This window comes from Stegostoma tigrinum, chromosome 34 (assembly GCF_030684315.1).
Source record: "Stegostoma tigrinum isolate sSteTig4 chromosome 34, sSteTig4.hap1, whole genome shotgun sequence".
NCBI classification, from domain to species: domain Eukaryota; kingdom Metazoa; phylum Chordata; class Chondrichthyes; order Orectolobiformes; family Stegostomatidae; genus Stegostoma; species Stegostoma tigrinum.
In genome coordinates, this window is record NC_081387.1 from 12384827 (window position 1) to 12456915 (window position 72089).

General features: G+C 48.1%; 3 non-coding genes across 3 annotated transcripts; all 3 read left to right on the top strand.

Annotated features, from left to right (window-relative positions):
• The first annotated feature begins 22394 nt into the window (after positions 1-22394).
• Positions 22395-22558, top strand: LOC132206283 (U1 spliceosomal RNA). Its single transcript, XR_009442958.1, has one exon. It is a non-coding gene; the product is annotated as a U1 spliceosomal RNA (small nuclear RNA).
• An 18613-nt stretch (positions 22559-41171) lies between these two features.
• LOC132206289 (U1 spliceosomal RNA) lies at positions 41172-41335 on the top strand. The gene has a single exon (XR_009442964.1). It is a non-coding gene; the product is annotated as a U1 spliceosomal RNA (small nuclear RNA).
• A 17632-nt stretch (positions 41336-58967) lies between these two features.
• Positions 58968-59131, top strand: LOC132206285 (U1 spliceosomal RNA). Its single transcript, XR_009442960.1, has one exon. It is a non-coding gene; the product is annotated as a U1 spliceosomal RNA (small nuclear RNA).
• Positions 59132-72089: the final 12958 nt, after the last annotated feature.

Below are 72089 nucleotides of genomic sequence, written 5' to 3' on the forward strand. Positions count from 1 at the left end.
TCCATCACATACATCTCAGACAAATTTTCTACAAGACAAGAACCTCCTCTCGCTGGATTACAAAATGGTTCAAACTCACTGGACGAGATCAAGCAGGTTCATGCCAGGTGAGGGATGATGGCAGTAAATGACTCGAAAAAATGAGTGAAGAGGCTTAACTTCATTTTAAAAAAAAGTGTGGATACAGTAAAGCCTCTGAATTCTTGAAAAGTTCATCGCTTATTTCCTAAAGCAGTTCATGAAACCATGGGGAGTCACCATGCGAAAATGCTACAGGCAGAACAGTGTAGCACAGCACCCTCTAGAGGGCATAGATAGGTATAGGTGTAAGAACGAGTAAAATTTAAGTTGTTGGAATCTCCCTGCTGGTTCTGGGTCATTCCCAGCACAAAGGCTGTGGTTGGTGCAGCCTAATTATCTCAGTCTTGAGTATCTTTCTCGAGGTCCTCCGGGTAACATCCTAGCCCAAGTCACCTTTGCCCTCTTCATCGACGACCTTCCCCTCTATCTTAAGATCAGAAAGGGGGAGCAGTTTGCTCTTGGTTAACAATTATTCAGTACTGTTCACAGCAAGCCCTGGCTACATGCAGCAAAACAGAAAATCAGGCTTGGACTAAGAAGTGGTAAGAAATATCAGTGCCACACAAGTGCCAAGTGATAATTATCTCCGACAGGTCAAAGAATTCCTGCAGTTTCTTTGATCTTCACTGGCACGGCCAGCATCGAATGAATCCACCAGTAACATGCATTCACCAGGAATGTTGGAGCAAAAGCATGTCAGTGACGGGATATTCTATAGTGAATTCCAAAGCCTTTCCATTTTGGTTTAATTTATTATTGTCACATGTACCGAGATACAGGGTGGAGCTGGATGAACACAGCAGGCCAAGCAGCATCGAAGGAGCAGGTCATTTCAGCTCCGGAAATTTCTGAAGCAGGGTCCCGAGCCGAAGTGTCAACTTTCCTGCTCCTCTGATGCTGCTCGGCCTGCTGTATCCCTCCAGCTCCACACTGTGTTATCTCTACAGTGAAAAGTATAGTTTTGTGCGCTAACCAGACAAATCATACCTTACATAAGCACATCAGGGTAATAGAACAGAATGCAGAATATAGTGTTACAGCTACAGAGAAGACACAGAGAGAGTTCAGCTTTAATATATGAGAGGTACATTCAAAAGTCTGACAAAAGAAAATTAAAAATATGAGAGGATGACCTGCTTAAGAGAGCTCTATCAGAATCGCCATGCTCTGGTGCCATCTTAGAAATCAAATTGTAAAGCACAAGTCAAGTTGAACTGTGTTACCTCAGTCAGGAGGTGGGAGTGAGCTGCCAAACCAGATTCAGAGAGCACTTTGAGATATTTCCCAAGGAGCAATGGAAATGTAAATTGTCAACACAAAATATTCAATGGTTAACAATTTGTTCTTGTGCTGTTATTTAAAAGAAGGAGAAAGGTGGAAATCTGACGTTGACCTCGCTGTGTATTTTGAACATAGTTTTCAAAGTTTGGATCGCACACATTGACCTATGTGAGAATATCCATTTTTCCACAAGGGGCGGAAAGAAGAGCAGAGAGACAAAAGTGGGGGATGGGGCTGGGGGGCGTTTTGCTAGTGAACGAAACAGGGAGAGGCGGAGAGGAGACAGTGAGAAGGAGACACAGGATCTGCACTGGTGAAGTCAATGTAGAATCATATAGGATGGAAACAGGCCCTTCAGACCAATCAGTCCATGCTGTACATAATCCCAAATTGAACTAGTCCCACCTGCCTTCACTTGGCCCACATCCCTCCAAACCTTTCCTAGCCATATACTTATTCAAATCTCTTTTAAATATTGTAACTGTACCCACCCTCTGGAAGCTCATTCCACTTTTTCATTGGACTTTTCACTGTAGAGATAACACAGTGTAAAAACATTACCCTCATGCCTTATTTAAATTTCTCTCTCCTCACCTTAAAAAGATGCCCACTAGTTCAAAGTTTTGGCAAAGATATGTAGCTCGGGTTCTGGATGAGATTGTTCACTTGCTCGCTGAGCTGGCTTGTTCTCATTGAGATGTTTCATCACCATGCTAGATATCATTATCAGTGGAGCCCCTGATGAAGTGAACCTCAACATGATGCCCCAACTCCTATGCTCAAAGGATTTAGCAATGAAGGCAAGCGTGCTAAATGCCTTTTCTTAACCACCCTGTCTGTATGTTGCTGCTTTTGGGATCTTGCTGTCTGTGAACTGTCCCCACAGTCCTTCCTAAAGGGAGCACAGAAAAATAATTCAGTGACTGTAAAACGCTAAGGAAGGTCTTGCATTAAGCATTCTCAAACTCAACACGTTAGTACAGCATTTCGCCCTTCCAGGGACTGAATGGAGGTAGAGGAGGGTGTATGGAGAAAGATGGTGAGAGCAACCTCAACACACCCTAACTCTAGAATAAAGTGGGAGCTCCCAGCAGACAGATGAGGATTAAATAAACCGTATGTGGCCATTCGGTGTCAGTCTGCTGTAGCAATGATTCTCTTCTCTCCCTCTGCCTGGCTTCGTGGATGAGGATCTTCCCGCACGGGGATAGACTGAAGGGGCGCCTCTCTTTGGAGAGAAGGAAGGCCAAAAGGAGACCTGGCAGAGGGTTTTCAAGGCCAGGAGCAGAATCTTTGGAGTAGGAAAGGAGAAACTGTTCCCAATCTAAAAGGAGCAAGAACGAGCGAGTGTAGCTTTGAAGTGACGTGCAAAAGGAGCAAATGTGATGATGGAGATAAACCTGCTCATTCCACCTCGGTGTTAGCCCTGACCAACGGACTGAAGCCAACGAGGGCACCCAGGTCAGTTCTTGACAAGGCCAGGGATGGTGGGTCCCTTCCATTTGATGGAGCGAAAGTAGTTCTTGTCATGTTACGTTGTTTTACGATCTAGAAAGAGGGCAGAAAAGATTTACTGGGATGCTACCTGGACTGGAAAGTTTGAGTTACAAGGAGAGGATGATGAGGCTGGGACTTTGTTCACTGCAGTGTAAGAGACTGGGGAGGGGGGCGGTGACTTTACAGATGTCTATAAAATTGTGAGATGCATCGATAAGGTAGCTAGCCAGCAACATTTTCTCAAAGTAGGGGAGCCTGAAACTAGATGTAAGGTGAGAGGGGAGAGATACAAAAGGTTCAAAGATGCATTTTTTTTTCACACAGAGGCTGGTGAGTGTCTGGAATGGGATGCCAAAGATAGCGGGGAGGCAAGCACAATTTTGTCATTTAAGAGACATTTGGACATGTACATGGATGGGATGGGTGTAGAGGGATACAGACCAAACACAGGAAAATGGGGCTGTGAAAACTGGGCAGCATGGACAGGTTGCACCAATGGGCCTCTTTCCGTGCTGCAATCCTCTGTGAGGTAGTGCATTCCTCCCACCTGATGCCGTGGATTCAGTCTGGAAGCTCCTCAATTGTTGCCTGGAGTTCGGCGAGGGGTGGGCCAAAAATTTCCTCCCAACACAATGATGTGATGAAGAGTGGCACCCAACTTCAAAGACCGAGAGGAGGTCACCCCCCTGAACAGCATCAGCAAGACATCCTGGTGCTTGAAGCAAAACTGTAGCTCCATCTAAAACACCTTTGTGGCTGTCTTTCTAAAAACAAAGATTCCAATTGCACAGATGCTTGTTAAAACCTGGAAGTTTTTGTTTTCGGAGCCCAGCAACTAACTGGTGCAACATTTACTTTATTTGTAGAAATGTCGGTGTTGGGCTGGGGTGGACAAGCTCAAAAATCACATGACACCAGGTTATAGTCCAACAGGTTTATAGAAAACACTAGCTTTCAAAGCTCTGCTCCTTCCTCAGGTGTCTTGTGGAAGAGGAAGTATACCAACACAGAATTTATAAAAGCAGAAAGATTAAAAACCCTAAAATTGACTGGCTGACTACGTCCCATTCAATCTTTAATCAGTTAGAAAGGAGACACCAGTTTCTACTGATTAAAATACAAATCCCAGAATTTATTTCAAGTCATTGCCCCAAGAAAATTAAAGTTTTTATTAGTGTACACGAAAGGTGACATCTCAAGTCAGACAATGCACTTTAGGTGTGAGGCTTTGTTTAGAATCAGTCTGTGATTGAATCTGGAGTCAGATCACAGAATCCTAATTGTGTGGAAACAGGCCCTTCGGCCCAACAAGTCTACACTGATCCTCAGAGTATTCCACCCAGACCCATCCCCTTATAACCAAGCAGATCTACACGTCCCTTGCCGCTAGGGCTATTTACCATGGCCAATCCACCTCGCCTGCACATCTTTGGACTGTAAGAGGAAACTGGAGCACCCGGAGGAAACCCACGCAGATACCGGGAGAATGTGCAAACTCCACACAGACAGTTGTCTGAGAGTGGAATTGAACCCAGGCTCCTGGTGCTCTGTGTGAGTGAGTGAGTGAGTGAGTGCATGCCAGAGAGGTGTTACTTCCTGTGTACACTGATAAAACTGTTAATTATCTTGGGGCAATGACTTGAAAGAAAGTCTGAGATTGCATTTTAATCAATAGAAACCTGTGTCTTGACTCCTTTCTAACTGGTTAAAGATTGAGCAGGAGGTGGTTAGCGAGCCATTTTTAGTGCTGTTATCTTTCTGCTTATGAATTCAGTGTCGATATACCTCGTCTTCCACACTACAACTGAGGAAGGAGCTGAGGTTCAAAAGCTTGCGTTTTTGAATAAACCTGTTGGACTATAACCTAGTGTCGTGAGATTTTCAGCATTTGTTTGTTCTTCTACTTAAAAAAAGTACCAAGTGCATCACTTTTTCAATGGCAAGTACCGTGTCCGCAGATGGACAACATTCACGATGGGCTAGTTATCGGAAATGCAGTACTGGCTGCGTCTGTTCGGTGTCATTACGGTCAATGAAAACAATTTTCTTTTAGGATGGTTCCCCAGTGAATTTGGGGTTAATTTTCTTCGACCAGTGGACTTGGCCTGGTGTCACGTATATGGCTAGATGTCACTTGCCCCTCTAGGGTGTGCACGCAAGTGATGGGCAGAAGGCAAAATAAGATTCCTTCCCCACAGTATACAGAGTGTGGGTGGGCACCAGAAATAGGCAGCCAAGCACACCCGACATATATATCAATGGAGTGAGTGTCAATAGGGCAACTGAAAGTGTAACCAACACCAATAAACAGCTGTCCACATCTCAGCAGTGTTAGCAACAGCTGCCCATCTTTATTGATTGTTTAAAAGGGCAGTAATGGAGGGAGGAGAGCTAACTACATCATGCATCAGGGCACAGTACTCCCACGCCAACACCCAGTGTAGTTACGTCTTCGTTCCCCTTGGCTTGGCACGGTGGCTGAGTGGCTAGCATTGCGGCCACATCGCGCCAGGGGCCCAGGTTCCATTCCACCCTCAGGCAACTGTCTGTGTGGAGTTTGTGCATTCTCCCCCTGTGTGTGTGGGTTTCGTCCAGGCGCTACTGTTTCCTCCCACAGTGCAAAGACGTGCAGGTGAGGTGGATTGGCCATGGGAAATTGCCCGTAGTGTACAGACATGTGTAGCTTCAGTGGGTTACAAGGAGATGAGTCTGGCTGCTCCAAGGGTTGGTGCAGACTTGTTGGGACAAAGGGCCTGAATGTAAAAAAAAACCTATAACGTTACGTGGGAAACTAAAGGGAAAGATGGTATTTATAGAATGGCACACGTATGTATCCATCTTGTGTTTCAACGATAATAAACTGCGTCTCATGATAAAGCACGTCTCATTATTAATGTAAATGAGTAAATCAGACACACACCCAAACGCCATTTAAATCTTAATCACAGGCCCTTTTTTTGGACACAGAGGGTGGTCAGTGCCTGGAGCGAGCAGCCACAGGAGGTGGTGAGCTCAGTTTAATGTCTCATCCAAATATTGTTGAGAAATAGCGAGTTTTGAGAAGATTTGTAGCTCAGGTTGAGTTTCTAGATGTGAGTTTGCTCGCTGAGCTGGAAGGTTCATTTTCAGACGTTTCGTCACTTTTTTTTATTTGAAAAAATATACTTTATTCATAGAATGTACAAAAAATAAAACACTTATACACCTACCCAGTCATGCAAGCCGCTCCGTGTTACCCCGGGGGGTACGTACACCAACTAAAGGGAAAAAAAACAAGAAGAAAAAAATAAACAAAACAAAGAAAATGCCCCGGCAGTCGTCACCCCGCACAGTCCTCGTTGGCCCCCTGACCAGTTGGGGAAGGTGTCAGCTGGGCCCAGTTACCCGAACGGGCCCTTTTTTCCATTCTGGACAAGGGGTTTCATACGGTGGTCTTTCCCCACTGCGCCTTGGCGGCAGCTGCCCCAAGCTTTAGCGCGTCCCTCAGCACATAGTCCTGGAACTTGGAGTGCGCCAGTCTGCAACACTCGGTCAGGGTCAGTTCTTTCAGCTGGCAGACCAGCAAGTTGCGGGCAGACCAAAGAGCGTCTTCCACTGCATTGATGGTCCTCCAGGCGCAGTTGATGTTGGTCTCGGTGTGCGTCCCCGGAAACAGCCCGTAGAGCACGGAGTCCCGCGTCACGGAGCTGCTTGGGATGAACCTCGACAAATACCACTGCATCCCCCTCCAGACCTCCTGCGCATAGGCACACTCCAGAAGGAGGTGATCGACAGTCTCCTCTCCCCCGCAGCCACCTCGAGGGCAGCGTGCGGTGGCGCAGAGATTCCGGGCATGCATAAAGGATCTCACTGGCAGAGCCCCTCTCAGCGCCAGCCAAGCAATGTTCTTGTGCTTGTTTGAAAGTTCTGGCGATGAGGCATTCTGCCAAGTGACTTTGGCAGCCTATGTGGGGAACCACACGACGGGATGCACCCTCTCCTTTTCCCGAAGGGTCTCGAGGATACTACGTGCTGACCACTGCCTGACGGCCTTGTGGTCAAAGGTGTTTCCCTTCAAAAATTTCTCCACGAGCGACAGGTGGTACGGAACGGTCCAACTACTCGGAGCGTTCCGTGGCAACGAGGCCAGGCCCATCCTTCGCAACACCAGGGACAGGTAGAACCTCAGTAAGTAGTGACACTTGGTGTTTGCGTACTGAGGATCTACGCACAGCTCGATGCAGCCACACACAAAGGTAGCCGTCAGGGCAAGGGTGGCGTTCGGTACGCCCCTTCCCCCATTTTCCAGGTCTTTGTACATGGTGTCCCTGCGGACCCGGTCCATCCTCGACCCCCAAATGAAGTGGAAGACAGACCAGGTGACCGCAGCGGCGCAGGTCCAGGGAATAGGCCAGGCCTGCGCCACATACAACAGTACCGAAAGCCCCTCGCACCTGACAACCAGGTTCTTGCTCGCAATGGAGAGGGACCAGAGCGTCCACCTGCCCAGCTTCTGCTTCGGTTTGGCGATACGCTCCTCCCAAGTCTTAGTGCATGCCCCAGCTCCACCGAACCAAACACCCAGCACCTTCAGGTAGTCTGTCCTGACAGTGAAGGGGATGAAGGAGCAGTCGTCCCAGTTCCCGAAGAACATGGCCTCGCTCTTACCCGCATTTGACTTTGGCACCCGAAGCCAGTTCAAACTGGCCGCAGATGTCCAACAGCCTACTCACTGACCGATGATCGGTGCAGAAGACGGCGACATCGTCCATGTACAGGGAGGTCTTGACCTAAAGGCCTCTGCTGCCTGGGATAGTCACGCCCTTCAGGCTCACGTCCTTCCTGATGGATGCAGCGAAGGGCTCCATACAGCACATGAACAAGGCAGGAGAGAGCGGGCAGACCTGCCTGACTCCAGATCTGACGGGAAAACTGTCCGATTCCCACCCGTTGATCGAGACTGCACTAACAATATTGGTGTAGAGCAGCCAGATCCAATTGCAGATGCCCTCCCCGAACCCCAATTTGGAGAAGACGTCCCTCATGTAAGCATGAGAGACCCTTTCGAAAGCCTTCTCCTGGTCCAGGCTGACGAGGCAGGTGTCCACCCTCATGTCCTGCACGTAGGCGATCGTATCCCTGATGAACGCGAGGCTCTCAGCGATCTTCCTGCCTAGCACAGCACAGGTTTGGTCAGGGTGAATCACCGACTCCAGGACAGACCTGACCCGCTTGGCTATGACCTGGGCCAGGATTTTGTAGTCCATGTTCAAAACTGAAATGGGACGCCAATTCTTAATTTCTTCCCTTGCCCTCTTCCTCTTGTAAATGAACGTGATGATGCCCTTCCTCATGGACTTGCACATGTCCCCTGCCTGAAGCGCACTATCGTACACCTCCAGCAGGTCCTGGCCGACTAGGTCCCACAGAGCAGAACACAGCTCGACCAGTAAGCTGTCGCTTCCGGGAGTCTTATTCCTCTGAAAGGACATGAGGGCTCCGGTCAGCTCGTCCAGGGATATCGGCCAGTCCAGCCACTCCCTCGTGCCGTCATCTAAGACCTCCATGATAGACGACAGGAACGACTCGGAGGCCGTGCTGTCCATGGGCTTCACGTCGTACAGACCGACATAGAAGGATCTGCTGATCCTCAGAATATCAGGCCGAGATGATGTCACCGTGCCGTCGTCATCCTTCAGCCGGCTAAGCACAGAGCTCTCTTTGTGCACCTTCTGAAAGAAGAAACGCGAGCAAGTCTCGTCCTGCTCCACCGAGCGGACCCTGGACCGGAAGATTATCCTGGAGGCCTCCGCGGCGAAGAGCGAGGCTTGCTGGCTCCTCACCTCGCAAAGGTCCTCTGTGACATCGACCCCCATCGACTGCAGAAGGAGCAGGTTCTGCACCCTTTTCTGGAGTCGCGACAGCTTTCCCCTCCTCTCTCTCGCCTTCTGAACACCCTTGAGGACAAAGAACCTCTTGATGTTCTCTTTCACCGTCTCCCACCAGTTGCCCGGAGACTCAAAGAGGGGTTTCACGGTTCTCCAACCGGCGTACTCCCTCTTAAGCCCCTCGACGTTCTCTGGGGTTAACAGAATCGTGTTGAGCTTCCACGTCCCCTTGCCGGCCTGCTGGTCGTCCTGGAAGTGAGAGTCGGCCAGCAGGAGGCAGTGGTCAGAGAAGAACACCGGCTCGAAGCTGGTGGACCTGACCGAGAATGCCCGTGACACAAACAGGAAGTCTGTCCTTGAGCGGATAGACCCGTCTGGCCGCGACCAGGTGTACCTCCGCTGCGCTCCGTCTGCAGGGGTGCTGAAGACATCGAGCAGCTTGGCGTCCTTCACCGTGCCCATCAGGAATCTGGACGTGACGTCCAGTTTACTCCCCCCACCCGCTGTCCCCACACCGGATCTTCCATCTGCATCGATGATGCAGTTGAAGTCCCTGCCTAGGATGACCGGCCTGGACGTAGCCAGCAGGGGTGGAAGCCGCTGCAGGACGGCCAACCGCTCACTCCGTACCGCTGGGGCGTACACGTTGATCAGCCTCAGGGGAGCATTCCTGTAGGTGACATCAGCCACTAGGAGGCAACCCCCCACCACCTCCTGAACTTGAGAGATGGTGAAGTCGCGCCCCCGCAGCAGAAGAGCCAGGCCCGAGGAGCGACAGTCGTTACCCCCCGACCAGATCGAAGGCCCACAGATCCAGGCGCCAGACCATTTCCCGTACCTGCTGAGGTGCGGTATCCCGCACTCCTGCAGAAACAGGAGGTCCGACTTGATGGTGGTCAGGTAGGCCAACGTGGATACACATCTCGCGGTTGACTTGACGCTGCGCACATTAATGCTCGCAACTCGTACCCCCATTGTGGGCAGTGACCGCAGTACCCTCCCCAAGTCCAAGGTCCAGCCCCTCCATCTGCCCCTTCTTGCCCATTGCCCGGGCAAACTGCTGGACACTCTCCGGGCTCAGGAAACCGTCCGTGCTGCCTTCCGGGTGGCATCCCCCAGTCGGGGGTATGGAGGCAGGAGTGTCCGGCTCTGCGTCAGGCTGGGGACATGCTGTTTCCTGCTTCCCGCCTGAAGGTTCCGGGGGGACGTCCAGGGCCCCAGCGGCACATGGCTGGGTGTCAGAGGGTGCCTCAGGATGCCTCCCGTCACCTGGAACCGAGGTGCTGCTTTCCTTCTCCCTTGAGATCTTTAGCTTCTGCTTTGGGCGGGCCTCCTCCAAATCTCCCTCGTCAGAGGAGCTCTTATAGCCCCCCTGATGGTTGCGGAGCTGGGGCCCGCCTGATGGTTGCGCAGCTGGGGCCTTCCGGCACGCCTTCCTCCTCGCCTTCTGGACCGTCATCCACTCCCCTGGGTCACCTGTCGCCTCCTCCATCGACTCCGAGTTGTTGGGAGGGAGCGGAGCCTGCAGGGGAGCTTTGCTGGCCTCGGGTCCGTCCTGCAGGGCTGGGCCCTCCTGCATGACCTGGCCCTCCGGCACATTCGGGGGGTCCTTGCAGGGCCCTGGTGGCTTCCTCTCCTCCGGGGGGGCTTGCCCCGCATTGCCCCTGCCAGCGACCTGGGCGTAGGTGGTCCCCCGCTGCGGGCATGCCCTATAGAAGTGGCCCGCTTCCCCGCAAAGGTTGCAGCTTCTCTCTCGTGGGCAATCCTTTGCAAGGTATCCCTCCTCCCTGCAGTTCCTGCAGATGGTGGCTTTGCAGTCGGCCGCCACGTGACCTGACCTACCACAGGCATGGCAGACTTTAGGTTGCCCTGCGTAGGTCAGGTAGCCCTTGCTCCCGCCGATCGCGAAGCTGGACGGTGGGTGTACGATGTTCCTGTCCACACCCGTCCTCAGCATCACCCTGACCTGCCTCTTACTGGTCCAGATCCCGAAGGGGTCCATGATGTTGCTTAGGTCCCCTTCCACCTTCACATACCTTCCAAGGAAGGTCAGGACATCAACTGCTGGCACATGCGTGTTGTACATGTGTACAGTCACCATACGGCTCCTCTGCGCTGGCATCACAAACAGTGGGACAGCGGTCAATACAGAGAGGGGGCCCTCACCTCCTTTCTCCTTGAAAACCTCCAGGAAGCACTCGCAAAGCTTGGCACTCATGAAGGTTACATCGTAGAAACCTCCTCCAGGGAAATCCTGCAGGCAGTAAATGTCCGCAGCAGCGAACACACAAAAGTCCAGCAGGACCCTCTTCACAAAGAAGGTGCGGTCCACAGGTGCACCTTCATCCACCTTCTTCACGGAAACACGGATGATGTTCCAGTCCCCCTGACCTGGGGCACGAGCACTCACCGCAGCCATCGTTGCAGGTTGGCTGCTCCCCTGAACCAGTGTTAGGCCGAAGCCAGCATTAAGATCCACCGGTTGCAAGGGTGCACAGCCAACCTAACGTCTTCCTTTCACCTCCAACACAGCGCTCTGCTCCTCTCGGTCCACAAAAGAGTGGGTCTTTATTTTGTTCCAGATTTAAGCAGGTTCACTGAGCTGGAAGATTCGTTCCCAGACAATCTGTCACCATTCTAGGTAACATCAACACTGAGCATCCGACAAGGCGCTGGTGTTATGTCCCACTTTCTATTTATCTGTTTAGGTTTCCTTGGGTTGGTGTTGTCATTTCCTGTGTTGGTGATGTCATTTCCTGTTCTTTTTCTCAGGGGATGGTAGATTGGTTCCAAATCTATGTGTTTGTTGATGGAGCTCCGGTTGGAATGCCATACTTCTCGGAATTCCCGTGTGTGTCTCTGTTTGGCTTGTCCTAGGATGGATGTGTTGTCCCAATCAAAGTGGTGTCCTTCCTCATCTGTGTGTAAGGATTTGAGTGATAGTGGGTCATGTCGTTTTGTGGCTAGTTGATGCTCATGTATCCTGGTAGCCATCAGGAGGGCCCCCCGGAACCTTCAGGCAGGAAGCAGCAAACAGCGGGTCCCCAGCCTGACCCAGAGCCGGACTCTCCTGCCTCCATACCCCCGATGGTGGGATGCGACCCGGAAGGCAGCCCGGACGGTTTCCTGAGCCCAGACAGCATCCAGCAGTTTGCCCGGGCAATGGGCAAGAAGGGACAGATGGAGGGGCTGGACCTTGGACTCGGGGAGGGTACCGCGGTCACTACCCACAATCGGGGTACGAGTCACGAACATTAATGTGCGCAGCATCAGGTCCACCGCAAGGTGTGTGTCCACATTGGCCTACCTGACCACCGTTAAGGCAGACCTCCTGTTTCTGCAGGAGTGCGGGATACCGCACCTCAGCAGGTACAGGAAATGGTCGGGCGCCTGGACCTGTGGGCCTTCGATTTGGTCAGGAGGTAAAGACTGTTGCTCCTCGGGCCTGGCTATTCTGCTGCGGGGGCGCAACTTCACCATCTCTCAAGTTCAGGAGGTGGTGGGGGGCCACCTGCTGGCAGTGGATGTCACCTACAAGAACGCTTCCCTGAGGCTGATCAACGTGTACGCCCCAGCGGTACGGAGTGAGCAGTTGGCCGTCCTGCAGCGGCTTCCACCCCTGCTGGCTACGTCCAGACCGGTCATCCTAGGCGGAGACTTCAACTGCATCATCGATGCACATGGAAGATCCGGTGTGGGGACAGCAGGTGGGGGGATTCAACTGGACGTCACGTCCCAATTCCTGATGGGCAGGTGAAGGACGCCAAGCTGCTCGACGTCTTCAGCACCCCTGCAGACGGAGCGCAGCGGAGGTACACCTGGTCGCGGCCAGACGGGTCTATCCACTCAAGGATAGACTTCCTGTTTGTGTCACGGGCGTTCTCGGTCAGGTCCACCGGCGTCGAGCCGGTGTTCTTCTCTGACCACTGCCTCCTGCTGGCTGACTGTCACTTACAGGACGACCAGCAGGCCGGCAAGGGGACGTGGAAGCTCAACACGACTCTGTTGACCCCAGAGAACGTCGAGGGGCTTAAGAGGGAGTACGCCGATTGGAGAACCGTGAAACCCCTCTGTGAGTCTCCGGGCAACTGGTTGGAGACGGTGAAAGAGAACATCAAGAGGTTCTTTGTCCTCAAGGGTGTTCAGAAGGCGAGAGAGAGGAGGGGAAATCTGTCGCGACTCCCGAAAAGGACGCAAAACCTGCTCCTTCTGCAGTCGATGGGGGTCAATGTCACAGAGGACCTCCGTGAGGTGAGGGGCCAGCAAGCCTCGCTCTTCGCTGCGGAGGCATCCAGGATAATCTTCCGGTCCAGGGTCCGCTCGGTGGAGCAGGACGAGATGTGCTCGCGTTTCTTCTTACAGAAGGTGCACAAAGAGAGCTCTGTGCTTAGCCGGCTAAAGGAGGACAACGGCTTGGTTACGTCATCTCGGCCCGACATTTTGAGGATCAGCAGATCCTTCTATGTCGGACTGTACAACACGAAGCCCACGGACAGCACGGCCTATGAGTCATTCCTGCCGTCTATTACGGAGGTCTTAGATGACGGCACGAGGGAGTGGCTGGACTGGCCAATATCCCTGGACGAGCTGACCGGAGCCCTCAAGTCCTTTCAGAGGAATAAGATTCCAGGGAGCGACGCCTTACTGGTGGAGCTGTATTCTGCTCTGTGGGACTTGGTCGGCCAGGACCTGCTGGAGGTGTACGATAGTGCGCTTCAGGCAGGGGAAATGTGCAAGTCCATGAGGAAGGGCATCATCACCCACATTTACAAGAGGAAGGGGGAGAGGGAAGAAATTAAGAATTGGCGTCCCATTTCATTTTTGAACATGGACTACAAAATCCTGGCCCAGGTCATAGCCAACCGGGTCAGGTCTGTCCTGGAGTCGGTGATTCACCCTGACCAAACCTGTGCTGTGCCGGGCAGGAAGATCGCTGAGAGCCTCGCGCTCATCAGAGATACGATCGCCGACGTGCAGGACAGGAGAGTGGACGCCTGCCTTGTCAGCCTGGACGAGGAGAAGGCCTTTGACAGGGTCTCTCATGCTTACATGAGGGACGTCTTCTCCAAATTGGGGTTCGGGGAGGGCATCCACAGTTGGATCCGACTGCTCTACACCAACATTGTTAGTGCAGTCTCGATCAACGGGTGGGAATCGGACAGTTTTCCCGTCAGATCTGGAGTCAGGCAGGTCTGCCTGCTCTCTCCTGCCTTGTTTGTGTGCTGTATGGAGCCCTTCGCCGCATCCACCAGGAAGGACATGAGCCTGACGGGCGTGACTATCCCAGGCAGCAGAGGCCTTCAGGTGAAGACCTCCCTGTACATGGACGACGTCGCCGTCTTCTGCACCGATTGTCGGTCGGTGAGTAGGCTGTTGGACATCTGCGGCCAGTTTGAACTGGCCTCGGGTGCCAAAGTCAATAGGGGTAAGAGCGAGGCCATGTTCTTCGGGAACTGGGACGACCGCTCCTTCATCCCCTTCACCGTCAGGACAGACTACCTGAAGGTGCTGGGTGTTTGGTTCGGTGGAGCTGGGGCGTGCACTAAGACATGGGAGGAGCGTATTACCAAACCGAAGCAGACGCTGGGCAGGTGGACGCTCCGGTCCCTCTCCATCGCGGGTAAGAACCTGGTTGTCAGGTGCGAGGGGGTTTCGGTACTGTTGTATGTGGCACAGGCCTGGCCTATTCCCTGGACCTGCGCCGCTGAGGTCACCCGGGCCATCTTCCTCTTGATTTAGGGGTCGAGGATGGACCAGGTCCACAGGGACACTATGTACAAAGACCTGGAAAATGAGGGAAAGGGTGTACCGAACGCCACCCTCTCCCTGATGGCTACCTTTGTGTGCGGCTGCATCAAGCTGTGTGTAGATCCTCAGTGCGCAAACACCAAGTGTCACTACTTACTGAGGTTCGACCTGTCCCCGGTGTTGCGAAGAATGGTCCTGGCCTCGTTGCCGCAGAATGCTCCGAGTAGTTGGACCGTTCCGTACCACCTGTCCTTCGTGGAGAAATTTTTGAAAGGAAACACCTTTGACCATAAGGCCATCAGGCGGTCGTCAGCACGTAGTATCCTCAAGACCCTTCGGGAAAAGGAGAGGGTGTAGTTCCCCATGCAGACTGCCAAAATTGTTTGGCAGAATGCCTCATCGCCAGAACTTTCAAACAGGCACAAGAACATTGCTTGGCTGGCAGTGAGAGGGGCTCTGCCAGTGAGATCCTTTATGCATGCCCGGAATCGCTGTGCCACCACACGCTGCCCTCGAGGCGGCTACTGGGGGGGATGAGACTGTCAAACATCTCCTTCTGGAGTGTGCCTACACGCAGGAGGTCTGGAGGGGGATGCAGTGGTATTTGTCGAGGTTCGTCCTGAGCAGCTCCGCGACACGGGACTCTGTGCTCTACGGGCTGTTTCCCGTGACGCAAACCGAGACCAACATCAACTGCGCCTGGAGGACCATCAATGCGGTGAAAGACGCTCTTTGGTCTGCCCGCAACTTGCTGGTCTCCCAGCTGAAAGAACTGACCCCGACCAAGTGTTGCAGACTGGCGCACTCCAAGGTCCAGGACTACGTGCTGAGGGACGCGCTAAAGCTTGGGGCAGCCACTGCCAAGGCGCGGTGGGGAAAGACCACCGTATGAAACCCCTCGTCCAGAATAGAAACAAGGGCCCGTTCGGGTAACTGGGCCCAGCTGGCGCCTTCCCCAACTGGTCAGGGGGCCAACGGGGTCTGTGCGGGGAGATGACTGCCGGGGTATTTTGTTTTTTTCCTTTAGTTGGTGTACGTACCCCCTGGGTAACCCAGAGCGGCTTGCATGACTGGGTGGGTGTATAAATGTTTTATTTTTTGCACATTCTATGAATAAAGTATATTTATTCAAATAAAAAAAAAGTTCTCCCAGGACGAGGCTAGCCCATTGCACTCCGGGTGTGCTGACGCCTGCAATGTCCCCAAATGCAGGATACTCGACTGCAAAATTTGTGGCAGTGGGGGACTGCGTTTGCGCTCTCCGCTGACACATAAAGCAAAAAACAGACCTGTTGTACTTCATCTGCAGTTTTCTGTATCTATCAAGATGATTCTGAAACCGCTGACCTGGCAAGTTGTATTCAGCTCTGGCAAGTTGGATTTAGCTCTGTGGATCAGTTAACTTCTGTGCAAATCCATGAGGTTTACCCTAAGCTGGAAAGGCAGGAAATTCGAGATTGGACACCAATTTCACTACCGAATGCACCTTACTAATATCCTGTCTCAAGTGGAACTGAACCTGGATCCCTGCCACTGTGAGATGGCAGTGCGAACCACTGAGCCCAGCATACCACCCATGTCTCCATATCATTGAATAAGATTGTGGAGCTGCTACAGCCAGGAAATGATGCCAAGTTTGGAATTTTATGCTCTGGAGTGTTTAAAGACAACAAATGGGGATCTTTAACTTTAGGGAGGAATTTGAAAGAGTGGGTTTAAAGAAACTATTTCTGCTTTTTGATTAAGTTTAGATGAAACATTTACAATTGTTGTATGGGAAAGAGTGTAGAATTTCTGTGGGTTTTTTCGATGTAGTGCTGCAGGTATGGAACTTGCTGCAGAGCGGTGTGTTTGTCGCAGTCTTACGCTTTCTTTTAACAGACATTCGCGACAGAAAAGGGAGTTAATGGATTATAGAGCACAGCCTATGGGGGAGGCAATAGGAATATTGGTACTATCCTCAGACCAGGAAATGTTCTCGGGTGCTGGCTCGAGTCCCAGTGTGACAGATGGTGGTATTTGAATTGGAAAAGATCAGCCGTTCGATGTCTTTAGAGTTTCGATTTGAATACAGTTGACAAAAAGGATTGTGGGGATAGTGTGGCTCAATGGTAGCTGTTCAATTAACCATGAGCATATTAAATGGCGGGCCGAATGGTCTACTCCTGTCCCTGTGTTGCTAGGGATGAGAGGAGGTATTCAAAACAGGAGCAGATTTTTGCAGTGTATTGAAACCAACATTTTTCTTGTTCTGTGACTTCAAATGGCTCATAATTGCAGTACAGGGTGTACTCCAGCAGAGTGATCCATCTGTTTGGGGCTGAATGTGACTGGAGCTTCAGTTCTGACAGCATGAGGGGGGACATGCGCTCCAGCTGTCTGCACAGCGACAGTGGCTGCCTTGTAACATAGTAACAGGAATGGACCATCCAATCTGATGATTCTAACCCACTATTATTTAGGTTGTGGGTTTTTGTCATTTATATCGACGCTTGGCTGTAAAAGTAGGAAGTATGGTTCGTACGTTTACGAATGACACCCAAATTGGTGGTGCAGTGGACAGTAAAGAAGATTATCTCTGTGTGCAAGGGGAGCTTGATCAGATGGACTCAGGAGCAGCGTTGGATTTGAATTTAGATGAATGTGAGGCGATGCATTTTGGTAGGGCAAACCAGGGCACGACATATACGATTAATAGCAGGGCCCAAGGAGTGTTGCTGAACAAAGAGACCTTGGGGTGCGGGTGCATAATTCCTTGAAAGTGAAGTTGCAGGTTGACAGGGTGGTGCAGAAGGCGTTTGGTACGCTTGCCCTCATTGCTCAGTGCATTGAGCAGAGGAGTTGGGATGTCATGTTGCAGCTGTACAGCACATTGGTTTGGCCACTTTCAGAATACTGTGTTCAATTCTGGTCTTCTTGCTATCGGAAAGATGTTGTTAAATATGAAAGGGTTAAATGTGAAAGGGAAGATTTGTGAGGATGTTGCCAGGGTTGGAGGTTTTGACCTGTAGGTAGAGGCTGAATAGCCTGGGGCTACTGTCCCTCTAGCATTGAAGACTGAGGATTAGCCTCATAGAAGTTTATAAAACTGAGGGGAATGGCTCGGGTGCCCAGGTCTTTTCCATAAGTTTAAGGTGAGAGGATAAAGATTTAAAAGGAATGTGAGGGGCAACTATTTTACGCAGGCAGTGATGTGTGTATGGAACGAGCTACCAGAGAAAGTGAACTGGAAGGCTGAGTAGTTTCTAAATTTGCAGGGTTTCTGGAGGTTGTATAAATATTGGGATGACTCAGTGGATGTTAAATAAACACTGCCCTGGGGGAGTTGTCACAATCTTACACGGGGTTGTATAAAATGTGGGCTGGGAATTACATAAACACTGAGCTGGAGTGTTGTTTTAAAATTACTGGGTGATATATAAACACTCATCTGGGGTTGCAATAAAATTACTGGGCCTGCCCAACCTGTTCTTCCTCTCACCTATCCCCCCTCCCACCTCAAACCACACCTGTATTTCCTAGCTACTAACCTCATCCCGCCCCCATGACCCGTCCGTCCTCCCCAGACTGAACTATCTCCTCCCTACCTCCCCACCCATACTCTCCTCTCCACCTATCTTCTCTTCTATCCATCTTCGGTCTGCCTCCCCCTGTCTCCCTATTTATTTCAGAATCCCCTCCCCATCCCCCTTTTCTGATGAAGGGTCTAGGCCCGAAACGTCAGCTTTTGTGCTCCTAAGATGCTGCTTGGCCTGCTGTGTTCATCCAGTTCCACATTTTGTTATCTCAGTCCACAGGATTTGATGGGCACTGTACCAGATTGCGTGAGGTGGCAGGTGATGAAATTTCTTGAACGTTGTATCCTCTTTTGTAGGTATTGGGACCATCCTTTTGAAATAAAATGACAGCTCTTTTGGACACTGGGGGCAACAGTGGACAACTGAAGGTCGTGCTGGGGAAACTAGCCAACTGAGCTGTGTGCTGGAAACTGGATCAGGCCATTCAGAGAGGTATACAAATGGTTCCCTTGATTGGTTACGTTGAATACGTGTTAATGTCACAGCGGAACTGAGATATTAAGCCAAAAGTTTGCAACATTGACTTGGAACAAGCCACACAGGTATGCGAGTCATGATGAGACAATACTATGTGCTTGCAGGTGGAACAATCCGTCTGAGACGAAGAGGAGGTTGGAAAAACACAGCAGACCAGGCAGCATCTGGAGGAAAAGAGTAGCCAACATTTTGGGCATTACCCTTGTTCAGGAATGCTGTTGAGTTCTGCTCTCCTCCAGATGCTTCCTGGCTTGCTGTGTTCTCCCAGCCTCCTGCTTGTCTAGTGATAATGGGAGCTGCAGATGCTGGAGAATCCAAGATAATAAAGTGTGAAGCTGGATGAACATAGGAGCATGAGATGCTGCTTGGCCTGCTGTGTTCATCCAGCTTCACACTTTATTATCTCCTGCTTGTCTACCTGTGATTCCAGCATTTGCAGTTTTTTCTTGTCTCTTGTGAGTTTCAATGGAACTGCTTTGGAGACAGGCGGGCTCCGAGGGTAAGCTCAGTCAATAGGGGAAATTGCAATGGCCAAGACTGTCTTCTGTAACACCCTTCGTGGGACAGAATTCAATTAACATCGAGTAACTAAACAGAAGCCACTGTACTCGGAAATGACCTGGATAACTACTTTAGAAAACCCCACTCAAATCAGAGCTGGGGGCCGGCGGCTGCTGGAGAGCCTCACACTCTCCAGGGAGACCATCGGGATCAAGAAACAGGAACATCTGGAGCAGGGAGAACAGGCTCAACTCCAGTTTGACCAGCTTCAATTGGGCTACTATAAAGCTGTTTATCTATTGTCCGGCCCTCCTAGTGCTCCAATGCATGTAAATATAGTCTTGTGTGTGTAAGAGATACCTTAAGTTTGTTGGGATAGAGTCAAAGTCAAATGTTTTATTTGTCTGAGATAAAAAGGATTACAGATTCTGGAATCCAGCTTAGAAAAACAAGTTAAAAAACAAAAAACTGTGCATGCTACAAATGAGGGGCAAACACAAATTTGCTGGAGAAGCTCAGCAGGTCAGGCAGCATCTAGAACGTAGAACAGAGCGCAGTACAGGCTCTTCAGCCCTCGATGTTTTGCAGATCTGTGAAACTGATTTGAAGCCCATCTAACCGACACTATTCCATTATCATGCATATGTTTATCCAATGACCATTTAAATGCCCTTAAAGTTGGCGAGTCTACTGCTGTTGCAGGCAGGGCATTCCACGCCCTTACTACTCTCTGAGTAAAGAATGTACCTCTGACTTCTGTCCTATATCTGTCACCCCTCAATTTAAAGCTATGTCCCCTCGTGCTAGCCATCACCATCCGAGGAAGAAGGCTCTCACTGTCGACCCTATAAATTCTCTGATCATCTTGTATGTCTCTATTAAGTCGATTCGTAAGCTTCTTTTCTCTAACAAAAACAGGCTCAAGTCCCTCAGCCTTTCCTGATCAGACCTTCCCTCCATACCAGGCAACATGCTGGTGAATCTCCTCTGCAACCTCTGCGATTTAAGATTTAAATGGCGTTTGGGCGTGTGTTTGATTTACTCGTTTACAGTAACGATGACATATGGTGTTTCATGAGCCCTAGTTTATTATCTTTGAAACACAGGTTTCCACATCCTTCCTAAAATGCGGCGACTAGAACTGTAAGCAATACTCCAAGTGCGGCCACACCAGAGTTTTGTACAGCTGCAACATGACCTCATGTCTCCGAAACTCAGTCCCTCTACCAATAAAACCTAACACACCGTACGCCTTCTTAACAACCCTATCAACCTGGGTGGCAACTGTCAGGGATCTACGCACATGGACACCAAGGTCTCTCTGCACATCCACACTACCAAGAATCTTACCATTAGCCCAGTACTGTGTTCCTGTTACTCCTTCCGAAGTCAATCACCTCACATTTTTCCGCATTAAACTCCATTTGCCACCTCTCAGCCCCGCTCTGCAGGTTATCTATGTCCCTCTGTAACCTGAAACATCCTCCCGCACTATCCACAACTCCACCGACTTTAGTGTCATCCGTAAATTTACTAACCCATCCTTCTGCGCCCTCATCCAGGTCATTTATAAAAATGGCAAGCAGCAGTGGCCCCAAAACAGATCCTTGCGGTACACCACTAGTACCTGAACTCCAGAATGAACATTTCCCGTCAGCCACCACCCTCTGTCTTCTTACAGCTCGCCAATTTCTGATCCAAACTACAAAATCACCCTCAATCCCACGTCTGCACATTTTCTGGAACAGCCTACTGTGGGGTTTGCTGGGAGTCAGATAGAAAATCACATCAGCAATTTGAAATACCTGAAAGTAAAAAAACAATATGACGAGTCTTAGATGTTCCTAACATGTTAATCCTGAATCCAAGCTCATGAATAAAACCAGAGAAATCCATTTACACCACATCAAAAACTTTACCCTCATCCACCTGTTTGGCCAGCTTCTCAAAGAACTCAGTAAGGTTTGTGAGGCACGACCTACCCTCCACACAACCGTGTTGGCTACCCCAATCAAATTATTCCTTTCCAGATGATGATAAATCCTATCTCTTATAATCCTCTCCCAACACTGTACCCACAACCGAAGTAAGGCACACACCTGGAGGAAAGGAGCAGTCAATGTTTCGTATATTAGCCTTCGTAAGGTTACTCGATATGCTACTGTGTAGAATCAAACTGCGTTGGTGACAATGCACATGCACAATTTGTTAATGAATACAGTGTAATTTTGAAGTAAAAACGTCAAAAATCAAATTGTAAACGAGGGTGAGGTCATTTGAGAGATAGTAGGAACTGCAGATGTCGGAGAATCTGAGATAACAAAGTGCATAGCTAGATGAACACAGCAGGCCAAGCAGCATTTCAGGAGCACAAAAGCTGACGTTTCGGGCCTAGACCCTTCATCATGTTACACCTTGTTATCTGAGGTCATTTGAGAACTGTTATGTTACCCGGGAATTTAAAAGGTAAGATGGTTTTCATAGAGTTGCGCTCAATTGTATCCATCCAGTGTTTCAAAGATAATAAACTAAGGCTCATGAAACATCATATCTCATTGTTACTGTAAACGAGTAAATCATTCACACACCCAAACGCTACTTAAATCTTAAATCGCAGGCCTTTAGTTTGGACGCAGGTGAGTAGAAGCGCTGTGAGTGCAACCAGAGGAGGCGGTGATTTCATCCAAATCTTGTCCAGAAATGTTTATTGCTCCCTGGCACCCCTAAAGCTTGAGTGCGATTTCTCCTGGAGTCATGTATCAGACCGAAGAGAGATTTGCAAAGCTAAAGTTAAACAAAGGTTTAGACTCGTTCACAAAAGAAAGCAAACAAACTGCAGAGCTGGACGAACACAGCAGGCAGGCCAAGCAGCATCAGAGGAGCAGGAAAGCTGACGTTTCAGGCCTGGACCCTATACTTTGTTGTCTCGGATTCTCCAGCATCGGCAGGTCCTATTATCTCTGACACAAATAAAAGCTTCAGGGTTCACGAGGCAGGTTTAGAAGTTGTTTTATTCGCGTCCACAACAAATTGTGAAAAGTGTTTTCAAAACAGAGCGGGGTTCGAACTTGCAATGTATCTGGGGATTTCTTTCCGCGATTCAAGATGCAGCCTGAAGGCTTCTGGGGGGGGGGGGGCGTTTCCTTTTAAGGGATATATGCAAATAGCAGTCGTAGCAGCGATCTTGAGTATTATTCCAGGAAAACAAGGGCTTTGGAGATGTGCTGTGATCCACGTGTGGAACTGGGCTGCACTTCTGGCAGGGAAGGTTCGGTGGGTGATTTTGCGATGTTGGCAAACGGAGTGAATGTGAGTGTGAGAGGTAGCGGGTGTTGTGGGATGTGAGCGAGTGAGAGTTGTGAGCATACTTACCTGGCAGGGGAGATACCATGATCAACAAGGTGGTTCTCCCAGGACGAGGCTAGTCCATTGCACTTCGGGTGTGCTGACGCCTGCGATGTCCCCAAATGCGGGATACTCGACTGCAAAATTTGTGGTAGTGGGGGACTGCGTTCGCGCTCTCCCCTGACTTGTTACAAAAAGCAGATTTGTTTTTACTCTGAGCCATGAGTTCGCTCTCTTCGTGCTGTCTGTGGGACAGCGGTATTTCCTTCGCTGAGCGGACGTTAGCTCTTCCCCCCCACCCACTGCATCCCAAAACCAGTCCAACCTGTCTCTGCCTCCCTAACCGGTTCTTCCTCTCACCCATCCCTTCCTCCCACCCCCAGCCGCACCCCCAGCTACCTACTAACCTCATCCCACCTCCTTGACCTGTCCGTCTTCCCTGGACTGACCTATCCCCTCCCTACCTCCCCACCTACACCCTCTCCACCTATCTTCTTTGCTCTCCATCTTCGGTCCGCCTCCCCCTCTCTCCCTATTTATTCCAGTTCCCTCCCCCCATCCCCCTCTCTGATGAAGGGTCTAGGCCCGAAACGTCAGCTTTTGTGCTCCTGAGATGCTGCTTGGCCTGCTGTGTTCATCCAGCCTCACATTTTATTATCTTGGAATCTCCAGCATCTGCAGTTCCCATTATCTCTGTTTCTCTTGCGGCGTTGTCTGAACACTGTCTCTCGCTCTTGTGCAGTAGGCTTCACTTCAGTTTCTCCTCTTTTGTCTGGCAGTCTTTTCGGCCGCTCTCTTCGAAGCTTCTGTTGGTCTCTCACCCAATTCGACTACAGAGCGGGAGATCATATATTAACACGGACTTTAATGTTAACTATTAACTTCTTTCTCTCTTTCTTTTTCTAATAACTTTCTTTCTTGGAATACTTTCTGTACCAAAGTATATTTGTACATTGATATCTCTCTACCTTAGATGGTGATGCGTGTTTTAACTTTACCTGTACTGCAGTCAATATGACAGCAGAATCTACTAAATGTAAATTTATGCCTGGTGCTGGAGTAATTGAGCGAGGTCTTCAGCAAATACTTTGTATCAATATTCACAAAACAGAACAATATGATTCGTAACACAGTGTGGAGCTGAACGAACACAACAGGCTCGGCAGCATCACGAGAAACCTGACGTTTCAGTTCGGGACCGTTCTTTAGAAATGGTGGAGGGGGAACGGAGTTCTGAAATAGAGAGACGAGGGGTCGGTCTGGAAAGTGTAGGTGGGATGGCATAGGTGAGCGCAGGTAGGATACACGGATCCATTGGATACGTGGAACAGTCCCACTTCCGCTGCTACACTGACACCATCCTGCACATCTTCCTCCACTCCATCGGTGACTTTATCGGCGCTGCCTCATGTTCCCGCGAGGATCTTGAACAGCTCATCAACTTCATTAACACTTTCCACCCCAACCTCCGGTTCACCTGGACCATCTCTGATACCTCTCTCTCCTTCCTGGACCTCTCCGTCTCCATCTCTGGTGACCACCTTGAGACTGATATCTATTTCAAGCCCACCGACTCCCATAGCTACCCAGACAATGCCTCCTCTCACTCACCTTCCTGCGAGAATGCAATCCCCTACTCCCAATTCCTTTGCCTCCACCGCATCTGCTCCTAAGATGGGGCATTCCACTCCCAAACATTCCAGATTTAAAGGACCACAACTCCCCCACCACTCCCGTGGTCAAAAACACCCTCCACTGCGTCTCAAGCGTTTTCTGCACGTCAGCCTTCACACCCACCTGCCTGCCAGAACGACAAAGTCGGAATTCCCCTTGTCGTCACGTATCACCCCATTGATCTCCGGATTCAACATGTCAATCTCTGCCACTTCCACCACCTGCAATCTGACCCCACTGCCAAGGATATATTTACCTCCCCACCCCTATCTGCGTTCTGTAGGGACCGGTCTCAATGCTACTCTCTCGTCCGCTCCACGCTCCTCACTAGCCCCACCAACCCCGACACCTTTCCCTGTAACCGCAGGAAGCACTACACCTGTACTCTCCACCTCCCCCCTCACCAAAATCCAAGGTCCCAAAAACAACCTTCTGCAGTAAACAGACGTTCACCTGCACATCCGCTAAGGTGGTACATTGTATCCGCTGCTCCCAATGTGGTCTCCTCTACATCGGGGAGACCAAGCGGAGACTCGGAGACCTCCTTTGTAGAGCACCTGCGCTTGGTTTGTGACAAACAACAATACCTTCCGGTCACGAACCACTTCAGTTCCCCCTCCCACTCCCTGGATGACACGTCCATCCTGGGCCTCCTCCCGTGTCACGACGACGCCACCCAGAAACTGGAGGAGCAGCACCTCATATTCTGCCTCCGGAGCCTGCAGCCCAATGGTCTCAATGCGCACTCTACCATTTTCAAAATCTCCCCACCCCGCCCCGGCCTCATCCCATGACCAACCCTCCCTCTCATCCCTGCCTCCTTGACCAGTCCGTCTTCTCTCCCACCTATCCACCGCTCCCACCTCACTGACCAATTCCCCCCCCCCCCACTCCCTACCTGCACTCAGCTATCACCATCCCACCTTCCCCAGACCCGCCCATCCTCTCTCTATTTATTTCAGTGCACCCTCCCCCTCCCAATTTCTGAAGAAGGGTCCCAACCCAAAACGTAAACTTTCCTGCTCCTCTGACGCTGCCTGGCCTGCTGTGTTCCTCCAGCTCCACACTGTGTTGTCACCGACCCCAGCATCGCCAGTTTGTACGATCGCCCAGGATATGGTGGATGGTGAATTTTGGGAAAGGTATGTTGATATTCTAGGGCACTTCAATATAAAAAAGGAGCCGGTACTGTGTTTCAAAAAGTCTTGAGTTTGACATGTCCCAGGCCCTTGTTGGGGTCTGTTCCGGTACGCTGAGAGAGGCAGGTGAGGGAAGTCCTGGAGCTGTGTACGACAGCTTTGCATCCTCTTTTGTACACACAGGAATGTCCCTTTGAAATAAATTAACAGTTTTTTTGGGACATTGAAAGCAACTTTGGCCAATTGAACATCATGCTGGGAAGAAATGATGGGAACTGCAGATGCTGGAGATCTAAGGGTCTGGGCCCGAAACGTCAGCTTTTGTGCTCCTGAGAGGCTGCTTGGCCTGCTGTGTTCATCCAGCAAGACACTTTGTTATCATGCTGGGAAGATTGGCCTGTGTGCTGCGAATTGCATCAGGCCATTCAGTCAGATGCACAAATGGTTCTCTTGATTGATTCCATTGAATACGTGTTAATGTCACAGCGGAACTGAGATATTCAGCCAGAATTTAGCAGCTTTGACTTGGATCAAGTAAGACAGGTATGCGAGTCATTCATCTTGATTGACGGTTGCACAGGTGTTGAAGAGACAATGCTGCACGCTTTCAGGTGGAACAGTCCTTATGAGTTTCAGTGGAACTGCTTTTGAGATATCTGGGCTCCTAGGGTCAGCTCAATCGATAGGGGTAATTGCAATGCCCAGTACTGTCTTTTCTAACACCCTTCCTGAGACAGAAACTGAATTCACATCAAGTAACTAATCTAAATGTTACATTAAACTACTGCTAAGCCACTGTACTTGGAAATGGCCGAGATGCCAAGTTTAGAAAAAGCCTCTCAAATCTGTGCATGGAGGGGCTAGTGCCTCACTCTCCAAGGAGAACATCAGGACCAAGAAACATGACTATCAGGAACAGGAAGAACAGCCTCGGCTTCAGTTTGACCAGCTTTAATCACGGTAATGTAAACTTCTCTAACAGTTATAGGGCCCTCCTATTGCCCCAATGCATGTAAATATAGTCTTGTATGTGTTAGAGATACCCTGGCTTTGTTGGGACAGAGTCAAATTCAAATGTTGTTTTTGTTTATTTGAGACAAAAGTAACTGCAGATGCTGGAATCCAACTTGGACAAACAAGACACTGGTAGAACACAGCAAGCCAGGCAACATCTGCAGGAAAGGAGCAGTCAATGTTTTGGATTTCTGGTTGCAGCAGCAGTGCGAGCGGGAGCTTGGACCAGGGGCCTGTCGGGAAGCCGGTGAGTCCGTGATTTTTAAAACTTTAAAAAGCTTACCTCGAACGTCGGAGCCTTCCGTTTCTGTTTGCAGCAGCAGCACCTCGGTGCAGAGGTTACTGGGAAGGGAGGGCTTTTTTTCATCCCTCAGCTATATAAGTGATCGTTGTCTTAAACCCGAGACCCTACCCTTGCAGTGCCTCCCACCCATCCATCTCCTCTAACTTTATACACCAGGGACAAATCAGGTAAGCTTCTCTTTTTGTTACTTTCTCATGAGGAGAGTAGCAGGGATGGCAGTGCAGGTAGAGGAGTGTTCCTCCTGCATGATGTATGAGGTGAGGGATGCCATTAGAGCCCCATCCAAATACATCTGCAGGAAGTGCACCCAACTCTTGCTCCTCCGAGACCGCGTCAGGGAACTGGATCGGGAGCTGGATGAACTTCGGATCATTCGGGAGGCAGAGTCAGTGATAGACAAGAGTTACAGGGAAGTAGTTACTCCTAAGCGTGAAGAAAGCTGAGTAACTGTTAGAAAGGGGAAAAAGCAGTCAGTGCAGGGATCCCCTGTGGTCGTTCCCCTGAAAAACAAGTATCCCGTTTTGGATACTGTTGGGGGGGATGACTTACCAGGAGCGTGCACTTGGGTGCAGGTCTCTGGCACAGAGTCTGTCCCTCTTGCACAGAAGGGAAGGGGGAATAGGAAGAGAGTTAGTCATTGGGGACTCAATAGTTAGAGGGACTGATAGAAGGTTTGCCGGGAACGGAAGAGACTGATGGTTGGTGTGTTGCCTCCCAAGTGCCAGGGTCCGTGATGTCTCGGATCGTGTCTTTGGGGTCCTGAAGGGAGATGGTGACCAGCCGCAAGTCCACATAGGCACCAACGACATAGTTTGAAAGAGGGTTAGGGATATCAGGCAGAATTTCAGGGAGCAAGGGTGGAATCTGAGAGCTAGAACAAACAGTGGTTATCTCTGGTTTGTTACCGGTGTGACATGATAGAGAGGCAAAAAACAGGGAGAGATTCCAGCTGAACACGTGGCTGCAGGGATGGTGCAGGAGGGAGAGCTTCAGGTACATGGACAACTGGGGCTCATTCTGGGGAAGGTAGGACCTCTACAAACAGGATGGTCTCCACTTGAACCAGAGGGACACTAATATCCTGGGTGGCAAATTTGCTGGTGCTAGCTCTGAAGGGGAATGGGAAACTGAGGTGTAGTTCTAATACACAGGAGGACGAGCATAGGGTGGGCATGGGCAGGATCTCACTGTCACAGCAGTGTGCTGGCAGACAGCAAGCTGGGTTGAAGTGTGTCTACTTTAACGTCAGGAGTATCCGGAATAAGGTAGGTGAGCTTGCAGCTTGGATAGGTACCTGGGACTTCGATGTTGTGGCCACTTCAGAGACATGGATAGAGCAGGGTCAGGAATGGATGTTGCAGGTTCCAGGGTTTAGATCTTACATGAAGGTCAGGGAAGGTGGTCAAAGAGGGGGAGATGTGGCTTTGTTAGTCAAGGACAGTATAACGGTGGCTGAAAGAACGTTTGATGTGGACTTGTCTACTGAGGTGGTATGGGCTGCGGTCAGAAACAGGAGAGGAGTGCTAACACTGCTGGGAGTTTTTTATTGGCCCACGCAAAGTTCCAGGGATGTGGAGGAGAGGATCGGTAAAACTATTGTGGGCAGGAGTGAAAGGAACAGGGTGGTCATTATGGGAGACTTTAACTTACCTAACATTGACTGGAAATGCTGTAACTCTAGTACGTCGGATGGATCAGTTTTTGTCCAATGTGTGAGGGACGGTTTCCTGGCAGAGTATGTCGAAGGGCCGACAAGAGGGGAGGCTACACTCGATCTGGTACTTGGTGATGAACCAGGCCAGGTGTTTGATTTAGTGGTAGGTGAGCACTTTGGAGAGAGTGACCATAATTCAGTTGTTAACTTTAGCAATGAAAAGGGATAGGAACATGCCACAGGGCAAGAGTTATAGATGGGGAAGGGCAATTATAATGCAATTAGGCAAGACTTAGGAGGCATAGAATGGGTTAGCAAAATGCAGGGTATGGGGAGAATCGAAATGTGGAGCTGGTTTAAGGAACAGATATTGCGTGTCCTTGATAGGTATGTCCCTGTCAGGTAGGGAGGAAGCGATAAGGTAAGGGAACCGTGGTTTACTAAAGAAATTGTATCTCTTGTTAAGCGGAAGAGGGAGGCTTATGTGACAATGAGACGAGATGGTTCAGATGAGGCGATGGCGAGTTACAGATTAGCTGGGAAGGATTTAAAGAGAGAGTTAAGAAGAGCAAGGGGGCATGAGCAGGCATTAGCAGGTAGAATAAAGGAGAACCCTAAAGCTTTCTACAACTATGTGGGGAATAAGAGCATGACTAGGGTAGGAATAGGGCCAGTCAAAGACAGAAGTGGGAAGTTGTGTGTGGACCCTGTGGAGATCAGAGAGGTGCTAAACGAATATTTCTCATCTGTTTTCACTAAGGAACAGGAGAATATTGTAGAGGAGATGACTGCATTATGGGCTACTAGAATTGAAAGGGTTAAGGTTAGTAAGGAGGAGGTGTTATCAATTTGAGAAGGTGTGAAGGTAGATAAATCCCCTTGGCTGGACGGGATTTTTCCGAGGATTGTCTGGGAGGGTAGGGAGGAGGTGGCAGAGCCTTTGGCCTTGATCTTTGAGTCGTCATTGTCTACAGGTTTAGTCCCAGAGGACTGGAGGATTGCAAATGTTGTGCCCTTGTTCAAGAAGGGCAGTAGAGATGACCCAGGTAATTATAGACCAGTGAGCCTTACGTCTGTTGTCGGCAAAGTTTTGGAAAGGATTATAAGAGATAGGATTTATAATCATCTAGCAAGCAACAATTTGATTGGAGATAGTCAGCATGGATTTGTCAAGGGCAGGTCGTGTCTCACAAACCTCATTGAGTTTTTTGAGAAGGTGACCAAGCATGTGGATGAGGGAAGGGCAGTTAACGTGGTGTACATGGACTTCAGTAAAGCCTTTGATAAGGTTCCACATGGTAGACTATTGGAGAAAATACAGAGGCACGGGATTGAGGGAGATTTAGCAGTTTGGATTAGAAACTGGCTTTCTGTATGAAGGCAACGAGTGGCGGTTGATGGAAAATATTCAGCCTGGAGTCAGGTCACTCGTGTGTGCCTCAAGGATCTGTTTTGGGACCATTGCTGTTTGTCATTTTTATAAATGACTTGGACGCAGGCACAGGTGGATGGGTTAGTAAGTTTGCAGATGACACTAACGTCGGTGGAGTGGTGGACAGTGTGGAAGAATGTTGCAGGGAGACTTGGATAAACTGCAGAATTGGGCCGGAAGGTGGCAAATGGAGTTTAATATGGATAAATGTGAGGTGATTAACTTTGGGAGGAATAGGAAGGCAGAATACCGGGTCAATGGGAAGATTCTTGGTAGTGTGGATGTGCAGAGGGATCTTGGTGTCCATGTACATAGACCCCTGAAAGCTGCCACCCAGTAGTTAGTGTTGTTAAGAAGGCTTACGGTGTGTTAGGATTTATTGGTAGAGGGATTGAGTTCAGATCACGACCATTCTTCAGAAATGGTGAAGGGGGAAGGGAGCTCTGAAATAAATAGAGAGAAGAGGGGTGGGTCTGGAAAGGGTAGGTGGGATGGGATAGGTGAGCGCAGGTAGGATACATGGATCCATAGGATACGTGGAACGGTCCCTCTTCTATTTCTACACTGACACCCTCCTGCACATCTTCCTCTGCTCCATCAGTGACTGTATCGGCGCTGCCTCGTGCTCCCGTGAGGAGCTTGAACAGTTCATCAACTCTATTAACATCTTCCTCCCCATCAGGGGTTTGGGGAGGGTATCCGCAATTGGATCCGACTGCTCTACACCAACATCGTTAGCGCAGTCTCAATCAATGGGTGGGAATCAGACAGTTTTCCCGTTAGATCTGAGTCAGGCAGGGCTGGAGGGGGAAGCAGTGGTATTTGTCGAGGCGTATGCCGACTCCTGCCATGTCCCCAAATGCGGGATACTCAGTTGCAAAATTTGTGGTAGTGGGGGACTGCGTTTGCGCTCTCCCCTGATTTCTAACGTTCGGAAAATAGATAAATGCGCCTCAGGCATGAATTTTTGTGCCGGCAGGATGGAGACACAGGCAGGCAGTTGTACCAGGTGGACGGTAGAGACAGTAATATAATAGAAACAGCACAAGCATGGAGAAAAGGGGAGTTGGCACAGACCGTGAAGTTTTATGAACAGCTGGTATAGGCTGCAGGACGTGAAACAACATCTCCGGGTTCTGCATTTGTAGCAAATGGGAAAAACATTTCTGAGGAAGGTTCACTCAAACAACATATGAATCCTGATTTCTCTCTACAGATGCTGCCAGACCTGCTGAAAGTTTCCAGCAATCTCTACTTTTGCTTGGGATAGCCTCTTACAATTGTAAGCCCGCTTATCGCTGGCATCTTGGCTGGCCACCAGGAAGACGAGTAAGCAAGGTCCAGATGCATAAGAGTCCCCTACGGCCACACCCCTCACAATCAGACTGGATTAGATTTCCATTTATTGTTACATGTAGATAATGATACAGTGATAAGTGAATTTTTATGTGTTATACGCACACTGTTGCCATGCTCTGGTGACAACTTGTAACACTGAATGCCAAGCAAAATTTTACCGTAATTGAGTTGCGAGCAGAGATCTGTTTTAAGCGACAGACCTGGGGAGATATCAGTGTTCAAAAAGGCACCATGAATTCTCTACCATCTGGACTCTCGGTGTATATGCATGAGCCTGCGTACAGATTCGAAGTACGAAAATGCTCATCTCCGTTTGATTAAACTGCGTTCTCTGACTGCTACAGCAAGGGAACAGCTAGGTCCAGGTCCCACATTTGTGGCAGTGACAGGCAATGGCCTGTACAGTTGGAACTCATCACCTGAGTCCTTTATAAAGCAAACTTGGGGACAGATCCACAGAACTGTCCATCCCAGACTGGGACTAACCCATAAATGCAACAAATAATGGCTCTATTTTAGTGTTCAACAAGAAACAATGCTCCTTTCCAGTACGATTCCCATGTTATTACAGAGAGCAAAATGTGCTGTCACAGATTAATAGCTCACTTGAATTTCGGAGTTGGGATGTCATGTTGTGGCTGTACACAACATCGGTTAGGCCACTTTTGGAATATTGCATTCAATTCCGGCCTCCCCGGTACGGTGAGAAAATCAGACATAAGGTTTAGGAAACTCAAGATAGAGAGAACCCTTGAAAAATACAAAAGCATTAGGGAAGAGCTCAAACAGGAATTAGGAGGAAAGCTACCAACAGTTGTGAGGAAGGGTCACTGAACCCGAAGAGTTCATTCTGATTTGTCTCCACAGATGGTGCCAGACGTTCTGAGCCTTGGAGTGTCACACTCTCCAAGTTGAACATCAGGACCAAGAAACAGGATCGTCAGGAGCAGAAGAAGAACAGCCTCAACTCCAGTTTGACCAGCTTCAATCGCGGTAACATAAAGTTCTTTATCAATTGTCGAGCCCCAATGCACATAAGTAGAGTTTTGTAGTGTAAGAGATACCTTTGGCTTGTTAGGATAGAGTCAAACATAAATGCTTTGTTTATTTGGGACAAAAAAAAACTGGAATCTAACTTGGACAAACGAGATGCTGGAAGAACACAGCAGGCCGGGCAGCATCCAGAGGAACCGTACAGTCAATGTCTTCTCTATGACTCTTCTTAAGGACTTGTTTACTTGGTATGCTACTGCGTAGAATCAAACTGCATTTGTGACGACGTGTATACACAAAACTTTTTTCATTACTAAAGTATATTTTCAAAATGTAACTACAAAAAGCAGATTGTAAACCAGTGTGAGGGCATTTGTGAACTGTAATGTTGCTTGGGAATTAAAGGGTAAGATGAATATTATGGAGTTGTGCTCGTATGTATCCATCAGCGATAATAAACTAGGGCTCATGAAGAACCATATCTCAATGTTACTATAAACAAGTAAGTCAGACCCACACCCAAACGTCATTTAAATCTTAATCACAGGCCCTTTTTTTTGGATACAGAGCTTGGTCAGTGCCTGGAGCGTGCAACCAGAGGAGGTGGTTATCTCAGTTAAATGTCTCATCCAAATGTTGTTGAGAAATATTTACTTCTCCTTGGCACCCCTTAATCTTGAACATGACTTCAGCAGAAATCATGTTTCAGAGAGATTTGCAGATCTACAGTTAAACAAAGGGTCAGACTTGTTCACAAAAAAAGGTTTCAAGTTTCACGACGCAAGGTTGGAAGTTGCTTTTATTCGCGTTCACATCAAATTCTGAAAAATGTTTTGAAAACAGTGAAGTTCGAACTTGCAGTGTAGCTGGGGAATTCTCAGCACGAATCAGGAGGCAGCGTGATGGCAGCTGGGGGTGAAGCGTTTCCTTTTGAGGCATATATGCAGATATTGATCCCCACTCCCCAGAAAATCCCACTAAATTGTGCATTATTCCAGTAAAACTGGAGTCTTGGAGATGTGCTGTGATCCACGTCAGAAATAATGCTTGTCCGCCATCAGGGAAGGCTCAGTGGGTGCCAATGTAGAAAACGGAGTGAATGTGAGTGTGAGAGGTAGCGGGTGTTATGGGATGTGAGCAAGTGAGAGTTGAAATCATATTTAACTGGCAAGGGAGGTAGTATTATCAACAAGGTGGATGTTCTATGATGAGGCCAACATGTTGCCCTTTGGGTGTGTTAATGCCTGTGATGTCCTCAAATGTGGGATACTGACAGCAAAATTTTGTGGTAGTTGGGGACTGTGTTTGTGATCTCCCCTGATATATGCAAAGCAAAGGACGGATCTGCTGCAGAAGCAGCCTCAACCTAACATGTTTACATTTTCCTTGTGACTCTGCACTTCACTGTGTCTGTCAAAATCTTTCTCAAATCGCTGATCTGGATGTCATTTTCAACTCTGTGCATCAGTTTACTTCAGTGCAAATCCATGAGGTTTACCCTCAGCTGGAAAGGCAGGAAATTCGAGATTGGACACCAATTTCATGACCGAATGCACCTTACTAATATCGTAAGGTGGAACTGAACCTTGATCCCTGCCACTGTGAGATGGCAGTGCGAACCACTGAGCCCAGCATACCACCCGTGTCTCCATATCATTGAATAAGATTGTGGAGCTGCTCCAGCCAGGAAATGATGCCAAGTTTGGAATTTTATGCTTTGGAGTGTTTAAAGACAAGAAATGGGGAACTTTAACTTTAGGGAGGAATTTGAAAGAGTGGGTTTAAGGAAACCATTTCTGCTTTTTGATTAAATTTAGATGAAACATTTACAATTGTTGTATGGGAAAGAGTGTAGAATTTCTGTGGGTTTTTTCGATGTAGTGCTGCAGGTATGGAACTTGCTGCAGAGCGGTGTGTTTGTCGCAGGCTTCAAGCTTTCTTTCAACAGACGTTCGCGATGGGGAAGGGAGTTAATGGATTATAGAGCACAGCCTATTGGGGAGGCAATAGGAATATTGGTACTATCCTCAGACCAGGAAATGTTCTCGGGTGCTGGCTCGAGTCCCAGTGTGACAGATGGTGGTATTTGAATTGGAAAAGATCAGCCATTCGATGTCTTTAGAGCTTAGATTTGAATACAGTTGACAAAAAGGATTGTGGGGATAGTGTGGCTCAATGGTAACTGTTCAATTAACCATGAGCATATTAAATGGCGGGCCGAATGGTCTACTCCTGTCCCAGTGTTGCTAGGGATGAGAGGAGGTATTCAAAACCGGAGCAGATTTTTGCAGTGTATTGAAACCAACGTTTTTCTTGTTCTGTGACTTCAAATGGCTCATAATTGCAGTACAGGGTGTACTCCAGCAGAGTGATCCATCTGTTTGGAGCTGAATGTGACTGGAGCTTCAGTTCTGACAGCATGAGGGAGGACATGCGCTCCAGCTATCTGCACAGCGACAGTGGCTGCCTTGTAACATAGTAACAGGAGTGGACCATCCAACCTGATGATTCTAACCCACTATTATTTAGGTTGTGGGTTTTTGTCATTTATATCGACGCTTGGCTGTAAACGTAGGAAGTATGGTTCACAAGTTTACGAATGACACCAAAATTGGTGGTGCAGTGGACAGTAAAGAAGATTATCTCTGTGTACATGGGGAGCTTGATCAGATGGACTCATGAGCAGCGTTGGATTTGAATTTAGATGAATGTGAGGCGATGCATTTTGGTAGGGCAAACCAGGGCAGGACATATACGATTAATAGCAGGGCCCAAGGAGTGTTGCTGAACAGAGACCGTGGGGTGCAAGTGCATAATTCCTTGAAAGTGAAGTTGCAGGTTGACAGGGTGGTGCAGAAGGCGTTTAGTACGCTTGCCCTCATTGGTCAGTGCATTGAGCAGAGGAGTTGGGATGTCATGTTGCAGCTGTACAGCACATTGGTTCGGCCACTTTCAGAATACTGTGTTCAATTCTAGTCTTCTTGCTCTCGGAAAGATGTTGTTAAATATGAAAGGGTTAAATGTGAAAGGGAAGATTTGTGAGGATGTTGCCAGGGTTGGAGGTTTTGACCTGTAGTTAGAGGCTGAATAGCCTGGGGCTATTGTCCCTGTAGCATTGAAGACTGAGGATTAGCCTCATAGAAGTTTATAAAACTGAGGGGAATGTACAGGGTGTCCAGGTCTTTTCCCCAGGGCAGACAAATGCAAATATAGAGGGCATAGGTTTTAAGGTGAGAGGATAAAGATTTAAAAGGAATGCGAGGGGCAATTTTTTTTACACAGGCAGTGATGTGGAACGAGCTACCAGAGAAAGTGACCTGGCAGGGTGAGTAGTTTATAAATTTACAGGGTTTCTGGAGGTCGTATAAACATTGGGATAACTGAGTTGTCACAATCTTACACGGGGGTATATAAAATGTGTGCTGGGAATTACATAAACACTGAGCTGGAGTGATATTTTAAAATTACTGGTTGTTATACAAACACTCATCTGTGGTTGCAATAAAATTGCTGGGCCTGCAGGAGTTGTTATAAAATTGCTGGGGGTTATATAAACACTGGGCTGGGTTGTTATAAATTAACTGGGGATTGTATAAACACCGGGCTGGGGAAGTCGTTACAAAATTGCTGGGGGTTACACAAACACTGGGTTGGACATAGGGGAGGGTTATGAACTCCCACTGCTGCAGCAACAGGAGCACAGGCGAATGGGCCATATGTAGGCTGTGCAGCTACCACTAGGTCCCAGTCTGAGTGCTGAAAGACTGAGTTCAGGGGCAGCCATGAGACAGGAGGAGTGGTGCTAGGGCCTTGGTCTCTGGAGCTGTACGAGCAGGAGAGTTCGAGGGGAACATGGTAAGGCGAGTGAGTGGAGGTAAGGCGAGGGAGGGAGACACAGGCAGGCAGCTGTACCAGGCGGGGAGGGACAGATGGTAATGTGATAGAAATAGTGGAGTTCTGGAGAAAAGGGGAGTTGGTAATGACTGGGATATTTTATGATCAACTGGTATAGGCTCGAGGACCCAAAATAGAAACTCGCAGTTCTGCATGTGTACCAAACAGGAAAAACCCATCCTAAGGAAGTGTTACCTGGTTTAAAAAGTCATCGTTGATTTGTCTCCACAGATGCTGCCAGACAGATCTGCTGAAATTTTCCAGCAATCTCTATTTTGGCTCAGGACAACCTCAGGCACTGTCGGTCAGCTCGTTGCGGCCATCTGGGCTGATCTCCAAGAAGACGGGTAAGTGCAGACAGACAGCATAGGAGTCCCCTACAGATACCCCCCTCTCAAACAGGTTAAATTAAATTTAGATTGATTGTCACATCTAGATAATGATATTGTGAAAAGTGAATTTTTCTGTGTTATATGCATATTGATACCATGCTCCAGTGACAACTTGTAACACTGAATGTCATGCAAGATTTTCCCGCAATTGACTTCATCTTCCTCTCACATTCTCGTTCCTCCTCTGCTGCTCCTCCAGTTGGTGCTTGACATCGGTCAGAGTCTATGTGACAGACCCTGGTCTCCAGGTTACAGACTCCCACCATCGCCACTAATGTGACCGCCGCATGCAAACTGGAGCCTCTTGGGCCTGAGGGTGGGTGGGTTCCCAACCTCTTGCTCCCCATCCTAGGCCCCTCCAGATGCAGTGGAGGAAGGGGAGGTTTTGAAGCTAGTGAAATCCACATTGATTCCATTGGGCTGCAGGGTTGCCAAGCGGAATATGCGTTGCTGTTCCTGCAACCTACGGGTGGCATCATTGCGCTCGGTTCGCAATAAACAACTGCACCCCCCACCCCAACCCCCCCAAGGCGCGATCCATTTTAACACCCCCTCACATTCCCCAGACGACATGTCCATCCTGGGCCTCCTTCTGTGCCACAATGATGCCACACGTAGGTTGCAGGATCAGCGACTCATATTCCGCTTGGGAACCCTGCAGCCCAATGGTGTCAATGTGGATTTCACCAGCTTCAAAATCTCCCCTTCCACCACTGCATCCCAAAGCCAGCCCAGCTCATCCCCGCCTGCCTAATCTGTTCTTCATCTCACCTATTGCCTCCTCCCACCTCAAGTCGCACCTCCATTTCCTATGCTAACCTCATCCCGTCCCCTTGGCCTGTCCATCCTGCCCAGACTGACCTATCTCCTCCCTACCTCCCCACCCATACTCTCCTCTCCACCTATCTTCTCCTCTCCATCTTCAGTCTGCCTCCCCCTCTCTCCCTATTTATTTCAGAATCCCCGCCCCATCCCCCTTTTCTGATGAAGGGTCTAGGCCCGAAACGTCAGCTGTTGTGCTCCTAAGATGCTGCTTGGCCTGCTGCGTTCATCCAGACCCACAATTGTTATCTCAGTCCACAGGATTTGATGGGCACTGTCCCAGATTGCGTGAGGTGGCAGGTAATGAAATTTCTGGAACCTTGTATCCTCTTTTGTAGGTATTGGAACATCCCTTTGAAATAAAATGACAGCTCTTTTGGACACTGGAGGCAACAGTAGACAATTGAAGGTCGTGCTGGGGAAACTGGCCAACTGAGCAGTGTGCTGGAAACTGGATCAGGCCATTCAGAGAGGTGTACAAATGGTTCCCTTGATTGGTTACGTTGAATACGTGTTAATGTCACAGCGGAACTGAGATATTAAGCCAAAAGTTTGCAGCATTGACTTGGAACAAGCCACACACGTATGTGAGTCATTCACCTTGATTTATGGTTGTACAGGTGTTGTTGAGACCATACTATGTACTTGCAGGTGGAACAATCCGTCTGAGTTTCAGTCGACGAAGAGGAGGTTGGAAAAACACAGCAGACCAGGCAGCAGCTGGAAGAAAAGAGCAGCCAATATTTTGGGCATTACCCTTGTTCAGGACTGCTGTTGAGTTCTGCTCTCCTCCAGATTCCCCCTGGCTTGCTGTGTTCTCCCAGCCTCCTGCTTGTCTACCTGTGATTCCAGCATTTGCAGTTTTTTTTGTTTCTACTGAGTTTCAATGGAACTGCTTTGGAGACAGGCGGGCTCCGAGGGTCAGCTCAGTCAATAGGGGAAATTGCAATGGCCAAGACTGTCTTCTGTAACACCCTTCGTGGGACAGAATTCAATTAACATCGAGTAACTAAACAGAAGCCACTGTACTCAGAAATGACCTGGATAAATATTTTAGAAAACCCCACTCAACTCAGAGCTGGGGGCCGGCGGCTGCTGGAGTCTCACACTCTCCAGGGAGACCATCGGGAGCAAGAAACAGGAACATCTGGAGCAGCGAGAACAGGCTCAACTCCAGTTTGACCAGCTTCAATTGGGCTACTGTAAAGCTATTTATCTATTGTCCGGCCCTCCTCGTGCTCCAATGCATGTAAATATAGTATTGTGTGTGTCAGGGATACCTTACGTTTGTTGGGAATGTAGTCAAAGTCAAATGTTTTCTTTGTTTGAGATAAAAAGGATTACAGATTCTGGAATCCAACTCAGACAAATAAGTTAAAAAATGAAAAAACTGTGCATGCTATAAATGAGGTGCAAACACAAATTTGCTGGAGAAGCTCAGCAGGTCAGGCAGCATCTGGAATGTAGAACCGAGCGCAGTACAGGCTCTTTGGCCCTCGATGTTTTGCTGACCTGTGAAACTGATCTGAAACCCATCTAACCTACACTATTCCATTATCCAATTACCATTTAAATGCCCTTAAACACTGGTGAGCCTACTACTGTTGCAGGCAGGGCATTCCATGCCCTTACTACTCTGAGTAAAGAATGTACCTCTGAATTCTGTCCCATATCTGTCACCCCTCAATTTAAAGCTATGTCCCCTCGTGCTAGCCATCACAATCCGAGGAAAAAGGCTCTCAATGTCCACCCTATCTAATTTTCTGATCATCTTGTATATCTCTATTAAGTCGCCTCTTAACTTTCATCGGTCTAACAAATACAGGCTCAAGTCCCTTAGCCTTTCCTGATCAGACCTTCCCTCCATAGCAGGTAACATGCTGGTAAATCTCCTCTGCACCCTTTCCAATGCTTCCACATCCGTCCTAAAATGCAGCGACTGGAACTGTTGGCAATACTCCAAGTGCGCCACACCAGAGTTTTGTACTGCTGCAACATGACCTCATGTCTCCAAAACTCAGTCCCTCTACCACTAAAACCTAACACACCGTCTTCTTAACAACCCATCGACCTGGGTGGCAGGGCTCTCTGTCCATGGACACCCAGATCTCTCTGCTCATCCACACCACCAAGAATCTTACCATTAGCCCAGTACTCTGTGTTCTTGTTTCTCCTTCCGAAGTGAATCACCTCACACTTTTCCGCATTAAACTCCATTTGCGACCTCTCAGCCCAGCTCTCAGGTTATCTATGTCCCTCTGTTAACTGCTACCTCCTTCCACACTGTCCACAACTCCACTGACTTTAGTGTCATCCATAAATTTACTAACCCATCCTACTGCGCCCTCATCCAGGTCATTTATAAAAATGGCAAACAGCAGTGGCCCCAAAACAGATCCTTGCGGTACACCACTAGTACCTGAACTCTAGAATGAACATTTCCCGTCAGCCACCACCCTCTGTCTTCTTACAGCTCGCCAATTTCTGATCCAAACTACAAAATCACCCTCAATCCCACGTCTGCACATTTTCTGGAACAGCCTACTCTGGGGTTTGCTGGGAGTCAGATAGAAAATCACATCAGCAATTTGAAATACCTGAAAGTAAAAGACAATATGATGAGTCTTAGATGTTCCTAACATGTTAATCCTGAATCCAAGCTCATGAATAAAACCAGAGAAATCCATTTACACCACATCAACCACTTTACCCTCATCCACCTGTTTGTTCAGCTTCTCAAAGAACTCAATAAGGTTTGTGAGGCACGACCTACCCTCCACACAACCGTGTTGGCTACCCCAATCAAATTATTCCTTTCCAGATGATGATAAATCCTATCTCTCATAATCCTCTCGCAACACTGTACCCACAACCGAAGTAAGGCTCACACCTGGAGGAAAGGAGCAGTCAATGTTTCCGATATTACCCTTCGTAAGGTTACTCGATATGCTAGTGTGTAGAATCAAACTGTATTTGTGACAATGCACATGCACAATTTGTTAATGAATACAGTGTAATTTTGAAGTAAAAATGTCAAAAATCAAATTGTAAACCAGTGTGAGGTCATTTGAGAGATAGTAGGAACTGCAGATGTCGGAGAATCTGAGATAACAAGGTGCGGAGCTAGATGAACACAGCAAGCCAAGCAGCATCCTACGATGTTACACCTGGTTATCTGAGGTCATTTATGAACTGTGATGTTACTCGGGAATTTAAAAGGTAAGATGGTTTTCATAGAGTTGCGCTCGTATGTATCCAATCAGTGTTTCAACGATAATAAACTTGGGCTCGTGAAACACCATATATCATCGTTACTGTAAATGAGTAAATCAGACACACACCCAAACGCCACTTAAATCTTAAATCGCAGGCCTTTATTTTGGACACAGTGTGGTGAGAGCCTGGAGTGTGCAGCTAGAGGAGGTGGTGATTTCATCCAAATCTTGTCGAGAAATGTTTATTGCTCCCTGGCACCCCTAAACCTTGAATGCGATTTCTCCTGGAGTCATGTATCAGACCGAAGAGAGATTTGCAAAGCTAAAGTTAAACAAAGGTTTAGACTCGTTCACAAAAGAAAGCAAACAAACTGCAGAGCTGGACGAACACAGCAGGCAGGCCAAGCAGCATCAGAGGAGCAGGAAAGCTGACGTTTCAGGCCTGGACCCTATACTTTGTTGTCTCGGATTCTCCAGCATCGGCAGGTCCTATTATCTCTGACACAAATAAAAGCTTCAGGGTTCACGAGGCAGGTTTAGAAGTTGTTTTATTCACGTTCACAACAAATTGTGAAAAGTGTTTTCAAAACAGAGCGGGGTTCGAACTTGCAGTGTATCTGGGGATTTCTTTCCGCGGTTCAAGATGCAGCCTGAAGGCAACTGGGGGGGGGGCGGAGCGTTTCCTTTTAAGGGATATATGCAAATAGCAGTCGTAGCAGCGATCTTGAGTATTATTCCTGGAAAACAAGGGCTTTGGAGATGTGCTGTGATCCACGTGTGGAACTGGGCTGCACTTCTGGCAGGGAAGGTTCGGTGGGTGATTTTGCGATGTTGGCAAACGGAGTGAATGTGAGTGTGAGAGGTAGCGGGTGTTGTGGGATGTGAGCGAGTGAGAGTTGTGAGCATACTTACCTGGCAGGGGAGATACCATGATCAACAAGGTGGTTCTCCCAGGACGAGGCTAGCCCATTGCACTTCGGGTGTGCTGACGCCTGCGATGTCCCCAAATGCGGGATACTCGACTGCAAAATTTGTGGTAGTGGGGGACTGCGTTCGCGCTCTCCCCTGATTTTTCAAACTAATGACAGGTTTCACTTTCCCCTGTGGAAGTCGATCCGGTAACGTTGTCTTCGTATGTTTTCGGATTAGGCTTTTCAGAAGCCCGTTGCGCTGTTCTTCGCGCTCTCTGGCACTATCTCCCCGTGCGGGTGGGTTGTGTTCTCCAGGTATGAGGGGACCAAATTGGTAGCAACTTCAGCAGCGTGCGTTAACAGCGATTTTTAATATTAACTATTAACTTATTCCTTTTTTCAACTTATTCTAATAACTTTGTTTCAAATGCGGGATACTCGACTGCAAAATTTGTGGTAGTGGGGAACTGCGTTCGCGCTCTCCCCTGACTTGTTACGAAAAGCAGATGTGTTTTTTGCTCCGAGCGGTGAGTTGACTCTCTTCCTGCTCTATGTGGGGAAGCGGTATTTCCTTTGCTGAGCGGACGTTTCTCTTACGGTGTTGTCTGATCACTGTCTCTCGCTCTTGTGCAGTGGGCTTCACTTCAGTTTCTCCTCTTTTGTCTGGCAGTCTTTTCGGCCGCTCTCTTCGAAGCTTCTGTTGGTCTCTCACCCAATTCTACGACAGAGCGGGAGATCATATATTAACACGGACTTTAATGTTAAATATTAACTTTTTTCTATCTTTCTTTTTCAACTTTTTCTAATAACTTTGTTTCTTGGAATACTTGCTACCAAAGTATATTTGTACATTGATATCTGTCTACCTTAGATGGTGATGCGTGTTTTAACTTTACCTGTACTGAAGTAAATATGACAGCAGAATCTACTAAATGTAAATTTATGCCTGGTGCTGGAGTAATTGAGCGAGGTCTTCAGCAAATACTTTGTATCAATATTCACAAAACAGAACAATATGATTGGGATAATAAAATGTGAGGCTGGATGAACACAGCAGGCCAAGCAGCATCTCAGGAGCACAAAAGCTTACGTTTCGGGCCTAGACCCTTCATCAGAGAGGGGGATGGGGGAAGGGAACTGGAATAAATAGGGAGAGATGGGGAGGCGGACTGAAGATGGAGAGTAAAGAAGATAGGTGGAGAGAGTATAGGTGGGGAGGTAGGGAGGGGATAGGTCAGTCCAGGGAAGACGGACAGGTCAAGGAGGTGGGATGAGGTTAGTAGGTAGCTTGGGGTGGGAGGAAGGGATGGGTGAGAGGAAGAACCGGTTAGGGAGGCAGAGACAGGTTGGACTGGTTTTGGGATGCAGTGGGTGGGGGGGAAGAGCTGGGCTGGTTGTGTGGTGCAGTGGGGGGAGGGGACGAACTGGGCTGGTTTAGGGATGCAGTAGGGGAAGGGGAGATTTTGAAACTGGTGAAGTCCACATTGATACTATATGGCTGCAGGGTTCCCAGGCGGAATATGAGTTGCTGTTCCTGCAACCTTCGGGTGGCATCATTGTGGCACTGCAGGAGGCCCATGATGGACATGTCATCTAGAGAATGGGAGGGGGAGTGGAAATGGTTTGCGACTGGGAGGTGCAGTTGTTTGTTGCGAACTGAGCGGAGGTGTTCTGCAAAGCGGTCCCCAAGCCTCCGCATGGTTTCCCCAATGTAGAGGAAGCCGCACCGGGTACAGTGGATGCAGTATAGATGATTGGGAACACAGTGTGGAGCTGAACGAACACAACAGGCTCGGCAGCATCAGGAGAAACCTGACGTTTCAGTTCGGGACCGTTCTTTAGAAATGGTGGAGGGGGAACGGAGTTCTGAAATAGAGAGACGAGGGGTCGGTCTGGAAAGTGTAGGTGGGATGGCATAGGTGAGCGCAGGTAGGATACACGGATCCATTGGATACGTGGAACAGTCCCACTTCCACTGCTACACTGACACCATCCTGCACATCTTCCTCCACTCCATCGGTGACTTTATCTGCGCTGCCTCATGTTCCCGCGAGGATCTTGAACAGTTCATCAACTTCATTAACACTTTCTACCCCAACCTCCGGTTCACCTGGACCATCTCTGATACCTCTCTCTCCTTCCTGGACGTCTCCGTCTCCATCTCTGGTGACCACCTTGAGACTGATGTCTATTTGAAGCCCACCGACTCCCATAGCTACCCAGACAATGCCTCCGCTCACTCACCTTCCTGCGAGAATGCAATCCCATACTCCCAATTCCTTTGCCTCCACCGCATCTGCTCCTAAAATGGGGCATTCCACTCCCAAACTTTCCAGATTTAAAGGACAACAACACCCCCACCACTCCCGTGGTCAAAAACACCCTCCACTGCGTCTCAAGCGTTTTCTGCACGACAGCCTTCACACACCCCTCCCTGCCAGAACGACAAAGTCGGAATTCCCCTTGTCGTCACGTATCACCCCATTAATCTCCGGATTCAACATGTCAATCTCTGCCACTTCCACCACCTGCAATCTGACCCCACTGCCAAGGATATATTTACCTCCCCACCCCTATCTGCGTTCTGTAGGGACCGGTCTCAACGCTACTCTCTCGTCTGCTCCATGCTCCTCACCAGCCCCACCACCCCCGACACCTTTCCCTGTAACCACAGGAAGCGCTACACCTGTACCCTCCACCTCCCCACTCACCTGAATCCAAGGTCCCAAAAACAACCTTCTGCAGTAAACAGACGTTCACCTGCACATCCGCTAAGGTGGCACATTGTATCCGCTGCTCCCAATGTGGCCTCCTCTACATCGGGGAGACCAAGCGGAGACTCGGAGACCTCCTTTGTAGAGCACCTGCGCTTGGTTTGTGACAAACAACAACATCTTCCGGTCACGAACCACTTCAGTTCCCCCTCCCACTCCCTGGATGACACGTCTATCCTGGGCCTCCTCCCGTGTCACGACGACGCCACCCAGAAACTGGTATGTTGATATTCTAGGGCACTTCAATATAAAAAAGGAGCCGGTACTGTGTTTCAAAAAGTCTTGAGTTTGACATGTCCCAGGCCCTTGTTGGGGTCTGTTCCGGTACGCTGAGAGAGGCAGGTGAGGGAAGTCCTGGAGCTGTGTACGACAGCTTTGCATCCTCTTTTGTACACACAGGAATGTCCCTTTGAAATAAATTAACAGTTTTTTTGGGACATTGAAAGCAACTTTGGCCAATTGAACATCATGCTGGGAAGAAATGATGGGAACTGCAGATGCTGGAGATCTAAGGGTCTGGGCCCGAAACGTCAGCTTTTGTGCTCCTGAGATGCTGCTTGGCCTGCTGTGTTCATCCAGCAAGACACTTTGTTATCATGCTGGGAAGATTGGCCTGTGTGCTGCGAATTGGATCAGGCCGTTCAGTCAGATGCACAAATGGTTCTCTTGATTGATTCCATTGAATACGTGTTAATGTCACAGCGGAACTGAGATATTCAGCCAGAATTTAGCAGCTTTGACTTGGATCAAGTAAGACAGGTATGCGAGTCATTCATCTTGATTGACGGTTGCACAGGTGTTGAAGAGACAATGCTGCACGCTTTCAGGTGGAACAGTCCTTATGAGTTTCAGTGGCACTGCTTTTGAGATATCTGGGCTCCTAGGGTCAGCTCAATCGATAGGGGTAATTGCAATGCCCAGTACTGTCTTTTCTAACACCCTTCCTGAGACAGAAACTGAATTCACATCAAGTAACTAATCTAAATGTTACATTAAACTACTGCAAAGCCATTGTACTTGGAAATGGCCGAGATGCCAAGTTTAGAAAAAGCCTCTCAAATCTGTGCATGGAGGGGCTAGTGCCTCACTCTCCAGGGAGAACATCAGGACCAAGAAACATGACTATCAGGAGCGGGAAGAACAGCCTCAGCTTCAGTTTGACCAGCTTTAATCACGGTAATGTAAACTTCTCTAACAGTTATAGGGCCCTCCTATTGCCCCAATGCATGTAAATATAGTCTTGTATGTGTTAGAGATACCCTGGCTTTGTTGGGACAGAGTCAAATTCAAATGTTGTTTTTGTTTATTTGAGACAAAAGTAACTGCAGATGCTGGAATCCAACTTGGACAAACAAGACACTGGTAGAACACAGCAAGCCAGGCAACATCTGCAGGAAAGGAGCAGTCAATGTTTTGGATTTCTGGTTGCAGCAGCAGTGCGAGCGGGAGCTTGGACCAGGGGCCTGTCGGGAAGCCGGTGAGTCCGTGATTTTTAAAACTTTAAAAAGCTTACCTCGAACGTCGGAGCCTTCCGTTTCTGTTTGCAGCAGCAGCACCTCGGTGCAGAGGTTACTGGGAAGGGAGGGCTTTTTTTCATCCCTCAGCTATATAAGTGATCGTTGTCTTAAACCCGAGACCCTACCCTTGCAGGGCCTCCCACCCATCCATCTCCTCTAACTTTATACACCAGGGACAAATCAGGTAAGCTTCTCTTTTTGTTACTTTCTCATTAGGAGATTTACAGGGATGGCAGTGCAGGTAGAGGAGTGTTCCTCCTGCATGATGTATGAGGTGAGGGATGCCATTAGAGTCTCATCCAAATACATCCGCAGGAAGTGCACCCAACTCTTGCTCCTCCAAGACCGCGTCAGGGAACTGGATCGGTAGCTGGATGAACTTCGGATCATTTGGGAGGCAGAGTCAGTGATAGACAAGAGTTACAGGGAAGTAGTTACTCCTAAGCGTGAAGAAAGCTGAGTAACTGTTAGAAAGGGGAAAAAGCAGTCAGTGCAGGGATCCCCTGTGGTCGTTCCCCTGAAAAACAAGTGTACCGTTTTGGATACTGTTGGGGGGGATGTCTTACCAGGAGCGTGCACTAGGGTGCAGGTCTCTGGCACAGAGTCTGTCCCTCTTGCACAGAAGGGAAGGGGGAATAGGAAGAGAGTGTTAGTCATTGGGGACTCACTAGTGAGAGGAACTGATAGAAGGTTTGCCGGGAACGGAAGAGACTGATGGTTGGTGTGTTGCCTCCCAGGTGCCAGGGTCCGTGATGTCTCGGATCGTGTCTTTGGGGTCCCGAACGGAGATGGTGACCAGCCGCAAGTCCAGATAGGCACCAACGACATAGTTAGAAAGAGGGTTAGGGATATCAGGCAGAATTTCAGGGAGCAAGGGTGGAATCTGAGAGCTAGAACAAACAGTGGTTATCTCTGGTTTGTTACCGGTGTGACATGATAGAGAGGCAAAAAACAGGGAGAGATTCCAGCTGAACACGTGGCTGCAGGGATGGTGCAGGAGGGAGAGCTTCAGGTACATGGACAACTGGGGCTCATTCTGGGGAAGGTGGGACCTCTACAAACAGGATGGTCTCCACTTGAACCAGAGGGACACTAATATCCTGGGTGGCAAATTTGCTGGTGCTAGCTCTGAAGGGGAATGGGAAACTGAGGTGTAGTTCTAATACACAGGAGGACGAGCATAGGGTGGACATGGGCAGGACCTCACTGTCACAGCAGTGTGCTGGCAGACAGCAAGCTGGGTTGAAGTGTGTCTACTTTAACGTCAGGAGTATCCGGAATAAGGTAGGTGAGCTTGCAGCTTGGATAGGTACCTGGGACTTCGATGTTGTGGCCACTTCAGAGACATGGATAGAGCAGGGTCAGGAATGGATGTTGCAGGTTCCAGGGTTTAGATCTTACATGAAGGTCAGGGAAGGTGGTCAAAGAGGGGGAGATGTGGCTTTGTTAGTCAAGGACAGTATAACGGTGGCTGAAAGAATGTTTGATGAGGACTTGTCTACTGAGGTGGTATGGGCTGCGGTCAGAAACAGGAGAGGAGTGCTAACACTGCTGGGAGTTTTTTATAGGCCCACGCAAAGTTCCAGGGATGTGGAGGAGAGGATCGGTAAAACTATTGTGGGCAGGAGTGAAAGGAACAGGGTGGTCATAATGGGAGACTTTAACTTACCTAACATTGACTGGAAATGCTGTAACTCTAGTACGTCGGATGAATCAGTTTTTGTCCAATGTGTGAGGGACGGTTTCCTGGCAGAGTATGTCGAAGGGCCTACAAGAGGGGAGGCCACACTGGATCTGGTACTTGGTGATGAACCAGGCCAGGTGTTTGATTTAGTGGTAGGTGAGCACTTTGGAGAGAGTGACCATAATTCAGTTGTTTACTTTAGCAATGAAAAGGGATAGGAACATGCCACAGGGCAAGAGTTATAGATGGGGAAGGGCAATTATAATGCAATTAGGCAAGACTTAGGAGGCATAGAATGGGTTAGCAAAATGCAGGGTATGGGGAGAATCGAAATGTGGAGCTGGTTTAAGGAACAGATATTGCGTGCCCTTGATAGGTATGTCCCTGTCAGGTAGGGAGGAAGCGATAAGGTAAGGAAACCGAGATTTACGAAGTAAATTGTATCTCTTCTTAAGCGGAAGAGGGAGGCTTATGTGACAATGAGACGAGATGGCTCAGATGAGGCGATGGCGAGTTACAGATTAGCTAGGAAGGATTTAAAGAGAGAGTTAAGAAGAGCAAGGAGGGGGCATGAGCAGACATTAGCAGGTAGAATAAAGGAGAACCCTAAAGCTTTCTGTAGGTATGTGAGGAATAAGAGGATGACTAGGGTAGGAATAGGGCCAGTCAAAGACAGAAGTGGGAAGTTGTGTGTGGACCCTGTGGAGATCAGAGAGGTGCTAAACGAATATTTCTCATCTGTTTTCACTAAGGAACAGGAGAATATTGTAGAGGAGATGACTGCATTATGGGCTACTAGAATTGAAAGGGTTAAGGTTAGTAAGGAGGAGGTGTTATCAATTTGAGAAGGTGTGAAGGTAGATAAATTCCCTGGGCTGGACGGGATTTTTCCGAGGATTGTCTGGGAGGCTAGGGAGGAGGTGGCGGAGCCTTTGGCCTTGATCTTTGAGTCATCATTGTCTACAGGTTTAGTCCCAGACGACTGGAGGATTGCAAATGTTGTGCCCTTGTTCAAGAAGGGCAGTAGAGATGACCCAGGTAATTATAGACCAGTGAGCCTTACGTCTGTTGTCGTCAAAGTTTTGGAAAGGATTATAAGAGATAGGATTTATAATCATCTAGCAAGCAACAATTTGATTGGAGATAGTCAGCATGGAATTGTCAAGGGCAGGTCGTGTCTCACAAACCTCATTGAGTTTTTTGAGAAGGTGACCAAGCATGTGGTTGAGGGAAGGGCAGTTAACGTGGTGTACATGGACTTCAATAAAGCCTTTGATAAGGTTCCACATGGTAGGCTACTGGAGAAAATACAGAGGCACGGGATTGAGGGAGATTTAGCAGTTTGGATTAGAAACTGGCTTTCTGTACGAAGGCAACGAGTGGCGGTTGATGGAAAATATTCAGCCTGGAGTCAGGTCACTAGTGTGTGCCTCAAGGATCTGTTTTGGGACCATTGCTGTTTGTCATTTTTATAAATGACTTGGACGCAGGCACAGGTGGATGGGTTAGTAAGTTTGCAGATGACACTAACATCGGTGGAGTGGTGGACAGTGTGGAAGAATGTTGCAGGGAGACTTGGATGAACTGCAGAATTGGGCCGGAAGGTGGCAAATGGAGTTTAATATGGATAAATGTGAGGTGATTAACTTTGGGAGGAATAGGAAGGCAGAATACCGGGTCAATGGGAAGATTCTTGGTAGTGTGGATGTGCAGAGGGATCTTGGTGTCCATGTACATAGACCCCTGAAAGTTGCCACCCAGTAGTTAGTGTTGTTAAGAAGGCTTACGGTGTGTTAGGATTTATTGGTAGAGGGATTGAGTTCGGATCACGACCATTCTTCAGAAATGGCGAAGGGGGAAGGGAGCTCTGAAATAAATAGAGAGAAGAGGGGTGGGTCTGGAAAGGGTAGGTGGGATGGGATAGGTGAGCGCAGGTAGGAAACATGGATCCATAGGATACGTGGAACGGTCCCTCTTCCATTGCTACACTGACACCATCCTGCACATCTTCCTCTGCTCCATCAGTGACTGTATCGGCGCTGCCTCGTGCTCCCGTGAGGAGCTTGAACAGTTCATCAACTCTATTAACATCTTCCTCCCCATCAGGGGTTTGGGGAGGGTATCCGCAATTGGATCCGACTGCTCTACACCAACATCGTTAGCGCAGTCTCAATCAATGGGTGGGAATCAGACAGTTTTCCCATTAGATCTGAGTCAGGCAGGGCTGGAGGGGGACGCAGTGGTATTTGTCGAGGCGTATGCCGACTCCTGCCATGTCCCCAAATGCGGGATACTCAGCTGCAAAATTTGTGGTAGTGGGGGACTGCGTTTGCGCTCTCCCCTGATTTCTAACGTTCGGAAAATAGATAAATGCGCCTCAGGTACGAATTTTTGTGCCGGCAGGATGGAGACACAGGCAGGCAGTTGTACCAGGTGGACGGTAGAGACAGTAATATAATAGAAACAGCACAAGCGTGGAGAAAAGGGGAGTTGGCACTGACTGGGAAGTTTTATGAACAGCCGGTATAGGCTGCAGGACGTGAAACAACATCTCCAGGTTCTGCATTTGTAGCAAATGGGAAAAACGTTTCGAAGGAAGGTTCACTCAAACAACATATGAATCCTGATTTCTCTCTACAGATGCTGCCAGACCTGCTGAAAGTTTCCAGCAATCTCTACTTTTGCTTGGGATAGCCTCATACAATTGTAAGCCCGCTTATCGCTGGCATCTTGGCTGGCCACCAGGAAGATTCATAAGCAAGGGCCAGATGCATAAGAGTCCCCTACGGCCACACCTCTCACAATCAGACTGGATTAGATTTCCATTTATTGTTACATGTAGATAATGATATAGTGATAAGTGAATTTTTATGTGTTATACGCACATTGTTGCCATGCTCTGGTGACAACTTGTAACACTGAATGCCAAGCAAAATTTTACCGTAATTGAGTTGCGAGCAGAGATCTGTTTTAAGCGACAGACCTGGGGAGATATCAGTGTTCAAAAAGGCACCATGAATTCTCTAACATCTGGCCTCTCAGTGTATATGCATGAGCCTGCGTACAGATTCGAAGTACAAAAATGCTCATCTCCGTTCGATTAAACTGCGTTCTCTGACTGCTACAGCAAGGGAACAGCCAGGTCCAGGTCCCACATTTGTGGCAGTGACAGGCAATGGCCTGTACAGTTGGAACTCATCACCTGAGCCCTTTATAAAGCAAACTTGGTGACGGATCCACAGAACTGTCCATCCCAGACTGGGACTAACCCATAAATGCAACAAATAATGGCTCTATTTTAGTGTTCAACAAGAAACAATGCTCCTTTCCAGTACGATTCCCATGTTATTACAGAGAGCAAAATGTGCTGTCACAGATTAATAGCTCACTTGAATTTCGGAGTTGGGATGTCATGTTGTGGCTGTACACAACATCGGTTAGGCCACTTTTGGAATATTGCATTCAATTCCGGCCTCCCCGGTACGGTGAGAAAATCAGACATAAGGTTTAGGAAACTCAAGATAGAGAGAACCCTTGAAAAATACAAAAGCATTAGGGAAGAGCTCAAACAGGAATTAGGAGGAAAGCTACCAACAGTTGTGAGGAAGGGTCACTGAACCTGAAGAGTTCATTCTGATTTGTCTCCACAGATGGTGCCAGACGTTCTGAGCCTTGGAGTGTCACACTCTCCAAGTTGAACATCAGGACCAAGAAACAGGATCGTCAGGAGCAGAAGAAGAACAGCCTCAACTCCAGTTTGACCAGCCTCAATCGCGGTAACATAAAGTTCTTTATCAATTGTCGAGCCCCAATGCACATAAGTAGAGTTTTGTAGTGTAAGAGATACCTTTGGCTTGTTAGGATAGAGTCAAACATAAATGCTTTGTTTATTTGGGACAAAAAAAAACTGGAATCTAACTTGGACAAACGAGATGCTGGAAGAACACAGCAGGCCGGGCAGCATCCAGAGGAACCGTACAGTCAATGTTTTCTATATTACTCTTCTTAAGGACTTGTTTACTTGGTATGCTACTGCGTAGAATCAAACTGCATTTGTGACGACGTGTATACACAAAACTTTTTTCATTACTAAAGTATATTTTCAAAATGTAACTACAAAAAGCAGATTGTAAACCAGTGTGAGGGCATTTGTGAACTGTAATGTTGCTTGGGAATTAAAGGGTAAGATGAATATTATGGAGTTGTGCTCGTATGTATCCATCAGCGATAATAAACTAGGGCTCATGAAGAACCATATCTCAATGTTACTATAAACAAGTAAGTCAGACCCACACCCAAACGTCATTTAAATCTTAATCACAGGCCCTTTTTTTTGGATACAGAGCTTGGTCAGTGCCTGGAGCGTGCAACCAGAGGAGGTGGTTATCTCAGTTAAATGTCTCATCCAAATGTTGTTGAGAAATATTTACTTCTCCTTGGCACCCCTTAATCTTGAACATGACTTCAGCAGAAATCATGTTTCAGAGAGATTTGCAGATCTACAGTTAAACAAAGGGTCAGACTTGTTCACAAAAAAAGGTTTCAAGTTTCACGACGCAAGGTTGGAAGTTGCTTTTATTCGCGTTCACATCAAATTCTGAAAAATGTTTTGAAAACAGTGAAGTTCGAACTTGCAGTGTAGCTGGGGAATTCTCAGCACGAATCAGGAGGCAGCGTGATGGCAGCTGGGGGGTGAAGCGTTTCCTTTTAAGGCATATATGCAGATATTGATCCCCACTCCCCAGAAAATCCCACTAAATTGTGCATTATTCCAGTAAAACTGGAGTCTTGGAGATGTGCTGTGATCCACGTCAGAAATTATGCTTGTCCGCCGTCAGGGAAGGCTCAGTGGGTGCCAGTGTAGAAAACGGAGTGAATGTGAGTGTGAGAGGTAGCGGGTGTTATGGGATGTGAGCAAGTGAGAGTTGAAATCATATTTAACTGGCAAGGGACATAGTATTATTAACAAGGTGGATGTTCCATGATGAGGCCAACATGTTGCACTTTAGGTGTGTTAATGCCTGTGATGTCCTCAAATGTGGGATACTGACAGCCAAGTTTTGTGGTAGTTGGGGACTGTGTTTGTGATCTTCTCTGGTATATGCAAAGCAAAGGACAGATCTGCTGCAGAAGCAGCCTCAACCTAACATGTTTACATTTTCCTTGTGACTCTGCACTTCACTGTGTCTGTCAAAATCTTTCTCAAATCGCTGATCGGGATGTCATTTTCAACTCTGTGCATCGGTTTACTTCAGTGCAAATCCATGAGGTTTACCCTCAGCTGGAAAGGCAGGAAATTCGAGATTGGACACTAATTTCACGACCGAATGAGCCTTACTAATATCGTAAGGTGGAACTGAACCTGGATCCCTTCCACTGTGAGATGGCAGTGCGAACCACTGAGCCCAGCATACCACCCGTGTCTCCATATCATTGATTAAGATTGTGGAGCTGCTACAGCCAGGAAATAATGCCAAGTTTGGAATTTTATGCATTAGAGTATTTAAAGACAACAAATGGGGAACTTTAACTTTAGGGAGGAATTTGAAAGAGTGGGTTTAAGGAAACCATTTCTGCTTTTTGATTAAGTTTAGATGAAACATTTACAATTGTTGTATGCGAAAGAGTGTAGAATTTCTGTGGGTTTTTTCGATGTAGTGCTGCAGGTATGGAACTTGCTGCAGAGCGGTGTGTTTGTCGCAGTCTTCACGCATTCTTTGAACAGACATTCGCGACAGAGAAGGGAGTTAATGGATTATAGAGCACAGCCTATGGGGGAGGCAATAGGAATATTGGTACTATCCTCAGACCAGGAAATGTTCTCGGGTGCTGGCTCGAGTCCCAGTGTGACAGATGGTGGTATTTGAATTGGAAAAGATCAGCCATTCGATGTCTTTCGAGCTTAGATTTGAATACAGTTGACAAAAAGGATTGTGGGGATAGTGTGGCTCAATGGTAACTGTTCAATTAACCATGAGCATATTAAATGGTGGGCCGAATGGTCTACTCCTGTCCCTGTGTTGCTAGGGATGGGAGGAGGTATTCAAAACAGGAGCAGATTTTTGCAGTGTATTGAAACCAACGTTTTTCTTGTTCTGTGACTTCAAATGGCTCATAATTGCAGTACAGGGTGTACTCCAGCAGAGTGATCCATCTGTTTGGAGCTGAATGTGACTGGAGCTTCAGTTCTGACAGCATGAGGGAGGACATGCGCTCCAGCTATCTGCACAGCGACAGTGGCCGCCTGATAACTTAGTAACAGGAGTGGACCATCCCACCTGATGATTCTAACCCACTATTATTTAGCTTGTGAGTTTTTGTCATTTATATCGATGCTTGGCTGTAAAAGTAGGAAGTATGGTTCATAAGTTTACGAATGACACCAAAATTGGTGGTGCAGTGGACAGTAAAGAAGATTATCTCTGTGTACATGGGGAGCTTGATCAGATGGGCTCAGGAGCAGCGTTGGATTTGAATTTAGATGAATGTGAGGTGATGCATTTTGGTAGGGCAAACCAGGGCAGGACATATATGATTCATAGTAGGGCCCAAGGAGTGTTGCTGAACAAAGAGACCGTGGGGTACGGGTGCATAGTTCCTTGAAAGTGAAGTTGCAGGTTGACAGGGTGGTGCAGAAGGCGTTTAGTACGCTTGCCCTCATTGGTCAGTGCATTGAGCAGAGGAGTTGAGATGTCATGTTGCAGCTGTACAGCACATTGGTTCAGCCACTTTCAGACTACTGTGTTCACTTCTGGTCTTCTTGCTCTCGGAAAGATGTTGTTAAATATGAAAGGGTTAAATGTGAAAGGGAAGATTTGTGAGGATGTTGCCAGGGTTGGAGGTTTTGACCTATAGGTAGAGGCTGAATAGCCTGGGGCTATTGTCCCTGTAGCATTGAAGACTGAGGATTAGCCTGATAGAAGTTTATAAAACTGAGGGGAATGTACAGGGTGTCCAGGTCTTTTCCCCAGGGCAGACAAATGCAGATATAGAGGGCATAGGTTTTAAGGTGAGAGGATAAAAATTTAAAAGGAATGTGAGGGGCAATTTTTTTTACACAGGCAGTGATGTGTGTATGGAACGAGCTACCAGAGAAAGTGACCTGGCAGGGTGAGTAGTTTATAAATTTACAGGGTTTCTGGAGGTTGTATAAACATTGGGATGACTGAGTTGTCACAATCTTACACGGGGGTATATAAAATGTGTGCTGGGAATTACATAAACACTGAGCTGGAGTGATATTTTAAAATTACTGGTTGTTATACAAACACTCATCTGTGGTTGCAATAAAATTGCTGGGCCTGCAGGAGTTGTTATAAAATTGCTGGGGGTTATATAAACACTGGGCTAGGTTGTTATAAATTTACTGGGGATTGTATAAACACCGGGCTGGGGAAGTCGTTATAAAATTACTGGGGGTTACACAAACACTGGGTTGGACATAGGGGAGGGTTATGAACTCCCACTGCTGCAGCAACAGGAGCACAGGCGAATGGGCCATATGTAGGCTGTGCAGCTAGCACTAGGCCCCAGTCTGAGTGCTGAAAGACCGAGTTCAGGGGCAGCCATGAGACAGGAGGAGTGGTGCTAGGGCCTTGGTCTCTGGAGCTGTACGAGCAGGAGAGTTCGAGGGGAACATGGTAAGGCGAGTGAGTGGAGGTAAGGCGAGGGAGGGAGACACAGGCAGGCAGCTGTACCAGGCGGGGAGGGACAGATGGTAATGTGATAGAAATAGTGGAGTTCTGGAGAAAAGGGGAGTTGGTAATGACTGGGATATTTTATGATCAACTGGTATAGGCTCGAGGACCCAAAATAGATACTCCCAGTTCTGCATGTGTACCAAACAGGAAAAACCCATCCTAAGGAAGTGTTACCTGGTTTAAAAAGTCATCGTTGATTTGTCTCCACAGATGCTGCCAGACAGACCTGCTGAAATTTTCCAGCAATCTCTATTTTGGCTCAGGACAACCTCAGGCATTGTCGGCCAGCTCATTGCGGCCATCTGGGCTGACCTCCAAGAAGACGGGTAAGAGCAGACAGACAGCATAGGAGTCCCCTACAGATACCCCCCTCTCAAACAGGTTAAATTAAATTTAGATTGATTGTCACATCTGGATAATGATATTGTGAAAAGTGAATTTTTCTGTGTTATATGCATATTGATACCATGCTCCAGTGACAACTTGTAACACTGAATGTCATGCAAGATTTTCCCACAATTGACTTCATCTTCCTCTCACATTCTCGTTCCTCCTCTGCTGCTCCTCCAGACGGTGCTTGACATCGGTCGGAGTCTATGTAACAGACCCTGGTCTCCAGGTTACAGACTCCCACCATCGCCACTCATGTGACCGCCGCATGCGAACTGGAGCCCCTTGGGCTGAGGGTGGGTGGGTTCCCAACCTCTTGCTCCCCATCCTAGGCCCCTCCAGATGCAGTGGAGGAAGGGGAGGTTTTGAAGCTGGTGAAATCCACGTTGATACCATTGGGCTGCAGGGTTCCCGAGCAGAATATGCGTTGCTGTTCCTGGAACCTACAGGTGGCATCATTGCGCTCGGTTCGCAATAAACAACTGCACCCCCCCGCCCCCCCGCAGGCGCGAGCCATTTTAACAACCCTCGCATTCCCCAGACGACATGTCCATCCTGGGCCTCCTGCTGTGCCACCATGATGCCACCCATAGGTTGCAGGAACAGCGACTCATATTCCGCTTGGGAACCCTGCAGCCCAATGGTATCAATGTGGATTTCACCAGCTTCAAAATCTCCCCTTCCACCACTGCATCCCAAAGCCAGCCCAGCTCATCCCCGCCTGCCTAACCTGTTCTTCATCTCACCTATCCCCTCCTCCCACCTCAAGTCCCACCTCTATTTCCTATACTAGCCTCATCCCGTCCCCTTGATCTGTCCATCCTGCCCAGACTGACCTATCTCCTCCCTACCTCCCCACCCACACTGTCCTCTCCACCTATCTTCTCCTCTACCCATCTTCAGTCAGCCTCCCCCTCTCTCTCTATTTATTTCAGAATCCCCGCCCCATCCCCTTTTCCTGATGAAGGGTCTAGGTCCGAAACGTCAGCTTTAGTGCTCCTAAGACGCTGCTTGGCCTGCTGCGTTCATCCAGCTCCACACTTTGTTATCTCAGTCCACAGGATTGGATGGGCACTGTCCCAGATTGCGTGAGCTGGCAGGTGATGAAGTTTCTGGAACCTTGTATCCTCTTTTGTAGGTATTGGAACGTCCCTTTGAAATAAAATGACAGCTCTTTTGGACACTGGAGGCAACAGTGGACAACTGAAGGTCGTGCTGGGGAAACTGGCCAACTGAGCAGCATGCTGGAAAGTGGATCAGGCCATTCAGAGAGGTGTACAAATGGTTCCCTTGATTGGTTACGTTGAATATGTGTTAATGTCACAGCGGAACTGAGATATTAAGCCAAAAGTTTGCAGCATTGACTTGGAACAAGCCACACAGGTATGCGAGTCATTCACCTTGATTTATGGTTGTACAGGTGTTGTTGAGACAATACTATGTACTTGCAGGTGGAACAATCCGTCTGAGTTTCAGTCGACGAAGAGGAGGTTGGAAAAACACAGCAGACCAGGCAGCATCTGGCGGAAAGGAGCAGCCAACAATTTGGGCATTACCCTTGTTCAGGACTGCTGTTGAGTTCTGCTCTCCTCCAGATTCCCCCTGGCTTGCTGTGTTCTCCCAGCCTCCTGCTTATCTACCTGTGATTCCAGCATTTTCAGTTTTTTTTTGTCTCTTGTGAGTTTCAATGGAACTGCTTTGGAGACAGGTGGGCTCCGAGGGTCAGCTCAGTCAATAGGGGAAATTGCAATGGCCAAGACTGTCTTCTGTAACACCCTTCGTGGGACAGAATTCAATTAACATCGAGTAACTAAACAGAAGCCACTGTACTCGGAAATGACCCGGATAACTATTTTAGAAAGCCCCACTCAACTCAGAGCTGGGGGCCGGCGGCTGCTGGAGAGTCTCACACTCTCCAGGGAGACCATCGGGATCAAGAAACAGGAACATCTGGACCAGGGAGAACAAGCTCAACTCCAGTTTGACCAGCTTCAATTGGGCTACTGTAAAGCTGTTTATCTATTGTCCGGCCCTCCTCATGCTCCAATGCATGTAAATATAGTCTTGTGTGTGTAAGAGACACCTTAGGTTTGTTGGGATGTAGTCAAAGTCAAATGTTTTATTTGTTTGAGGTAAAAAGGATTACAGATTCTGGAATCCACCTCAGACAAATAAGTTAAAAAATGAAAAAACTGTGCATGCTATAAATGAGGTGCAAACACAAATTTGCTGGAGAAGCTCAGCAGGTCAGGCAGCATCTGGAATGTAGAACCGAGCACAGTACAGGCTCTTTGGCCCTCAATGTGTTGCTGACCTGTGAAACTGATCTGAAACCCATCTAACCTACACTATTCCATTATCCAATGACCATTTAAATGCCCTTAAACACTGGTGTGTCTACTACTGTTGCAGGCAGGGCATTCCACACTCTCACTACTCTCTGAGTAAAGAATGTACCTCTGACTTCTGTCCTATATCTGTCACCCCTCAATTTAAAGCTATGTCCCTTCATGCTAGCCATCACAATCCGAGGAAAAAGGCTCTCAATGTCCACCCTATCTAATTCTCTGATCATCTGGTATGTCTCTATTAAGTCGCCTCTTAACCTTCTTCGCTCTAACAATTACAGGCTCAAGTCCCTTAGCCTTTCCTGATCAGACCTTCCCTCCATAGCAGGCAACATGCTGGTAAATCTCCTCTGCACCCTTTCCAATGCTTCCACATCTGTCCTAAAATGCAGCGACTGGAACTGTTGGCAATACTCCAAGTGCGGCCACACCAGAGTTTTGTACAGCTGCGACATGACCTCATGTCTCCGAAACTCAGTCCCTCTACCAATAAAACCTAACACACCATACGCCTTCTTAACAACCCATCGACCTGGGTGGCAGGGATCTCTGTCCATGGACACCCAGATCTCTCTGCTCATCTACACCACCAAGAATCTTACCATTAGCCCAGTACTCGGTGTTCCTGTTACTCCTTCCGAAGTGAATCACCTCACACTTTTCCGCATTAAACTCCATTTTCCACCTCTCAGCCCAGCTCTCAGGTTATCTATGTCCCTCTGTAACCTGCTACCTCCTTCCACACTGTCCACAACTCCACCGACTTTCAACTCCACTGACTTTAGTGTCATCCGTAAATTTACTAACCCGTCCTTCTACGCCCTCATCCAGGTCATTTATAAAAATGGCAAACAGCAGTAGCCCCAAAGCAGATCCTTGCGGTACACCACTAGTACCTGAACTCCAGGATGAACATTTCCTGTCAATCACCACTCTCTGTCTTCTTACAGATCGCCAATTTCTGATCCAAACTACAAAATCACCCTCAATCCCACGTCTCCGCATTCTCTGAAACAGCCTACCGTGGGGAACCTTATCGAACGCTTTACTGTTTTCAAAACAGAGCGGTGTTCGAACTTGCAGTGTATCTGGGGATTTCTTTCCGCGATTCAAGATGCAGCCTGAAGGCATCTGGGGGGGGTGGGGGAGCGTTTCCTTTTAAGGGATATATGCAAATAGCAGTCGTAGCAGCGATCTTGAGTATTGTTCCAGGAAAACAAGGGCTTTGGAGATGTGCTATGATCCACGTGTGGAACTGGGCTTCACTTCTGGCAGGGAAGGTTCGGTGGGTGATTTTGCGATGTTGGCAAACGGAGTGAATTTGAGTGTGAGAGGTAGCGAGTGTTGTGGGATGTGAGGGAGTGAGAGTTGTGAGCATACTTACCTGGCAGCGGAGATACCATGATCAACAAGGTGGTTCTCCCAGGACGAGGCTAGCCCATTGCACTTCGGGTGTGCTGACGCCTGCGATGTCCCCAAATGCGGGATACTCGACTGCAAAATTTGTGGTAGTGGGGGACTGCGTTCGCGCTCTCCCCTGACTTGTTACAAAAAGCATCAGAGATAATGGGAACTGCAGATGCTGGAGATTCCAAGATAATAAAATGTGAGGCTGGATGAACACAGCAGGCCAAGCAGCATCTCAGGAGCACAAAAGCTGACGTTTTCGGGCCTGGACCCTTCATCAGAGAGAGCTCTGTTACAAAAAGCAGATGTGTTTTTGGCTCCGAGCGGTGCTGTAGGTTGGGCAGCGGTATTTCCTTCGCTGAGCGGACGTTTCTCTTGCGGCGTTGTCTGAACACTGTCTCTCGCTCTTGTGCAGTGGGCTTCACTTCAGTTTCTCCTCTTTTGTCTGGCAGTCTTTTCGGCCGCTCTCTTCGAAGCTTCTGTTGGTCTCTCACCCAATTCGACTACAGAGCGGGAGATCATATATTAACACGGACTTTAATGTTAACTATTAACTTCTTTCTCTCTTTCTTTTTCTAATAACTTTCTTTCTTGGAATACTTTCTCTCCCAAAGTATATTTGTACATTGATATCTCTCTACCTTAGATGGTGATGCGTGTTTTAACTTTACCTGTACTGCAGTCAATATGACAGCAGAATCTACTAAATGTAAATTTATGCCTGGTGCTGGAGTAATTGAGCGAGGTCTTCACAAATACTTTGTATCAATATTCACAAAACAGAACAATATGATTCGTAACACAGTGTGGAGCTGAACGAACACAACAGGCTCGGCAGCATCACGAGAAACCTGACGTTTCAGTTCGGGACCGTTCTTTCGAAATGGTGGAGGGGGAACGGAGTTCTGAAATAGAGAGACGAGGGGTGGGTCTGGAAAGTGTAGGTGGGATGGCATAGGTGAGCGCAGGTAGGATACACGGATCCATTGGATACGTGGAACAGTCCCACTTCCGCTGCTACACTGACACCATCCTGCACATCTTCCTCCACTCCATCGGTGACTTTATCGGCGCTGCCTCATGTTCCCGCGGGGATCTTGAACAGTTCATCAACTTCATTAACACTTTCCACCCCAACCTCCGGTTCACCTGGACCATCTCTGATACCTCTCTCTCCTTCCTGGACGTCTCCGTCTCCATCTCTGGTGACCACCTTGAGACTGATGTCTATTTCAAGCCCACCGACTCCCATAGCTACCCAGACAATGCCTCCTCTCACTCACCTTCCTGCGAGAATGCAATCCCCTACTCCCAATTCCTTTGCCTCCACCGCATCTGCTCCTAAGATGGGGCATTCCACTCCCAAACATTCCAGATTTAAAGGACCACAACTCCCCCACCACTCCCGTGGTCAAAAACACCCTCCACTGCGTCTCAAGCGTTTTCTGCACGTCAGCCTTCACGCCCCCCTCCCTGCCAGAACGACAAAGTCGGAATTCCCCTTGTCCTCACGTATCACCCCATGAATCTCCGGATTCAACATGTCAATCTCTGCCACTTCCACCACCAGCAATCTGACCCCACTGCCAAGGATATATTTACCTCCCCACCCCTATCTGCGTTCTGTAGGGACCGGTCTCAATGCTACTCTCTCGTCCGCTCCACGCTCCTCACTAGCCCCACCACCCCCGACACCTTTCCCTGTAACCGCAGGAAGCGCTACACCTGTACCCTCCACCTCCCCCCTCACCTAAATCCAAGGTCCCAAAAACAACCTTCTGCAGTAAACAGACGTTCACCTGCACATCCGCTAAGGTGGCACATTGTATCCGCTGCTCCCAATGTGGCCTCCTCTACATCGGGGAGGCCAAGCGGAGACTCGGAGACCTCCTTTGTAGAGCAACTGCGCTTGGTTTGTGACAAACAATACCTTCCGGTCACGAACCACTTCAGTTCCCCCTCCCACCCTGGATGACACGTCCATCCTGGGCCTCCTCCCGTGTCACGACGACGCCACCCAGAAACTGGAGGAGCAGCACCTCATATTCTGCCTCCGGAGCCTACAGCCCAATGGTCTCAATGCGCACTCTACCATTTTCAAAATCTCCCCACCCCGCCCCGGCCTCATCCCATGACCAACCCTCCCTCTCATCCCTGCCTCCTTGACCAGTCCGTCTTCTCTCCCACCTATCCACCCCTCCCACCTCACTGACCAATTCCCCCCCCCGCTCCCTACCTGCACTCAGCTATCACCATCCCACCTTCCCCAGACCCACCCATCCTCTCTCTAGTTATTTCAGTGCACCCTCCCCCTCCCAATTTCTGAAGAAGGGTCCCAACCCAAAACGTAAACTTTCCTGCTCCTCTGACGCTGCCTGGCCTGCTGTGTTCCTCCAGCTCCACACTGTGTTGTCACCGACCCCGGCATCGCCAGTTTGTACGATCGCCCAGGATATGGTGGATGGTGAATTTTGGGAAAGGTATGTTGATATTCTAGGGCACTTCAATATAAAAAAGGAGCCGGTACTGTGTTTCAAAAAGTCTTGAGTTTGACATGTCCCAGGCCCTTGTTGGGGTCTGTTCCGGTACGCTGAGAGAGGCAGGTGAGGGAAGTCCTGGAGCTGTGTACGACAGCTTTGCATCCTCTTTTGTACACACAGGAATGTCCCTTTGAAATAAATTAACAGTTTTTTTGGGACATTGAAAGCAACTTTGGCCAATTGCACATCATGCTGGGAAGAAATGATGGGAACTGCAGATGCTGGAGAGCTAAGGGTCTGGGCCCGAAACGTCAGCTTTTGTGCTCCTGAGATGCTGCTTGGCCTGCTGTGTTCATGCAGCAAGACACTTTGTTATCATGCTGGGAAGATTGGCCTGTGTGCTGCGAATTGGATCAGGCCGTTCAGTCAGATGCACAAATGGTTCTCTTGATTGATTCCATTGAATACGTGTTAATGTCACAGCGGAACTGAGATATTCAGCCAGAATTTAGCAGCTTTGACTTGGATCAAGTAAGACAGGTATGCGAGTCATTCATCTTGATTGACGGTTGCACAGGTGTTCAAGAGACAATGCTGCACGCTTTCAGGTGGAACAGTCCTTATGAGTTTCAGTGGAACTGCTTTTGAGATATCTGGGCTCCTAGGGTCAGCTCAATCGATAGGGGTAATTGCAATGCCCAGTACTGTCTTTTCTAACACCCTTCCTGAGACAGAAACTGAATTCACATCAAGTAACGAATCTAAATGTTACATTAAACTACTGCAAAGCCACTGTACTTGGAAATGGCCGAGATGCCAAGTTTAGAAAAAGCCTCTCAAATCTGTGCATGGAGGGGCTAGTGCCTCACTCTCCAGGGAGAACATCAGGACCAAGAAACATGACTATCAGGAGCGGGAAGAACAGCCTCAGCTTCAGTTTGACCAGCTTTAATCACGGTAATGTAAACTTCTCTAACAGTTATAGGGCCCTCCTAGTGCCCCAATGCATGTAAATATAGTCTTGTATGTGTTAGAGATACCCTGGCTTTGTTGGGACAGAGTCAAATTCAAATGTTGTTTTTGTTTATTTGAGACAAAAGTAACTGCAGATGCTGGAATCCAACTTGGACAAACAAGACACTGGTAGAACACAGCAAGCCAGGCAACATCTGCAGGAAAGGAGCAGTCAATGTTTTGGATTTCTGGTTGCAGCAGCAGTGCGAGCGGGAGCTTGGACCAGGGGCCTGTCGGGAAGCCGGTGAGTCCGTGATTTTTAAAACTTTAAAAAGCTTACCTCGAACGTCGGAGCCTTCCGTTTCTGTTTGCAGCAGCAGCACCTCGGTGCAGAGGTTACTGGGAAGGGAGGGCTTTTTTTCATCCCTCAGCTATATAAGTGATCGTTGTCTTAAACCCGAGACCCTACCCTTGCAGGGCCTCCCACCCATCCATCTCCTCTAACTTTATACACCAGGGACAAATCAGGTAAGCTTCTCTTTTTTTTTTACTTTCTCATTAGGAGGTTAACAGGGATGGCAGTGCAGGTAGAGGAGTGTTCCTCCTGCATGATGTATGAGGTGAGGGATGCCATTAGAGTCTCATCCAAATACATCTGCAGGAAGTGCACCCAACTCTTGCTCCTCCAAGACCGCGTCAGGGAACTGGATCGGGAGCTGGATGAACTTCGGATCATTCGGGAGGCAGAGTCAGTGATAGACAAGAGTTACAGGGAAGTAGTTACTCCTAAGCGTGAAGAAAGCTGAGTAACTGTTAGAAAGGGGAAAAAGCAGTCAGTGCAGGGATCCCCTGTGGTCGTTCCCCTGAAAAACAAGTATCCCGTTTTGGATACTGTTGGGGGGGATGTCTTACCAGGAGCGTGCACTTGGGTGCAGGCCTCTGGCACAGAGTCTGTCCCTCTTGCACAGAAGGGAAGGGGGAATAGGAAGAGAGTGTTAGTCATTGGGGACTCACTAGTGAGAGGAACTGATAGAAGGTTTGCCGGGAACGGAAGAGACTGATGGTTGGTGTGTTGCCTCCCAGGTGCCAGGGTCCGTGATGTCTCGGATCGTGTCTTTGGGGTCCCGAACGGAGATGGTGACCAGCCCCAAGTCCACATAGGCACCAACGACATAGTTAGAAAGAGGGTTAGGGATATCAGGCAGAATTTCAGGGAGCAAGGGTGGAATCTGAGAGCTAGAACAAACAGTGGTTATCTCTGGTTTGTTACCGGTGTGACATGATAGAGAGGCAAAAAACAGGGAGAGATTCCAGCTGAACACGTGGCTGCAGGGATGGTGCAGGAGGGAGAGCTTCAGGTACATGGACAACTGGGGCTCATTCTGGGGAAGGTAGGACCTCTACAAACAGGATGGTCTCCACTTGAACCAGAGGGACACTAATATCCTGGGTGGCAAATTTGCTGGTGCTAGCTCTGAAGGGGAATGGGAAACTGAGGTGTAGTTCTAATACACAGGAGGACGAGCATAGGGTGGACATGGGCAGGACCTCACTGTCACAGCAGTGTGCTGGCAGACAGCAAGCTGGGTTGAAGTGTGTCTACTTTAACGTCAGGAGTATCCGGAATAAGGTAGGTGAGCTTGCAGCTTGGATAGGTACGTGGGACTTCGATGTTGTGGCCACTTCAGAGACATGGATAGAGCAGGGTCAGGAATGGATGTTGCAGGTTCCAGGGTTTAGATCTTACATGAAGGTCAGGGAAGGTGGTCAAAGAGGGGGAGATGTGGCTTTGTTAGTCAAGGACAGTATAACGGTGGCTGAAAGAACGTTTGATGAGGACTTGTCTACTGAGGTGGTATGGGCTGCGGTCAGAAACAGGAGAGGAGTGCTAACACAGCTGGGAGTTTATTATAGGCCCACGCAAAGTTCCAGGGATGTGGAGGAGAGGATCGGTAAAACTATTGTGGGCAGGAGTGAAAGGAACAGGATGGTCATTATGGGAGACTTTAACTTACCTAACATTGACTGGAAATGCTGTAACTCTAGTACGTCGGATGGATCAGTTTTTGTCCAATGTGTGAGGGACGGTTTCCTGGCAGAGTATGTCGAAGGGCCTACAAGAGGGGAGGCCACACTCGATCTGGTACTTGGCGATGAACCAGGCCAGGTGTTTGATTTAGTGGTAGGTGAGCACTTTGGAGAGAGTGACCATAATTCAGTTGTTTACTTTAGCAATGAAAAGGGATAGGAACATGCCACAGGGCAAGAGTTATAGATGGGGAAGGGCAATTATAATGCAATTATAAAGACTTAGGAGGCATAGAATGGGTTAGCAAAATGCAGGATATGGGGAGAATCGAAATGTGGAGCTGGTTTAAGGAACAGATATTGCGTGTCCTTGATAGGTATGTCCCTGTCAGGTAGGGAGGAAGCGATAAGGTAAGGAAACCGAGATTTACGAAAGAAATTGTATCTCTTGTTAAGCGGAAGAGGGAGGCTTATGTGACAATGAGACGAGATGGTTCAGATGAGGCGATGGCGAGTTACAGATTAGCTAGGAAGGATTTAAAGAGAGAGTTAAGAAGAGCAAGGAGGGGGCATGAGCAGACATTAGCAGGTAGAATAAAGGAGAACCCTAAAGCTTTCAGTAGGTATGTGAGGAATAAGAGGATGACTAGGGTAGGAATAGGGCCAGTCAAAGACAGAAGTGGGAAGTTGTGTGTGGACCCTGTGGAGATCAGAGAGGTGCTAAACGAATATTTCTCATCTGTTTTCACTAAGGAACAGGAGAATATTGTAGAGGAGATGACTGCATTATGGGCTACTAGAATTGAAAGGGTTAAGGTTAGTAAGGAGGAGGTGTTATCAATTTGAGAAGGTGTGAAGGTAGATAAATCCCCTGGGCTGGACGGGATTTTTCCGAGGATTGTCTGGGAGGCTAGGGAGGAGGTGGCGGAGCCTTTGGCCTTGATCTTTGAGTCATCATTGTCTACAGGTTTAGTCCCAGACGACTGGAAGATTGCAAATGTTGTGCCCTTGTTCAAGAAGGGCAGCAGAGATGACCCAGGTAATTATAGACCAGTGAGCCTTACGTCTGTTGTCGTCAAAGTTTTGGAAAGGATTATAAGAGATAGGATTTATAATCATCTAGCAAGCAACAATTTGATTGGAGATAGTCAGCATGGATTTGTCAAGGGCAGGTCGTGTCTCCCAAACCTCATTGAGTTTTTTGAGAAGGTGACCAAGCATGTGGATGAGGGAAGGGCAGTTAACGTGGTGTACATGGACTTCAGTAAAGCCTTTGATAAGGTTCCACATGGTAGGCTATTGGAGAAAATACAGAGGCACAGGATTGAGGGAGATTTAGCAGTTTGGATTAGAAACTGGCTTTCTGTACGAAGGCAACGAGTGGCGGTTGATGGTAAATATTCAGCCTGGAGTCAGGTCACTAGTGTGTGCCTCAAGGATCTGTTTTGGGACCATTGCTGTTTGTCATTTTTATGAATGACTTGGACGCAGGCACAGGTGGATGGGTTAGTAAGTTTGCAGATGACACTAACGTCGGTGGAGTGGTGGACAGTGTGGAAGAATGTTGCAGGGAGACTTGGATAAACTGCAGAATTGGGCCGGAACGTGGCAAATGGAGTTTAATATGGATAAATGTGAGGTGATTAACTTTGGGAGGAATAGGAAGGCAGAATACCGGGTCAATGGGAAGATTCTTGGTCGTGTTGATGTGCAGAGGGATCTTGGTGTCCATGTACATAGACCCCTGAAAGTTGCCACCCAGTAGTTAGTGTTGTTAAGAAGGCTTACGGTGTGTTAGGATTTATTGGTAGAGGGATTGAGTTCAGATCACGACCATTCTTCAGAAATGGCGAAGGGGGAAGGGAGCTCTGAAATAAATAGTGAGAAGAGGGGTGGGTCTGGAAAGGGTAGGTGGGATGGGATAGGTGAGCGCAGGTAGGAAACATGGATCCATAGGATACGTGGAACGGTCCCTCTTCCATTGCTACACTGACACCATCCTGCACATCTTCCTCTGCTCCATCAGTGACTGTATCGGTGCTGCCTCGTGCTCCCGCGAGGAGCTTGAACAGTTCATCAACTCTATTAACATCTTCCTCCCCATCAGGGGTTTGGGGAGGGTATCCGCAATTGGATCCGACTGCTCTACACCAACATCGTTAGCGCAGTCTCAATCAATGGGTGGGAATCAGACAGTTTTCCCGTTAGATCTGAGTCAGGCAGGGCTGGAGGGGGAAGCAGTGGTATTTGTCGAGGCGTATGCTGACTCCTGCCATGTCCCCAAATGCGGGATACTCAGCTGCAAAATTTGTGGTAGTGGGGGACTGCGTTTGCGCTCTCCCCTGATTTCTAACGTTCGGAAAATAGATAAATGCGCCTCAGGCATGAATTTTTGTGCCGGCAGGATGGAGACACAGGCAGGCAGTTGTACCAGGTGGACGGTAGAGACAGTAATATAATAGAAACAGCACAAGCGTGGAGAAAAGGGGAGTTGGCACAGACCGTGAAGTTTTATGAACAGCCGGTATAGGCTGCAGGACGTGAAACAACATCTCCGGGTTCTGCATTTGTAGCAAATGGGAAAAACGTTTCTAAGGAAGGTTCACTCAAACAACATATGAATCCTGATTTCTCTCTACAGATGCTGCCAGACCTGCTGAAAGTTTCCAGCAATCTCTACTTTTGCTTGGGATAGCCTCATACAATTGTAAGCCCGCTTATCGCTGGCATCTTGGCTGGCCACCAGGAAGATTCATAAGCAAGGGCCAGATGCATAAGAGTCCCCTACGGCCACACCCCTCACAATCAGACTGGATTAGATTTCCATTTATTGTTACATGTAGATAATGATATAGTGATAAGTGAGTTTTTATGTGTTATACGCACATTGTTGCCATGCTCTGGTGACAACTTGTAACACCGAATGCCAAGCAAAATTTTACCGTAATTGAGTTGCGAGCAGAGATCTGTTTTAAGCGACAGACCTGGGGAGATATCAGTGTTCAAAAAGGCACCACAAATTCTCTACCATCTGGCCTCTCAGTGTATTTGCATGAGCGTGCGTACAGATTCAAAGTACAAAAATGCTCATCTCCATTCGATTAAACTGCATTCTCTGACTGCTACAGCAAGGGAACAGCCAGGTCCAGGTCCCACATTTGTGGCAGTGACAGGCAATGGCCTGTACAGTTGGAACTCATCACCTGAGCCCTTTATAAAGCAAACTTGGTGACGGATCCACAGAACTGTCCATCCCAGACTGGGACTAACCCATAAATGCAACAAATAATGGCTCTATTTTAGTGTTCAACAAGAAACAATGCTCCTTTCCAGTACGATTCCCATGTTATTACAGAGAGCAAAATGTGCTGTCACAGATTAATAGCTCACTTGAATTTCGGAGTTGGGATGTCATGTTGTGGCTGTACACAACATCGGTTAGGCCACTTTTGGAATATTGCATTCAATTCCGGCCTCCCCGGTACGGTGAGAAAATCAGACATAAGGTTTAGGAAACTCAAGATAGAGAGAACCCTTGAAAAATACAAAAGCATTAGGGAAGAGCTCAAACAGGAATTAGGAGGAAAGCTACCAACAGTTGTGAGAAAGGGTCACTGAACCTGAAGAGTTCATTCTGATTTGTCTCCACAGATGGTGCCAGACGTTCTGAGCCTTGGAGTGTCACACTCTCCAAGTTGAACATCAGGACCAAGAAACAGGATCGTCAGGAGCAGAAGAAGAACAGCCTCAACTCCAGTTTGACCAGCTTCAATCGCGGTAACATAAAGTTCTTTATCAATTGTCGAGCCCCAATGCACATAAGTAGAGTTTTGTAGTGTAAGAGATACCTTTGGCTTGTTAGGATAGAGTCAAACATAAATGCTTTGTTTATTTGGGACAAAAAAAAACTGGAATCTAACTTGGACAAACGAGATGCTGGAAGAACACAGCAGGCCGGGCAGCATCTAGAGGAACCGTACAGTCAATGTTTTCTATATTACTCTTCTTAAGGACTTGTTTACTTGGTATGCTACTGCGTAGAATCAAACTGCATTTGTGACGACGTGTATACACAAAACTTTTTTCATTACTAAAGTATATTTTCAAAATGTAACTACAAAAAGCAGATTGTAAACCAGTGTGAGGGCATTTGTGAACTGTAATGTTGCTTGGGAATTAAAGGGTAAGATGAATATTATGGAGTTGTGCTCGTATGTATCCATCAGCGATAATAAACTAGGGCTCATGAAGAACCATATCTCAATGTTACTATAAACAAGTGAGTCAGACCCACACCCAAACGTCATTTAAATCTTAATCACAGGCCCTTTTTTTTGGATACAGAGCTTGGTCAGTGCCTGGAGCGTGCAACCAGAGGAGGTGGTTATCTCAGTTAAATGTCTCATCCAAATGTTGTTGAGAAATATTTACTTCTCCTTGGCACCCCTTAATCTTGAACATGACTTCAGCAGAAATCATGTTTCAGAGAGATTTGCAGATCTACAGTTAAACAAAGGGTCCGACTTGTTCACAAAAAAAGGTTTCAAGTTTCACGACGCAAGGTTGGAAGTTGCTTATATTCGCGTTCACATCAAATTCTGAAAAATGTTTTGAAAACAGTGAAGTTCGAACTTGCAGTGTAGCTGGGGAATTCTCAGCACGAATCAGGAGGCAGCGTGATGGCAGCTGGGGGGTGAAGCGTTTCCTTTTAAGGCATATATGCAGATATTGATCCCCATTCCCCGGAAAAACCCACTAAATTGTGCATTATTCCAGTAAAGCTGGAGCCTTGGAGATGTGCTGTGATCCACGTCAGAAATTATGCTTTTCCGCCGTCAGGGAAGGCTCAGTGGGTGCCAATGTAGAAAATGGAGTGAATGTGAGTGTGAGAGGTAGCAGGTGTTATGGGATGTGAGCAAGTGAGAGTTGAAATCATGTTTATCTAGCAAGGGACATAGTATTATTAACAAGGTGTATCTTCCATGATGAGGCTTGCACTTTAGGTGTGTTAATGCCTGTGATGTCCTCAAATGTGGGATACTGACAGCAAAGTTTTGTGGTAGTTGGGGACTGTGTTTTGTGATCTCCCCTGATATATGCAAAGCAAAGGACAGATCTGCTGCAGAAGCAGCCTCAACCTAACATGTTTACATTTTCCTTGTGACTCTGCACTTAACTGTGTCTGTCAAAATCTTTCTCAAATCGCTGATCTGGATGTCATTTTCAACTCTGTGCATCAGTTTACTTCAGTGCGAATCCATGAGGTTTACCCTCAGCTGGAAAGGCAGGAAATTCGAGATTGGACACCAATTTCACTCCCGAATGCACCTTACTAATATCGTAAGGTGGAACTGAACCTGGATCCCTTGCACTGTGAGATGGCAGTGCGAACCACTGAGCCCAGCATACCACCCGTGTCTCCATATCATTGAATAAGATTGTGGAGCTGCTCCAGCCAGGAAATGATGCCAAGTTTGGAATTTTATGCTTTAGAGTGTTTAAAGACAACAAATGGGGATCTTTAACTTTAGGGAGGAATTTGAAAGAGTGGGTTTAAGGAAACCATTTCTGCTTTTTGATTAAGTTTAGATGAAACATTTACAATTGTTGTATGGGAAAGAGTGTAGAATTTCTGTGGGTTTTTTCGATGTAGTGCTGCAGGTATGGAACTTGCTGCAGAGTGGGGTGTTTGTCGCAGTCTTCAAGCTTTCTTTCAACAGACTTTCGCGATGAGGAAGGGAGTTAATGGATTATAGAGCACAGCCTATTGGGGAGGCAATAGGAATATTGGTACTATCCTCAGACCAGGAAATGTTCTCGGGTGCTGGCTCGAGTCCCAGTGTGACAGATGGTGGTATTTGAATTGGAAAAGATCAGCCATTCGATGTCTTTCGAGCTTAGCTTTGAATACAGTTGACAAAAAGGATTGTGGGGATAGTGTGGCTCAATGGTAACTGTTCAATTAACCATGAGCATATTAAATGGCGGGCCGAATGGTCTACTCCTGTCCCTGTGTTGCTAGGGATGAGAGGAGGTATTCAAAACCGGAGCAGATTTTTGCAGTGTATTGAAACCAACGTTTTTCTTGTTCTGTGACTTCAAATGGCTCATAATTGCAGTACAGGGTGTACTCCAGCAGAGTGATCCATCTGTTTGGAGCTGAATGTGACTGGAGCTTCAGTTCTGACAGCATGAGGGAGGACATGCGCTCCAGCTATCTGCACAGCGACAGTGGCTGCCTTGTAACATAGTAACAGGAGTGGACCATCCAACCTGATGATTCTAACCCACTATTATTTAGGTTGTGGGTTTTTGTCATTTATATCGACGCTTGGCTGTAAACGTAGGAAGTATGGTTCACAAGTTTACGAATGACACCAAAATTGGTGGTGCAGTGGACAGTAAAGAAGATTATCTCTGTGTGCAAGGGGAGCTTGATCAGATGGACTCATGAGCAGCGTTGGATTTGAATTTAGATGAATGTGAGGCGATGCATTTTGGTAGGGCAAACCAGGGCAGGACATATACGATTAATAGCAGGGCCCAAGGAGTGTTGCTGAACAGAGACCGTGGGGTGCAAGTGCATAATTCCTTGAAAGTGAAGTTGCAGGTCGACAGAGTGGTGCAGAAGGCGTTTAGTACGCTTGCCTTCATTGGTCAGTGCAATGAGCAGAGGAGTTGGGATGTCATGTTGCAGCTGTACAGCACATTGGTTCGGCCACTTTCAGAATACTGTGTTCAATTCTAGTCTTCTTGCTCTCGGAAAGATGTTGTTAAATATGAAAGGGTTAAATGTGAAAGGGAAGATTTGTGAGGATGTTGCCAGGGTTGGAGGTTTTGACCTGTAGTTAGAGGCTGAATAGCCTGGGGCTATTGTCCCTGTAGCATTGAAGACTGAGGATTAGCCTCATAGAAGTTTATAAAACTGAGGGGAATGTACAGGGTGTCCAGGTCTTTTCCCCAGGGCAGACAAATGCAAATATAGAGGGCATAGGTTTTAAGGTGAGAGGATAAAGATTTAAAAGGAATGCGAGGGGCAATTTTTTTTACACAGGCAGTGATGTGGAACGAGCTACCAGAGAAAGTGACCTGGCAGGGTGAGTAGTTTATAAATTTACAGGGTTTCTGGAGGTCGTATAAACATTGGGATAACTGAGTTGTCACAATCTTACACGGGGGTATATAAAATGTGTGCTGGGAATTACATAAACACTGAGCTGGAGTGATATTTTAAAATTACTGGTTGTTATACAAACACTCATCTGTGGTTGCAATAAAATTGCTGGGCCTGCAGGAGTTGTTATAAAATTGCTGGGGGTTATATAAACACTGGGCTGGGTTGTTATAAATTAACTGGGGATTGTATAAACACCGGGCTGGGGAAGTCGTTACAAAATTGCTGGGGGTTACACAAACACTGGGTTGGACATAGGGGAGGGTTATGAACTCCCACTGCTGCAGCAACAGGAGCACAGGCGAATGGGCCATATGTAGGCTGTGCAGCTACCACTAGGTCCCAGTCTGAGTGCTGAAAGACTGAGTTCAGGGGCAGCCATGAGACAGGAGGAGTGGTGCTAGGGCCTTGGTCTCTGGAGCTGTACGAGCAGGAGAGTTCGAGGGGAACATGGT